At 33.3% G+C, this 72,089-nt stretch overlaps 5 protein-coding genes and 1 pseudogene across 5 annotated transcripts in view; 3 read left to right on the top strand and 3 right to left on the bottom strand.

Moving 5' to 3' along the window:
• LOC132303728 (copper-transporting ATPase RAN1-like) overlaps nt 1-7,840 on the top strand; it is a 10,768-nt gene extending 2,928 nt beyond the window's left edge. Inside the window, exons 2-9 of the mRNA XM_059801122.1 lie at nt 301-915; nt 2,621-3,050; nt 3,320-3,645; nt 4,984-5,042; nt 5,147-5,489; nt 5,908-6,108; nt 6,221-6,478; nt 7,324-7,840. Of these exons, the coding sequence (XP_059657105.1) occupies nt 301-915; nt 2,621-3,050; nt 3,320-3,645; nt 4,984-5,042; nt 5,147-5,489; nt 5,908-6,108; nt 6,221-6,478; nt 7,324-7,800 (2,709 nt within the window). The 3' untranslated portion in view covers nt 7,801-7,840. The remainder of the gene's footprint in view (nt 1-300; nt 916-2,620; nt 3,051-3,319; nt 3,646-4,983; nt 5,043-5,146; nt 5,490-5,907; nt 6,109-6,220; nt 6,479-7,323) is intronic.
• Nucleotides 7,841-11,989: 4,149 nt separating this feature from the next.
• Nucleotides 11,990-12,761, top strand: LOC132304530 (uncharacterized). The gene has a single exon (XM_059802299.1). It carries the CDS (start codon nt 12,018-12,020, stop codon nt 12,633-12,635), a length of 618 nt encoding a protein of 205 aa, XP_059658282.1. The 5' UTR covers nt 11,990-12,017; the 3' UTR covers nt 12,636-12,761.
• A 5,364-nt stretch (nt 12,762-18,125) lies between these two features.
• Nucleotides 18,126-22,324, top strand: LOC132303721 (small RNA-binding protein 11, chloroplastic). Its single transcript, XM_059801110.1, has 4 exons — nt 18,126-18,362; nt 21,520-21,588; nt 21,706-21,812; nt 21,911-22,324. Exons 1-4 carry the CDS (start codon nt 18,218-18,220, stop codon nt 22,034-22,036), a joined length of 447 nt encoding a protein of 148 aa, XP_059657093.1. The 5' UTR covers nt 18,126-18,217; the 3' UTR covers nt 22,037-22,324.
• A 2,515-nt stretch (nt 22,325-24,839) lies between these two features.
• On the bottom strand, nt 24,840-34,437 carry LOC132303711 (polygalacturonase QRT3-like; annotated as a pseudogene).
• Nucleotides 34,438-38,704: 4,267 nt separating this feature from the next.
• Nucleotides 38,705-43,742, bottom strand: LOC132304457 (polygalacturonase QRT3). Its single transcript, XM_059802174.1, has 3 exons — nt 43,526-43,742; nt 43,161-43,391; nt 38,705-40,119 (listed from the first exon to the last, which is right to left on the bottom strand). The coding sequence occupies exons 1-3, from the start codon at nt 43,673-43,675 to the stop codon at nt 39,046-39,048; spliced, it is 1,455 nt and encodes a 484-aa protein (XP_059658157.1). The 5' UTR covers nt 43,676-43,742; the 3' UTR covers nt 38,705-39,045.
• Nucleotides 43,743-45,992: 2,250 nt separating this feature from the next.
• On the bottom strand, nt 45,993-49,064 carry LOC132276511 (receptor-like protein EIX2). The gene has a single exon (XM_059777968.1). It carries the CDS (start codon nt 49,062-49,064, stop codon nt 45,993-45,995), a length of 3,072 nt encoding a protein of 1,023 aa, XP_059633951.1.
• Between the last annotated feature and the right edge of the window lie 23,025 nt (nt 49,065-72,089).

Raw genomic sequence — 72,089 nt, 5'->3', positions numbered from 1 at the left:
ACGGTAGTATGGATTTGTTTTCAATGATGCTTACCAACTACTTAAGTTTTTGAATACTTAGTTCTAGCATTTTCGACCTTTTTGGTTTTAGCATTTCTATTACTGTGGCTGTCACTGTCTTATGATTTGTATGGTCAAGTTTTTGAAGCACTGTGTTAGGTTGATACATTTCAGGGATGTTATTATGCTGTCTTTCTTCTTAGTATGGACTTGATTTTGCTTTTATACCAACTGGTTAATTTGCAAGTGGTATCCACTCCAAATGAAGTATATTTTATTTGGAACTGTTTAATATTTCAGGAAGATGACATCAAGAATGCAATAGAAGATGCAGGGTTCGATGCAGAAATTCTACCTGAATCTGGTATGACTAGAATGAAGCCACATGGAACCCTGTTGGGGCAGTTCTCTATAGGAGGCATGACATGTGCAGCCTGTGTGAATTCTGTTGAAGGCATCTTAAGAAAGCTCCCTGGAGTCAAAAGGGCAGTTGTTGCCTTGGCGACTTCCTTTGGAGAAGTTGAATATGATCCTACTGTAATAACTAAGGATGATATAGTTAATGCAATTGAAGATGCTGGTTTTGAAGCTTCATTCTTACAGAGCAGTGACCAGGATAAAATCATGCTAGTGGTTGCTGGGATATCTAGTGAGATGGATGTACAGGTTTTAGAAGGTATACTTTGCAACTTGAGAGGAGTGAGGCAATTTCGTTTTGACCGAATGTCAAGAGAATTGGAAGTTCTATTTGACCCCGAAGTTATTGGTCCTAGATCCTTAGTTGATGAGATTGAAGGAGGAAGCATTATGAAGTTCAAATTACATGTCAAGAACCCTTATACAAGAATGGCTTCTAAAGATCTGGAAGAAACCTCAAACATGTTTCGGCTCTTCACTACCAGTTTATTTCTCAGTGTGAGTAGTCTTTCTTATCTGCATTTCTTTGGGTATATTATTCATCCTTTTCCCCCTTTCTCTGATAACCCACTCTCCACTTCATATTCTTAACAACTTGTTCTGTCAGATAGATTTTCTTTGGGTTACTCATTTAAAAGCCCATTAAATTGATGTTTCATGTGAAATGCAAAATAAGGTGTCCAACAAATGATTTGCTAATTTGTTTCTTAAGGGACATGTTTTCAAAGGAATTACATTTAGGAATGACCCGCATAGACTTTTCTCTTTTAAAAAGAGAAATACCAAGCATTCTGGCCAGTTTCCAGGTATAAATTACGAAGAAGATTACATTTTTAATTAGGGCTGCAAATGAGCCGAGCCGAGCCGAGCTTTGGCATGCTCGGGCTCGGCTCGGCACAATCAGGGAGGTGCTCGGGCTCGGCTCGGGCTCAGGCGAGCCGAGAATAGCCAAGCTCGAGCTCGGCTTGTCAGAAAATCGACGAGCTCGGGCTCGGCTCGGTTCGAGCTCATCTGTAGATACAGCGCACACAGAGATACACAACACCTATAGATACCCAGCAAACATATTTACAAGTATATATAATACAAAATATAACACATTTATATCATATATATATATCAATGTGTGGAGCTATGTATCTATCAATTTGCGTCAATAAGCACATCAATCTTAAGAATTAGAATGTGAACTTTACTCTAATACAAGTCCATATATGGAACACATGTATGCCAGTAGGGAGAGAAAGCCCTAACGTACCTCAATCTGGAAAGAGAAAGAGAATGCATGAGAGAAACGGTACACGAGGTATCGACCACTTCCTCATCAGGGCCTGGAGGTTGAGATCGAGGCGGTGATGGTGTTTGAAAAGTGAATTTTATGAACCCTAACTCTTATCAAAAATAAAAATAGATCTATATATATATATATATATATATATATGCACATACATACCTTCAGGTTGTCTGAAATCATCTACAGCTAGCAATTATTTTCATTACTCTTCCATTGTTGTCTTCATAATATGAAATATTGAAGGGCGGCCAGTGAAGGAAGAATGGTTGCAGAGAAGAAAAGAAGTGAATGGGGAAGATGAGAGTGGCCGCCGATGCTTATTCTGTGGTAAAGAATGAACTAGAAAATAGGGTTTGTTTGGTAACATAAATGGGTTGGGTTTTAAAAATGAATATGGGCCATTTTTGTTTGGGCTTAGATTATAGTAATGGTTTTCAAATGGGCTTATCATGTATAATTGAATGGACTCACACATATGGGCTGGATTAAAAACTTATAAATGGCTAATAAACGAGCTTTGTTCACGAGCCTAAACGAGCCTTATACGAGCCTTGTTCACGAGCCCATGGGAGCCGAGCCTAACGTTGTTCGGGCTCGGCTCGTTTACTAAGCGAGCCTAAAAATTGGGCTCGAGCTCGGCTCGTTTACTTAATGAACGAGCCCGAGCCGAGCCCTTAGCGAGCTGAGCCCGAGCTGTTCATGAACAGCTCGGCTCATTTGCAGCCCTATTTTTAATAACAGATTTGATTGGAATATCACTTCCGAGAATGCAATATTTTAAAAGTTTTTTTTTTTATTTTTTATTTAATAGAACGTTAAACTCCTTTTCCAAAGCCTCATCAGTCAGTTATGCTTCCTCATTTTAACGTTTACAAGTTTCAATTTTGAATCCTTAAATATTGGTGCCAGGTTCCTGTCTTTCTCATGCGAGTAGTCTGCCCTCATTTACCTCTGGTGTATTCTTTATTGCTCCGGCGATGCGGGCCATTCAGGATGGGGGATTGGTTGAAGTGGGCATTGGTTACTCTTGTTCAATTTGGTGTTGGTAAGCGTTTTTATGTTGCAGCTTACAGAGCACTTCGAAATGGTTCTACAAACATGGATGTCTTGGTTGCATTGGGTACTTCAGCATCGTATTTCTACTCCGTTTGTGCACTTCTATATGGTGCAATCACCGGGTTTTGGTCGCCAACATACTTTGAAACAAGTGCAATGCTAATAACATTTGTTTTGTTGGGAAAGTACTTGGAAACTCTTGCCAAGGGAAAGACATCTGATGCTATAAAGAAGTTAGTGGAACTTGCTCCAGCAACAGCTCTGTTACTTGACAAAGACAAAGGTATGGTTGCCTTAATGTATTTTAGAGAATAGGTTTAGAGGGGCATTAACTTGATTAATATCTTAGGTTTTTATCCATTTTCTAGTTTATTCAAGTTTACAGTTTATCTAATTTCCGGGGGAAAAAAAAAGTTACAGTACATCAATTAATTAGAATTTTTTTTTTTTTTTACAATTCTGGTAATTTTGTTTGGATCACCACTACTGGAGTTATTGCTGAAAATGATTTTTGAAAGTTGACAAATGAGCAAGTTTGATTTGGTTTCCTAGGAGGGAAGAGTATTGGAGAAAAGGAAATAGATGCTTTGCTGATACAGCCTGGAGACGTATTAAAAGTTCTTCCTGGTACAAAGGTTCCTGTTGATGGTAAGGTTGTGTGGGGTTCAAGTTACGTTAATGAGAGTATGGTTACTGGTGAATCCGCACCTGCTCTGAAGGAGTTCAATTCCTTGGTTATCGGGGGTACAATGAATTTACACGGTTCCATTCACATACAAGCCACCAAAGTAGGATCTAAAACAGTTTTGAGCCAGATAATATGTCTGGTTGAGACGGCACAGATGTCTAAAGCTCCTATTCAGAAATTCGCTGATTTTGTAAGTAATAATTGTGTAAATTATGTTGTACTCTGCTTTATTTCATTTTGTTTTCAGCATCAGGGTAAGTATTTTGATGTAATTTTCATGGTTTGCTCTCATAAGCAAGAAATCAACTAACTTCTTCCGAATAATCAAACCACAACTTGAGTAAGCAACATGCCAAATTATCGCCTTGGTATCTTAGACCTATAAATTGCAATTGTTCTGCTTGCTCTGTTGCGGATATGTATTTGTTCCAAGCAAATTTGTGATATATGATGTTCTATCCTTTATTCTAAATTGGTGAACATTTATTTGAATAATATTTTAAATGCACTAGATTAATTCAATTTTATTTTATTATTGTGAATGTTATCTATCCCTCAATTACTTTGCCGCCAAAAAATCTTTTATATATATATATTTTAAAAAAGAAAACTAAAGATGCACACAGGAATAATTTCCTCAAATGGAAAGGCAACATAAGAACAATTGGATGTAGGACAAGAAATGATAAAAAGAGGCAAAATAAGTTTTTTAACATCAATAGGCCAGAGTGTCTCTACTTTTGGTTTTAAGGGTTTTCATCACCCAAATATCGATCATTTTTGAATGATTAGAACTTCTATAAGAGATTGGAGATTTTCCAAGGACCTCCACCTCGTCATGCAATCATTCCTACCAGTGCCTAGTAGGTCCTGACTCCTGATTGCTTATGGAATGTGCATCAAATTCGGATTGGGCAAAACTTTGGAATAAGCAGCTAATTAGTCCTTGTTTGTGATAAACGACTTCAGTTTTTGGACTCCTTTTAATTGACTGCCTCCAATATTGCTTGGCTTTTATCAATATTGCTTTTGGCGTTGATGTTGATATTCTGTATTTGCAGTTCTAGCGTTTGATTGGTGAAAGTGCCTAGGCATTCTATACACATTCTGTGAATTTTATAAAACTCAACTCAGAGCAAACCATATTTAATATTGTTAGTTTATCTGTGCTTAAGTGAAAAAAAAAAAAAAAAATCTGCACTTCTGCCGTTATTACCTTCCATTCTTGCTTCAGCATATAGATCGTTCCACTCGGTCAGAACTCAGAACTATTTATGGTAGAAAATTTCTGAATTCTAGACAAAAAAAAAAAAAAAAAAAAAATCTATTTTGGATTTCAAGAAATTAATCTGGGGTTATAGTTATTGTGTTTGCAAATTATAAACTTGTTGCTTCTTCCCTATTAACTGGCTTCTATTTTTTTGCCTGATCATTATGTTATAGTCTGGAATATATTATTGCTTTTCTAATATATTAGTGTTATGATTTTAAGTGGTTACGTTACCCTAGTTATTTTTCATGACAACAGGTTGCTAGCATATTTGTCCCTACAGTTGTTGGTATGTCATTGTTGACTTTATTGGGATGGTAAGTTTACAATGATAGAACGACTTTATTGGGATGGTAATTGGTATGGTTTCAATGTTAATACCACTCTTATTTGTTTTATTCTTTATGTTGATTGTGTCTAGGTATATTGGTGGAGCTCTCGGAGCTTATCCAGAACAATGGCTACCTGAGCATGGGAATCATTTTGTTTTTGCCCTCATGTTTTCAATATCAGTTGTGGTGATTGCATGTCCATGTGCACTTGGATTGGCCACTCCAACTGCTGTCATGGTTGCCACAGGGGTTGGAGCTAATAATGGTGTCCTTATAAAAGGAGGAGATGCGTTGGAGAGGGCTCAGAAGGTTAAGCATGTGGTATTCGATAAAACAGGCACCCTCACCCAGGGAAAAGCCACAGTTACAACTGCAAGGATTTTCACAGAGATGGATCGTGGAGAGTTCCTTACATTGGTGGCTTCTGCAGAGGTAGCAATTTACACTTGTCCCCTCCCCCCCAATCTTCTCCTTCTTATGTTTTATTTTCCATTTTCCTTTTTCCTTTTTCCTTTTTCATGGCTGTTAAATTCTGGTTTGACTCTTGTAACCAATTTCAAGTATTAATCACAGTCCTTCACAAAAACTATGGAGGAATATATCCATAATTTCACTATAAAAGAGGCATTTATCATATTAGCATTGTTTTTTCTGGGAGATGACAGGATGCCATGCATACATTCTAGTACCAAGCTGTGAATGGAACTACACTGTAACATTGAGAAATGAATCAGATTGGAACCCTTTTATATTCTTTCTTTTTTCTATTTTTATCCCCGGATGGTGGGAGGAGCTGGATTTCTTTAACAATTTAGCTGTAGAAAGCTATAATTGGTGATTCTGGTTTCAGGCTAGCAGTGAGCACCCAATGTCAAAAGCGGTATTGGAATACGCCCGCCACTTTCATTTCTTTGACTTGCCTTCTGCTACCAAGGACGCTCAAAAGCACAGTGAAGAGTCCAAATTATCTGGTTGGCTTCTTGATGTCTCAGAGTTCTCTGCTGTGCCTGGAAGAGGTGTCCAGTGCTTTATAGATGGAAAACAAATTTTTGTGAGTTTTGAAACTTCTTGTCATGCACAATATAGAGTTTGAAGCAAAAGAAATATGCTTATTTATTTATTTAAATTTTTGAAGGGTTTAGTAATTGTAGATTGTATGACAGGTTGGCAATCGGAAGCTGCTGACTGAAAATGGGATATCCATTCCAATCCAAGCAGAAAATTTCGTCATAGAGTTGGAAGAGAGTGCAAACTCGACCATACTTGTTGCATATGATAATGCTCTAATTGGTGTTATGGGGGTTGCAGATCCACTAAAGAGAGAAGCTGGTGTGGTTGTTCAAGGCCTTAAGAAAATGGGTGTACACCCTGTTATGGTTACAGGGGATAACTGGCGGACTGCCCAGGCTGTTGCTAAGGAGGTCTGTATTTAATTTCTTATTCATCAATCCGTTGTCTTAAATATTAGCACCACAAAAAGGTTTTGTTTTTGACATCTCAGTTTGATTTCAAGTTGATTTTGTCATTTTCTCCAACTCTGATAGATAGATGATATTTCCTTGAATTAAAGTTTTTTAAATACATACATAAATACATATGTATAGAACATTTGTCGGTATGAGCTTTTACCAGTGCACCAAGCAATGTCCACTATATAATAACATATTTGTGTGTTTATATTCAAAAACTTGTTTTAAATGGAACTGACTTTTTTGAAGTGCTGGAATTTTATTTTTTGAGTTATCTGAAAATGGCTGTCTCGTGAGTTTTTCAAGAACGAAATGATCCGCCAAATTTGTATCATACGTCATTTTTATTTCTTCAATCACTGATAACATAAATAACTTATCAAAAAAATAAAAAAAAATCACTGATAACATAAAAAGCTTTTTAGGATGGAAATGTAAAACATCTTGTGTATTTGTTTTGAATTCTACCAGGTCTAGAGTTGATTTTGAAATTAAAATGTGTAGTTAGTCCTTACAAGAAACCAAATAATTCCTTGGTGAATGCTGAACTTTGTTTTTGTCACTCTCTGTGTCTTCGTGGACGGTACACTGATTTGGATGGATATATAGTTCTCTCCAAATTTTTTTGTTTATATAAATATTAAAGTAAATTGTTATTAAAATTGTGGTACCTATAAAATAAGAGATCCGGAAAAGTTCTTTGTCAAAATGATATTTTCATAAAAGGATGATTTGATAATTATGGCTCTTTGTATTGATTTGGTACTTGTAAAATTAAAACATATGTTGCTGAGCAGGTTGGCATTGAAGATGTAAGGGCAGAGGTGATGCCAGCCGGAAAAGCCGATGTAATCCGATCATTTCAGAAAGATGGAAGCATTGTTGCTATGGTTGGGGATGGTATCAATGACTCGCCTGCCTTGGCTGCTGCAGATGTCGGTATTGCAATTGGAGCAGGGACAGATATTGCCATAGAGGCTGCCGATTATGTGTTGATGAAAAATAATTTAGAAGATGTGATCACAGCCATTGATCTATCAAGAAAAACCTTCAGCCGTATCCGATTGAATTATGTGTTCGCCATGGCCTACAATGTGATTGCAATCCCTGTTGCTGCTGGGGTTTTCTTTCCCTGGGTGAGGATTGGGCTACCACCATGGGCAGCTGGTGCATGCATGGCTCTCTCATCTGTAAGTGTTGTGTGCTCTTCTTTACTTCTCAGAAGATACAAAAAACCTAGACTTACCACTATACTTGAAATAACAGTAGAATAGAAATTAGAAGGTTCCCAAAAAAAAAAAAATTAAAATAAAATTTCACCAAGTGTTGTATATATCTTTTATACTTTTCTCTCAACTTCATTCATAAACACTGCGAGTTTATTTGTACACCTTTTCAATGTAAATGCGGATTGTTGTATCATTTCCTTTTCGTTTTCTCTCCTTTTGACTAAATAGAGAGAATTTTGAGTGAGCAACAATGTCTCTCTCTCTTGGTTTGGTTTCTGTATCTATCAGATGAGTGTAATATTCTTGAACTGCTAAGCAGCTACTTTTGTTGTGAACTATCTCCCTCATCATAAGGTGGGGAATCATTCCAAGGAGAAAAGAGAAAAATTCTGCACTCTGAAATCCGTTATAATGATCGACACCATATGCCAGAGTAAAGTTCTGGTTGTTTTTTCTGAGTTTGAATGTTGGGTTCTTTTGGAAATTTAAAATTTGAAATTCGGGTACTAATTCGTTCTTCAGGCATGCATGGATGCGAAAAGCACAATGAAATAACTTTATTTCACAATTTTCGCGGATAAGTATATGACCCTTGATCTAATTGTATGGAGTATTCTTTTCATTCTCTATTGCTGCTATCTATGCAACTTTTCATGAGCCTATTTGAGCTCTATGTCCGATGTTGCTAAGAGTTGTTCAAGTAAAAGAGTGTTGAACTCCTTAATAGTTTGAAGTTAGCTTCAATGAGTGAGTGAACTAACTTGAGCTACTTTTACTCGTTAAGATAATGCAATTCAGACCTAATAGTCTAACTAAAAGTTCTAACATATGAAATCTTTTACCCCGTTGGGTGAGATCAAAGTTTTGGAAAAAAATCCCTTGGATCAGAGCTAGACCCCACTACTAGGTCTGATTAAAAATTACTTCATATTCTCACATTGGAATAGGATGGGAGAGTGATTGGGTATAAATGGGTGAGTATGCAATATTATTCAATAACTTAAAGTTTTGGATAAATGAGTAAGCATTCATCCGTTTCAGTTGATATCAGAGTTAGACCCAGTCTTTAATCCGGTGTCACGCCAAGCGTCCGTTTCAAAGGGCGTCCGGGTAAACGAGGGCGTTGCGAGGGTTCAGGTGGGATTACAAGTGGGACTTGTCCTACATTGAATTTGGATATGGGTTGAAGTATATATAAATAGAGGGGTATGAAGTACTGTTCAATATGAGCTTTTGAATAAATAGACAAACGCCCACTCGTTACAACCGGTCATTATTAGTTTTGGATAAAAATCCCTTGGCTAGCCTTCTTTGCTAGACTACTAGGTATGATAAAAAAATTATTGGACCAGCCACTATTAGGGTTTGTGAATATATGGCGAAGCCTCAGCACATGTTGATCGTGTGGCTATAATTGCATCATTCCTTTTCTTTTCTTTTTTCTTTTCCTCATTTTCCCTCCAATAATCATATTTTTCCCATACGTTGACTGATTCAAATGAAATCTGGAAGGTCTTATCATTATTTGATATATATTATATATTTTGATTCTGCAAAGGCCAAATAGTAGTGACCGTGTCATGAAGCTTCAATGTGAACGCTTTGACTTTGATGAACACATGCTTCTTCAGACCACAAAAGTCCAACAATGATGTATTTTACCCTCTGGTTATTGTAGTGAACACTCAAGTGGATGCATAGAAAGTTAGAAACGGTACATTTTTTTTCTTCATTTTCTTACCCCATTAAATAAGCTCCACTTTTTCTTTGAAATGTTTTGCTCTTCTTGACAAAGTGATTGTGATGTGTTTGGGAGAAAATTCTTTGGTCAAAGTTTACATATGGTAAACTTGCTCTACAAGCCAAGTCCTTCTCAGTACGTGGAGAAAGGGTCAGAGACTTGGTGCCTTGTTTGATAATGACTGATAATTAATCATATCTTTTTATCTGTCACTTTTTGTATGCGTGTGTTTCTCTTATTTATGTTTTTATTTTTACTACTTTGAAATTGAAAGAAGATTTACACTATTAATTAAAGAGATTTCAAATAGACAATGGAGAATAATTCACCGGGAGTAGAGAAATGAATCTGGGCGGATCCTGTGCACCTGTCTATGTTCCCTATTAGATATGACGAAATGAAACATCATGAAATAACGATGTAACCACAGATATGAAATGAAAATGGCCACGAGAGGATTCGAGTTCAAAACACCATATGAATCAATATGCACTATATAACAAGTCAATCTCGATCGAGGTTGGAATTGAGTTGATGATCACAAACCAAGCTAAGATTAATGGGAGAGCATGGTGTGATTCAGCTTGTAAGATTAATTGTATACACATGGTGATGTGTTCATGGTGAAATTGAATTGTGTAAAAATATTGTATTATTTCTCTATTTTTTTTTTGTTTTTATGTAAAAAAGAATGAGATAGGCGTTTCTCATATGGTATACACATCCATCAAAAGAGTGTTAAAAATATATAAAAAGAAAAGTTGGTAAACAATAAAGAAAGGAATTAAATCAAGTATCATTCTTTGTTTTAGTCACACCTCACTGCTAACTTGTTCCATTCCATATCTGAAACACAGGATGCTTAAGCTGCAGCTTAAGCCAACATCTTGGTTGATGAAACACGTGCAAATACACTCATATGTGTATATATATATATATATATATATATTATGGACATATGGAGAGAGGAGAGAGAATGTTCACATTAGTTCACCATCCATGTGGCAGGATTAGGGGGGGATTTATATAGATGGTGTTTTTCATTATTTCATTGGGGTAATTTCATAATTTTATGGATATAAATGTAAAAAGGTATAAATCTAAAAGTAAAAAATGCAATAATAAACTCCACTAAACCCTTCGCAGATCCGTGTCTGAAGACAGTGTTCATACATGTGAGTGGATTAGGTACACCTTTCAAATCACGCAATCTTTCACAAATCATGCTTATCATTTAAATTCAACTGTCGCAATTAATGAAATTCGAATAAGAGGTACAGTATTCACTGAAAATATCTAATCAGTTGAGCTGTCCATGCGAACTTCTCTCTCTTTCTCTCTCTCTCTCTCACACACACACACACACACAAACATTTGAGAAACTTACAAAGACAAGGATGGTAGATAAGCATATTTAATCTCATTCACACCGCTGAACTATATACATTGAACATTGACTTGTGGTAGAGATTGACGTAATATCATGGGGCATATTAAATATTTTGTCTTTATGAACCTTAATTAAGTTCGCGGCTTTATATTTTCCAAGCACATGATGATTAATCATTTTTGAAGTCATATGTAAAGCAAAGGAGGCCAAAAGTAATTAGAAAAAAATTAGTGTAGTTTAATATCTGCTTGAACTCCTAAAACTCAGAAACCTTGAATAGATAGGGCCCCTTTTTTTTTTTTTTTTTTTTTTTTTTTTTTTTTTCCAGTTAATAACTAAGAAGTAATGGTGGATAAATACTATTTTTGTTTTATTTATTAATTTTTTCACCAAATATATATATATATATATATATATATATATATATATATGTTTTGTTTTGTTGTTTTTTTGTTTTTCATATGGGTTGGTGGTGTGGAGTTGGTATTCAACTAGTGGAATATTAATGCTAGTCAACATACTTTTGGTCATTGTTAATTATTTGTGTTGTGGCCCTTGTGGGAACCATGTTATTGGAATATTCTAAAATCTCTGTACAAATGCACACATTGAGACAACTGCACCCTAATGCATACACACTCATACACACACTGAATAACATATGAACAATCACACTGCACACAATCGAAAAATTATGGAAGATTAGGAAAAGATGATAATCAATGATGAGAAAGAAAAGTCATTGCATAAGTGATTATGCGTGTTGAATAACGAGATTCGTTCGATACAGTTCAACAAGTATCCGTATTGTATCGCAGAAATTATCGAGCACTTGAATGGGACTAAGTTGGCCTTTTCACATTTCATGATCAAAGAGGCAAATCAAGCCCATAAAAAAGGCTCCAAAATAATGAGTCTTAGGATGACTTCAACACAGATATGTTACATTATCTCATTGAGATAAGCACACACTATAGCTCTATTTCCTGGAAGCTGCAGAGACTTTGGCTTCAAGACTCTCTCTCTCACTCTCTTTCGTGAATAGTCAAAATTCAACACTTTGACTATACTAGCAGTGGACTATAAAATAGCTAATGTTGGTTACTCCTTTCATAACAAAGGGCCTGAAAGATGGGTGAGCACACCATGCCAGGCTCCGGTGAATTTCTGCCATACTATCAACAGACCGCCACTAGACCGGTGGTGGTGGTGTCGCCGCCAGGCGGAGAACTCTCCGACCCCAGCGTTGTCGTTCCCACCGACCACGTGTTGAGCCCTGGCAATCCAAGCCCTACCTCAAGCAGTCAACTGAACCCCAAGGGCTGCATTTCCAAACCAATCCGAAGGCGGACCAGGGCTTCCAGGAGGACACCCACAACCCTCCTCAACGCCGACACCACCAATTTTCGCGCCCTGGTGCAACAGTTCACTGGCTGCTCTAGTGGTAATTCCTCCTCACACGGGGCTCAGAGAGGCCCTATCAACTTGAGTTTTGGAGAGACGAGTGATGAGCGCGTTGTTTCGGTGACTTCTATGGTGGCGTCTTTCGGATTGAATGGTTATAATCAGCAAACATGGCCTGATCAACAGCAGCAGCAGCAACACCTACAAGAACAGCAGCAACAGTTTAGCCAAGAACCACATGAACAAGTGTATGGTGGTCAAGAGCAGCAATATAGTGTTTTCTCATCCGACAATAGTAATATTGTTAGTGATGTCTATTTCCCAAATGATAGTTATTTCTTTTGAGGATGGTGAGGAAATTTAGATATTGTTGAATTGTGACAAAATTTTTATGCATGCCTAGCAATGTAAATTTTTTTTAATTAATGCATGCGCATTCATGTGCTCTTGTTCTTAGTGTTTTATTGCTAATTGGGAAAATTTCTAATTGCCATGTGTGTTTGTGAGAATACAACAGATTCAACTATGAGAATAGTCGCTTTGTAGAATAGAGTTACTCTATATATGTACCCTACTTGATGATGCTATATGTCTTTTTACAATAAACATACATTCCATTATAAATATCAACACCTTTCATTTTTTATGGATGATGTTACAAACTAAAGAATATAATTGATGCATTTCGATCATCACATGTCCTCAAAATTGGTTGTTGGTCTATCCCTTTCTTTTTTAAGGAGTTTAGAGTAGATATGAATGGAGCAAATAAGAAGACCAACCTCTTGAAGCTAGAGGGGAATGGTCAAAGCCCACAAACCAAAAAAAATTTAGTTTTCCCCACAATCCAAGGGGATAAAAAATCAAAACCAAGCTAGGGTGGGACTAGGACACCCTCTTGTTTGGAGGGGTCCTGTGCGTCACGTTGTTTTGGAGTACAACATAGAACACAGAGCCAAAAGCAAGTCGGACTCATGAGACTTGGATTGGCTCCATGTTTGTATGCCAAAACTAGTTCGTTTGGTGCACAAGACTCTCCAAACAAGAGGGGATCCACTTTCATGCGTGAGACTTGCGTTAGGCTATGTGCTTATATGTTGGGAAAAATTAACTCCTTCTAACCTACTCAACGATTGGCTATTGTTGAGAGTTAAATTCCTCTTTTGTCACACACAGCGGAAACATCATCAGATCACATCAACACAAGTATATATGAATATAACAATCACACACATCCACGCACAACACAATATTTTACATGATTCACCTAACTCTAGGGTTACGTTCATGGGAGAGAGATTTCACTGTTAAGAATCAAGGAAGAGAATATACAACTACATGTCAAAACCCCACTCACTCACTCATCATCTCTTTTGAGGTTACATGTATACACTCGGGAATTACATATATTCATTCACCTCCTCACAACATTCACCCTTAAATCTCTTACATATTTTCTCTCTCTCTCTAAACCCCTCACATCCATCTCTATTTATAGAGTCTTTAAATCCAATTCTTCGTTGGACAAGGATTTCCCAACTTGCCTACAAGAAGTTATCATAATAATCACAACTCTAAAATAGAAACATAATGGGATACAATTTCCTCCACGAATTTTAGCCTTTCAAAACGAAAAAGGAAATTAATTTTCTGCACATAAATTTTGAGCCACAAACCCAACAATCTCCACCTTGCCTCAAAATTCTATTTTCGCGTGCTTCTCCATAGCTCCACCTCAAATAAGGATCTCTTCATACCTCTACCTTAAGCTCTTCACAACTCCACCTCCGCCTCAAATAAAGTACTATAATGAACTTGAGAAACACTTTAACAATCTTTATCTTTTCTCAAATTTCATCATTCTTCCTTTTCTCTATTCACTCCAGTGGTGTTCAATTGCTCACGTATGACAATCCATCAATTTTCAACTCATCTTCATCAATTGCTTTTCTGGATCAAAGCAACAAGCTTCTCATCTTCACTCTTCATAATCCCCTTTGTTCTTTATCGGGCTTAGAGTAAAACCCTTCATTCTTCACACCCCTTGTCCCATCTTGAGAACTAGCACTCACTCTTGGCTTGTCCCCAAAACTTGTTCCTCGTGGTCTTCAACTCTATCACCTTTGCCCCATCTTGAAAACGAGCATTATCCGGCTTGTCCCAAGACTTGTTTCTCATCGGTTTCACAACATCACCTTTTTCATACCTTCGTGTCATCATCAACTCTGATTGAATCTCCATAGCACCTCATGATCATCTTCTGCCCTGACAAACTTCGCAGCAGTCTTCTTCTACTGATCTTCAGGACTAATCACAGGCTCTGACCCACCATCGGCTCTAATACTAGTTGTTGGGAAAAATTAACTCCCTCCAACCCACTCAACGGTCGGTTGTTGTTGAGAGTTAAATTCCTCTTTCGTCACACGTAGCGGAAACATCATCACATTACATCAACACAAGTATATATGGAGATAACAATTACACACATCCACGTACAGCACAATATTTTACACGGTTCACCTAACTTTAGGGTTACGTCCATGGGAGAGAGAGATTTCACTATTATGAATCAAGAAAGAGAATATACAACCACATTTCAAAACCCCACTCACTCACTCATCATCTTTTTTGTGACTGCATGTATACACTCGAAAATTACATATACTCACTCATTTCCTCACAACACTCACCCTTAACCCTTTTACATATTTTCTCTATTCTCTCTAAACCCTCACACCCATCTTTATTTATAAAGTCTTCAAATCCAATTCTTTGTTGGACAAGTATTCCCCAACTTGCCTACAAGGAGTTACAATAATGATCACGACTCTAAAATAGAAACATAATGGGATACAATTTTCTCCACAAATTTTAACCTTCCAAAACGAAAAAAGGAAACTAATTTTCTGCATACAAATTTTGAGCCACAAATCTAACACTATACACCAAAACTAGGTCATTTGGTGCACGGGAAGCATGAGACTCACATTGGCCGGGCTCTGTGTCTATACACCAAAACTAGGTCATTTGGTGTATGGGACCCTCCAAACAAGAGGGGATCCACTTCCATGCATGAGATTCGCATTGGGCTCTGTGTCCGTACACCAAAAGTAGGTCGTTTGGTGCACAGAGCCTCCAAACAAGAGGGGATCCACTTTCACACGCGAGACTCGCATTGAGCTCCGTATCTGTGCACCAAAACTAGGTCGACCCTCCAAACAAGAGGGGATCCACTTATGGCAATGTGATCTGTAGGAGCCCTAACATCCTTAGCTTCGCACTGGTGCTACATTTGATGGGTTGAGGCATGAATTCTTAGGCTTGAGTGAAAGATTTGTAATATCAGAATTATTTGTGTAAGTTTTGAGTGTGTTAGATGATCAAGGAGGAGTGGAGTGAGGTCTCTGCAGTCATAATAGAGTGCTGCTCAATCCAAGGTGGTTTCTTGGTCAAATGAATTGACTTGAGTGGAGAAAAGGTTGTGTGTGAAAGTGTGGCTCTTTTTGATACCCATTTGCAAAGACATGTCGTGCTCAAAGTCTACAGTCCACCTCGTTGATTTGAATCTTTGTCACCTTTTGACCGGCTAATCTCGAATTCTTTTTCATCATCAAATTCAAATTTTCATTTGAACTTTAATTGATTGAAAAATAAAAATAAAAACAAAAATTGTGTAAGCATTGTAGTGTGCTTTAGCCACATCTTTCCTTTGAAGCTTCAACTATTTTCTTTAGAAGGAAGATATATGATTAGACTAGCTAATTTCTTAATTTTTTAAATTTTAAATATAGCAAGAGAAAGTTAATGTTTCTTTCATTTACTTTTCAATTATATATTTAAAACTTAAAGAGCACTGATCTATTATTATGTCACACTATTGGTTCCAAGAAGACTTTTCCTTATGGATCTGGAGATAACTATTGTTAGCCTAAGATTATCCTCCCAAAATATTTTATGCATCTAGGTAAAAGGGAGAAGAGAAATAAAAGAATAGTCTGAACCCCTCTTCTTCCTCCTGATTAAATAATTGGAATCATTTGGTTTCCCTCTCCATTTATTACTTTATTCTCGATTTATGAGTTACACAATATAGAGCACTATTATAATTACCAACATTCAATTAGTCTGGTGTCTCACAAAGTCATAAAACTCACACCATAATAGTTGTGATAGACCTCAAACTGCGTGAATTACTTGGCGTCGTCAATGGTGATATTTCCCTATTTGGCATAAGGAAAATGATTGTTTATTGCATCAAAGACTCATTCCTCCAAGTCAGTTGGTTAGTTCAGTGATCCCATCGCTGATCTTTGCAGAATTGGAGGTTTATTAAATTCAATGGAAGAGTATGCATTTTAAGTGAAAGGATCAGAGTGTCGGTCCGTCTACACTGTTTGAGGAGAAAACTAAAAAATAGTATTACTTTGACATTATACCTACAAAGTGGCTAATTTTAGATGTATCCGCAAATTATTATTTATTTATTATTTATAATTTATTTATTTTTTTGTCCTTTGTAAAAGGCAACAAAACTTTCATTGATAAATTTCTAATATTAAGCAAAGTTACACTCACTAATACTCAACTCCTCAATGAAAGAAAAAGAAAAAGAAAAAAAAAAAAAAAAAATTCTTCATTGCATACTGTCATTTGCGGACCTTTTAATCCACTCAAAAAATCAAATAAGTAATGGTCCGGCTAGAATAAGCCCTCCTCCCGAGGTGGGATGTTCATAAGTGTGTGCAATTGCTTTGCCTTAAAAAAAAAGAAAAAAAAGAAAAAAATTACTAACTCTACCTCAGTTAAATGCTTAAGCTTGAGTTTTACAGCACCTCTGATTGGTTCCTCATTCGTCTTTATTGAAAGCTATAAATTTTTAACTTTTAAGATTAAATTAACTATATATATATATATATATTTTTTTTTTTTACGTGTGTATTTATAATCTTTCTTCTTTCTTTATTTACATAAAAAAAGTTATTTATTAATTTTTTATAATCTTTTTTTATAATTAATTTTTTAATCAATTAGAGATGCAACTGCGAATAGACACTCCCATGCGACTATGAATAGCAATCCTCCCTCTATTATTATAGCAGAAGCTAAGTGAATGACAGATGCAACTTCCTTTGTCTGTGCATTGAAAGCTCCCTCAAAATTTAACTTACACAATTATTACTAAGGTGAAGACACCAAGCAAAAAACACCCCAACATGACTTTTCAATTGGCAAAGAAAAAAATAACCATCCTCTATATACTTTATCCTCTATTTACTTTTTATTGACAAAATGGTGAATGAATAATTTCATCAGGTTTAACAATTCCAAAGCTCAATAATTACTTAAATTATTTCACAAGGGCGGTGAAAGGTGATGGGTTCAAATTTTTATATGGACACGAGTGAGTGAGTGAGTGAGTGAGTGCACGTTTGTTCTGTCCGAGCATGTAGCCCGCTCAATATTTTTAAAAAGTATACAAATTTTCCCTAATACCCGGTTAATTTTGATCAAATTTTTTTTTAATTAAAATTCTAAAATACATCAATTTTTTTGATAAAAATTCTAAAATACCCTCTTTGTTTTTCATCATTTTAAGATAAAAAGAGTATTTTATTATTTTATAAAAAAATTGATCAAAATAAAAAGGATTAAAATACTTACATCAACTATTTTTAATTTTTAATTTGTTTTAAGGGCATTTTAAATATTTAAATTGAGTCTGAAAGAAAGAGTTGTTTTTACACTAAACTCATAAAATAAAATAAAATGAAATGAGAATAAATAATTGTAAAAAACAATTAAATCTTAGCTTACTTTAGGGACTGTTTGGAGACAGATTCACACCTTCGTTCAGAACCTCATTTGCAGATACTTTATACCATAAACTATACACATAGACACATATATATATAAACACACATTTGAAGATGATAAGGAGTGTTTCTTTCAGTCCCGTCGCAACTCCACTGCTCAAAATTTCACTTATAAATCTTAACAGACCCAAATCTTTAAAGCTCCACGCCCATGCCTCTCTCATCGATTTCCCTCTCGCAAGCAAGATCATGGTAAGAAGTAAGTATTCCTCACCCTCGCAATAATACATGCACATATATATATATATATATATATATATATATATATATATATATATATTTGCAGTCTCTCATGGTTATGGTATTACTTTATCTGATTGATTTTCCATGTGGATTTCCCTTGAATCAGTGATATAAATCTTGATTGTTGAGGTGATTAGATTTTAAGTGAAATTTGGGATTTGGGAAATTTGGGACTTGATAATTATGAAAATAAAATAAAAATTGGGACTTCGTTATTATATAAGTCTGACTTCTCTACCAGCTGGGGTTTCTTTCCACCTTATAACTGATAATCTTACCCCCATCTTCTCTTTAGGTGAGAAAGAATATAGGAAAGAGAAAGAATATAAAAACCACATACACACAAATATATACATTTGATTTTCTTGAGGAGCTCTGATTAATTGAAAATGTGGCTTTAAAAGAGCTGTAATGCAGAACAGTATTCATGATGTCAACCTCATATTGCTGTGATAAGGTTGAGGATGTCAACCCTAAATTGCATATTGAAAATGGGTTGAAGAGGAAAAATTATATATCAGTAAGAATGCGTTTTCGATGTACATTTCATGTACTACCTTAAATTGATAATAAGCTACTCAGCTTGCAACACCTTTTTTCTTTTTCTATGAAAACTTAGTTGACACCCTAAATTGCATATTAAAAATGGTTGACGAGGAAAAATTATATAATTACAATGGGTAAGAATGAGTTTTCGATATACCATTGCAGATACAACCTTAAAATCATAATAAGCTACTCACCTAGCAACATCTTTTTTCTCTTCTTATGAAAATTTAATTGAAATGAAGTAGAAAAGAAAACCTCCACAAAGCCAAATTTTTCCACACAATTTTATGAACAAAGAGAAGATTGATGAAAAATATACAGGATAAAAGTGAACAAACTTTTATATTCCAACAAATTCAATGTCACATAATCACATTTTCCTTTAATAAACATGGAAGACCGATAACATATTCAAACCTAGAAAAAACCCAATTTTCATGCAAGAGCACAAAACCTTCCCTATCCAAAGGGTAATTGAACCATAATTGAGAAAAATTTGGGAAAGAAATTGAGTAAGTGGAAAAAGTTCATGAGACGAGTAGAGAGGCATTAAATCTTGCGGGATATAGAAGTTACCCATTGAACAAGTGTTAGGTGGGTCAAAATTAGGTGCGGGCGGCCCAAGTAAAGAAAAGAATGGTTCTCTCTGTCAGGTACCGTAAATGAGGAACATAAAACTGGACTTTGGGTGCACTGGAGGCTTGAGACTTTGACTTTTGTGTTTTAATTTACAAAAGCCATTTCATTTAAGTTCATGATAGCTAATCATATAGGTTATCAAGTATTAACTTTTCATTGGGCTTTTGCAAACTTTTGTATAACAACATTTGATGTCATTGTTTCTCAAATTATTGAATTTCTGATAAATTTTGAATATCCATTGTTGGTCAGCACATTGTTTCTAAGTTAATCCTCCACGTTCCACATATATTTCTACGAAGAATTGTTGTTAGAGTCAATACCAATATACTTTTTTGTGTTGCGATGATGATGATTTGATGATTGATGAGAATGGTAATACAAAGTATAGAAATCACTAAGCTCACCCCGTATTTTATATTCCGGTTTTAGGGTAATCTTTGTTGAGTTTGTCTGCCCTAATTGCTGCTATGTTTGTTGGGTAATTTCTGACCACCGTGTAATCCAATGTCAGCATTAAAAGATGAGAACTAAGAAGCACGAACAATGCTACGAAAGCGTTATGTCCATGTAGGACACTGACACTTCATGGACACTCCTGGACCCATGTATGACAATCCATGGCTATGTCCATAGTTTAAAAGCAATTTTTATTAGTTCGGACACTTGTCCGACACATCTCGGACACTTGGTCAATACATTCTGGACACTCAACCAACACATCCCACACTCTTCGTCTTGTATAAAACAAACACATGACAGTACATAAAACGACATTATGAACATACATCAAAGTGTCCAACCACCTTTTCTTTAAAAAAGTGACATTAAACATATGTCACAGTATGTAATAAACAAAAACATAGATATAATGAAAAGATAGGAGAGTAATATCGTATAATATATATATATATATATATATATATATATTTTTTTTTTGATTTTCGAATAGCTTAAGCTTCTAAATTATGAAAGTTCAGTATAAAAATTAAATTATAATTAATTAAAGTTCTATAATTATATTTCATACTCAATAGATGTATAAATGAAAATTTATATTTATATTAATTGAATCCACGCCGTGTCCGTGTCCGTGTCCATGCTTCTTAAGATGAGAAGTTGACTGTGTTGGGTATATTGTACTACTGGTATTTGGATAGCTTGATTCATTATATTATTAGGTGTTTGGACCTCATTTAGGAACTGGACCAGCCTATTATGTTGGCCGCCCAATAACTATTCATCGTTTGCCTTGCTTATAGGGAATAGTCACTTTCTATTGGATATATACATTATTTAGTCATTATCCCTATGCTATCTTAGTGTGATGTAAAGACACAAGCCAAATTAGCAACATAAATAAATCTCCACTTGATGAGTTTAAAATGAAGGGATTTGGGGTTCATATCACTAGTATGTAGGAGGATTGGCTATTGGAGTTGGATTGAGAAACCCGAGGAGGAAGATAGAGTTGAGTTGCTATAAATGTATGTGAGAGAGATTTTATTATAATCCATCTGCAGTTAAAACTTTCTTGGCAAGGATGCTAATTGATTCCCTTTAACCTGTTATATCAAATTCACACAAAAATCTGAAATTTGTGCATGCATCTTAGTCGAATCTATCTTGATTATATTTTTAAGCTATCAGTTTAAAATAGGCTACAGTCCTTAAATAATTAAAATCGAATCCATCCTTTTCAAATTCATCCATCGTAACGGAGCCTAGAATTATAATAATTTGTTAAAATCGCAAAATGCTTTCACTTTTAAATGCTTTAACAAATGTGGTATAGTCTTTCCAAATGCTGTCTGAAAGACAAATTTTTAAATGCTTTAAAAAATGTGGTATGGTCTTAAATGATTTATAAGACCATATGCTGTTTGTATGAGACACAAGTCCTAATTCTGCATAATGAACTGCAGATTTATCATATTCTACCAGTGAAAGCCGTTTGCTGAAGGAATTTTCAAATTTTGGGCAGATAGCTGAAGGTATGTTAACAGATTTCCTCATCGGGTATTGACAATGAATTATATATTTGTCATCTCCACATTTGTTCCAGTCCACGTCTCTCATATCTGTTAACTGTGATCTACTCTCACTGGCAGTTAAGCTTGTTAAGGATGAAGCAACAAAGAGATCGAAAGGGTATGCATTCATTCAGTACGCTAGCCAAGACAACGCCATGCTAGCTCTAGAAAGCATGGATCACAAGGTCTTAGTTCTTCATTACTTTGCCATTTGGTCTATTCTTGCCTTTTTATCTCATTGACATTATTTGACTTGGAACTCACGTCCCTTTTCTTGTGTTAGCATTTCGATGGTAGAGTGATTTTCGTGGAACTTGCAAAGCCTGGGAACAATTCTGGTGGATTCCTGAAAACCTCTGGACCACCTAGTATGCAAAACTTGCCGATGCAAGATGATGCAAAGGAGTAGGGGTGCCATTTATTTTCGACTTCCAGGTGGGTTGCGGTGTCTTTAATAATAAATGTTTGGCGTGGTCTGTCGTCCTGATATTACCCACCAGCTTATGTTTGAGCCTTGCAAACTCTGGCTTAAACGAAGGATAGCACACGGAATGGAAGTGTTTAGTTGTGTTTTGTATATGTAAAATTAACTCAGGGATTTAACTTTTTTAATTTACTATTACATAAGACATAATTGTGTTTTGTATATGTAAAATTCAATAATCTTCTATATGGTATATGGAAAGTTTAACAATAATTTCATGTGTTTATTTAGATAAAATTGTTGTAGCTCAGTGGTAAAAGTGATGGAACTACATTGAAGTAGGGGACTTCAAGGTTCAATCCTTATTGTTGTTAACTAATAATATAATATTATATATTTTCATAAAATTAGGTTTTGAATTTTTTTCCTTCCCATTTTCTATATTATATTTTCATCTCCCATCATCATATATATAATATGTCTTTACTTTTAGGGCTTTCCTTGGCCTTTAACCCAGGGAGGTTCATTTGAGGCTGAGAGTATACCAATATATTTGCTTTTGTCCAAGTCATTTTTTTGTCAAAAGAAGTGTTGTTTGAATTATGTACTTATAATGAGGCTCTCTCTCTCTCTCTCTCTCACACACACACACACACACACACACACACACACACACACACACACACAGGTCTTGAGAAGCTGACCAAGACAATTAATATGGACCTACACGACGGAAGTGGCAAGACTGCAAGCCTAAGTTGACAAACTTTGTTCAAACTTCAAACTCAATTTCTAACTGCAACCAGATAGAACACCTCCACTGAATAAGATCAACTAACCAGGTCAAAGTTTCTTGCTTTGTGCACCAAGAAAAGTACCCGCCATTATTAGGTGCCATATTTTAGAAAAGTAGAGAAAGAAACAAAAGCAGACCATCATCAAATGACGAGTTTTGAGATGGAAATTTGGGTCGAAAATGATTTTCAAACAATGAAGTTTTAGACATGATGAAACAAACAGTAACCAAACTGGCCGACTGCGTGTGCCTCATCTTCTCTGTCTAAAATGAAAATTTGACTGATGTTCCATAGCGCTAGTGTTGGAGTTAGTTTTAGTAAAAAAAACAGTTCTCAAGAGTTTTAAAAATAAAAAAAATTACTATTTTTTTACCTAATTATAAAAGACAATTTTATGAAACGAACATTTTTTATGAGTGCTAAACACAGTCGCGCAAGCTGTGCATTCACAATCGCATGGTGGTTGAAAAACTCAATTATAGAAGTTGTAATTAATGCTCTTTTTTTTTTTTTTTTTTGAAACTATAAAACTTCAACTTTTAAGGCCAATTATTCTTTTATATTTCTTCTTTCTTTTCCATCTTACTTGTATGCTATGTTTGGTTGGAGGGATGGATGGGAGGAGAGATGGATGAATGTTTTCATATTTGATTGGAGGGAAGGGAGGAGAGGGAGGAAGCAAGGAGGGATGAACCCTCCTTGCTATACATTTTCCTATCCGCCCAAATTTGGGGAGAAAAGTGGAGAGAAAAGAGGATAAGTACCAAAATTTGTTATAATTTTCATTTTTATCCATCCTAAAAATTTATTAAAACTCTATTGCGTTAAAACAACTATAGTGATTATTAAATAAATTTAAATTAATTAATTGTTTGGTAGGTAATATATATATATATATATATATATATATATATACAGATTCATTAAAAAAAAAAAAATTGTTTGGTACATAAGTATAAAACATTCATTTTAGACAACTTAGTGGAACTCAATATTATTAAATAATTTTAAACTAATTAATTTCATAATTTTATATAGTAAGGGTATATTAGTAAAAAATATATAAAAACTATCATTTCCTTCCTTCCAACCAAACAAAAAAAAAACTAACACTTCATCAATCCTTTCTCCCGTCCTTTCCATTCAACCAAACAAAAAATAAATGAGACACTTTCCCTTCCTTAGGGATGACTCATCCATCCCTCCCCCTCTCCCATCCATCCATTTTTCCATCCCTCCAGCCAAACGAAGCAGTATGTATGCATATATATATATATATAGTAGTTAACCATACTGTGAATAGATTTGGAAAACATACTTTTCTTATTTCATATATACTAAAATTCAAAATTTATAATATTACTCCAATTAAAACTCAATCTCATGTCGTTATTTTAATTAAATTACATAAAATCTAATAAAAAATCCATAAAGATGGAATATATATATATATAACAAGTGAACAAAAAAGAAAGAAAGTAAAGAATGAAGTATAGCCATATATATCCAATTAGGAAAGAAAGAAAAAATAGAAGACAATTGTTAAAAATAAAAACAAAAATAAAGTTAAATATATGTAACAAAGGAAAGAAGGAAGGTTATTAGGTATAAAGAAAGAGGAAATAATTTAAAAGAATAATTTGGTCTTAAAGTTGAAGTTTTATAATTCCAAAAAAATAGGAAAGAAACATTAATTACAACTTATTTTTTAAGCAATAAGTTGTGTGACTGTGTTTAGCACTCCTCAACATAGTTTTCAAAAAGTATTTTTAAGATATTGTCATAATTTCCTATTCTCATAAAACAAAATCTTGTTTTCAAAAATCTATAAAACTGGACTCTTTAGTCTTTGACATTATTTGAATAAAATAACAATGAACTTTGTAGAATTAGTCGATAAAATAAATAAGTAGATGAATAAATATAACTAAAATTATACAACCAATATGAAGAAAATAATCAAAACAACATGATGAAAAAAAGAACCATGCTTCACCAATAACAGAAAATATTCTCTTATTAACATTTTAAATAGAAACAAAATTGACAAATCAAATGAAACCAAAATTGACAAAAAGCAATGAAGTCTGTTTTTCACATGAGAAATATTCCCTCTCCCACCATGTTATGCCGATAAGCAGCCATAGAAACCACCCCCATTAATGGCTTTCTCACTCTCAACAACCACCACATTGTTAGTCACATTGGTCACTGCATGCCCCGGAAGCCCCACAACCCCTTGTGTTGTATACAATGAATACTGAACATGATTTATCTGGTTAGGGAACACCAAAACTGATGAAAATCAGCCACCCACAGTGTCCCACTTCCAGGCACGGTTAGCTTCCCCACCGTTGATTTCAAGCTCATGCCATTCACATTGTTGTGATCAATCACCACTTGATCAATGTTTGTGAATTGCCCATCTAATTTGACCATTGGTATCATATTTTTTGGATCCCCACAAAACATGTTATTCACTACATTCAATCCAGAAATTGTGCCTTTAATGGACTTTTAACACGACATTACCGTCTCCTAGAAAAAACCCATTAGTGAAATGAACTTGAGAAGGGTCTTCAATCACTATAGCATTGTAATCCAAGTAGCAATTGTCTATTCTAGTCTGTGCTGCTTTTACTAAAACGCCCACACAACCAAAATATGTGGCCTTGTTGTAACAATGTACCCCAGTGACCATATTGGCCTGACCTCTTAGGACAATCCCAGTTGCTGCTGAGAAGATGGCAACGTCAGTGACTGCATTGTCGTTGCTGGCAAGATCAATGGCAGTGCCGGAAAGCCTCTCTCACCAGAGTCACCACCGACTGTTGAATGTTGTCCGAGGAAGGAGCTTGATATGTAGGTCTCATGGCCTAGGATTCCTTCTGTGGTGAAGTGGATGAAGAAGCAGTTGTTTATGCGGATTCTAGCTGAATTGATGACAAAGAGACCTCCTCCGCGATAGCTTGAATGGAATAGGATGTTACGGAAGGTGATGTCCTCATAGTAGATTCCAACATTTTGGGATTTCCTACCAGTGAAAGTGGCATTACGGGGAGAAGCTGTTTTGTCAAGTTTCTGAGAACCTGATGCCCACCCACAATTCAATCAAATGTCTGTCAGCAGGAAATGTGCCTGATGCTTGCAATGTGCCTCTTTGCACCTAAAAATGGCAGGACAATATTTTTCATTAAGAATTGTAGCTTAATGTGTAAACATCATGTGTACCCAGTGTAAATACTTCAAGTGTTAGAATGATTCCATTGAAAATGGATAGATCATATGAGTTTTTGAAAAACACATAACCATGCCAACATCCATAATGATACATAACGTGTGTCATTTGATAAATATGCTTTATTAAAACATATCACTGTCTGACAGTACACTGTTTGTGTCATTCGATAAAAATTCATATGGAATACTTGTCGAATAACATCCAACAGTTGCACTGTCCCTTTATTTGAGTATCTATAAAGCCTATTTTAATAGGACACAGATTTTCTTATGTGACAAAACCTGTGATGTACAAATTTTTTTGTGCAAGTGAGAATAGTGAATACTCAAATCATGGTAGTGACACAGTAAAATAACAATTAGATCCAATGTTAAATCATCTTATGGGATGCAAGTAGGCTTCTTCTTAGGATTTGAAAATATACAATAGATAAAGTTTAGATCATGAAATGCAAGGTACATAAGGTGGAGGTATAAAGAAAAGTTTTTGAAATGTTTACTGCCTCACATGAAGTTGGGTACCGCAAGCAGTTGGGTGTCATGATTATTGACTTTACCGTACGTCTTTCTTCACCTTTTATAATCTTTCCAGCAAAGTATGGAATCTATTATACTTCCAACCACTCTCAATGTTAGTTGGCAACTTTCTGTATTTGTTAATATTATGCCATTATGGGTAGACATAATTGTGGCTAAGCAAAATCATATTAAATTCTTACAAAGGGGAAAGAAAAGTGCAATCACAAAACAAATAGAGCAATGTTAGATTTAAATTTCACACTAAGCTTGAGCGGTATGAAATGCTGGTTGAACCTAAAACAACGACTTTCTTCAGATTATTATAAAACTAGTTATGTACCTAACCCCCACATAGCACCCTTGACTAACGGGGACTACTCTAAGTAATGGATTTATGTGGAAATTTTCTGATTTATAGGACTCCAAATTTCGAATAGAAATTATAAATGAAAATAAAATTTTTTTTTTTGAAATTAAATATGTCCTACTAGAAATTTGAAGACACATTTCAAATCCATATTTCAACATATATTTAAAATTATTCACTGAATTTAAAAATAAATTATATTCGTGTGACAATTGGACCGGCTAGAGCTATTCGTATTTTTACTAAAATGATTAGATTAATCATTCAAACATAACAGTAAAAAAATTAAAGGTTCATTATCTAGCATGTTGTCTTAACTTACATTTGCAAATTATTCCCCTAATTCACAAATAAAATATATTCGTGCGACAATTGGAGTGGCTAGAGCTATTCATGTTTACTAAAATGATTATATTAATCATTCAAACATAGAGTAAAAGCATTAAAGAGTTATTATCTAGTTTGGTGTCTGTTAATTTGGGATGTTGGAAGGTATGAAATAAATATGGTTCTAATAGTGGATAGTATGTGAAGAATGTCAATGCCCCAAACTCAGTCATTTTTTAAAATTTCATTTTAATGTTGCTTCCATACAAGAAGACTTGCAGGATCTAGCTAGGGTTTGGCACTCCCACACATGGGATCAATATAGAATTATTGGAATTAGGATCTTTAGGTTGGAATTTCTGCATTTATGAGTAGGATTTGAGAATAGGGTTTGAACTTTGAACTACAAAATCCTAATAAGACCTAAAAGTGTCTACGTTGCTAATCACATTACTTCAACATTTTGATTTCCACAAATTTATAACCAAATAAAAATAAAACAAAAAAGTGTAGACTCATGGTGAGCGCGGCTCATGATATATAAACTTAATTGAATAAAAAATATATTGATGTCTTAGCATACAAAGAGAACTCTGCTTGATGAGTAGATATTGGCTGCACCAAGCATACCATGTCATTGGTAGTACCGACCCAATAAAAGATACAGCATCCAATGAAATTGGTCTCACGGACTTGTATAAAATACTGACAATAAGCTAGTATGCTGCATCTTCACTGGATGAGCATACCAATGACATGATATGCCTGGTATCCAATATTTTGTCCAGTTTGAGAATTCATTGGGAGGGGAGGTCACTTCCAATCGTGTAGAGTCTAGACTATCCCCTTGAATTAAAAATATAAGAATTAAATAATGTAATTATAAAAATATTTAATGTGTCGGTTCGAATTTATTTGCCTCTTTATTAAACTTTTGGAAGGAAGAAAGAAACAGTTGGTTTTCTAGTTGGAAAAGTTTAAGGTATTGAAGAATGTGATTAGCTCATGGTTAGTGCATTCCCATGCATGAAAGGAAGGGCTACACGTTGGAATATGGACGTGCACAGCATAAAATAGACTTAAGACAAAAGAATCTCCGAAATTTTCAAAATCCCACCAAACACCTCAAGTAGTGTAACTGCAACTAAAGTATCATAGAAAAACAAGGCAAATATTTCAAAACATCAACATGCTAACGTGCGCCATGTAACTCCATGAGAGAGAGAGAGGGGAGAGAGAGAAACTCACCAGAATATTGCCTGCACCACGAGGGAACCTGATGGGCACGTTGATCCTGTAAGTCCCACCTTGGAAATCAATAACACCACCCCCCACCAAACAACCCCCCACCCCCCCCAAAAATCAATTCCAGGCAAGAATCCAAGCCCATGTTGCACTTTGATAGCATCATTCACAGCATCCAATATTGGGTAAGTGCTATCTTGCTCCCCAGTTGGGTCTGCACCATACCCAATTGGATAGAAAACTCTCCCAGCAGTTCTCTAAACCATACATACACATTGAAAAGAAAAGAAAGCCATTTAATATATATATTTTTTATATATATAGTCCCTCGGTCCTACAAAAAGGAACCTGACTTTTTAAGAGTGTAATTTTTAATGTTTTTTATTATCGTTGTAGGTAATGAATTTTCAAATATACCCTTCTATGGTGGGTCCACATAACTATAATTGCTTTTATAACTTCAAGGCAATGAGGGTAAATTAGGAATATTAAAAAATAGTACATTGGATTTTGAATTGAGACAGTCAAAAATGGAAAGGTAGACGCTTTTTGTGGGACGGAGGGAGTATACAAACACCAAAAAGAACACATAAATCAAAAACAAAATACATTAAACACATAAAACAAAAACTGTCTCACCTCTTGTGGATTTGAAGCCAAAATAGTGGAGGCTTTTTTCTCCTGAAGTTTTGTTTGGAATTCGTACAGTTTCTGTTGTTTAAAAGAACATGTTGTTTCTAGTTCCAATAAAAACAATAGAAAGAACAAAAATGATGAAGAGAGGCCCATTGATTCGTACCCTATTGGAAGAAATGAAGTCAGAGAGAGAAAGCTTTGTTGAACTGTTTCTATGGCGGGTTTTGAGGGTATAAATAGAATGACTTTTGGTTAGTTGGTTTTGGGTGGTGTTTTTGGTAATATAGCAAATGTTCATTAAGGCTATTGGCCATTTGGGCCTAATTATGCTGGCTAGGAAACTAAATTTAAGTAGAAATATGCACTTTACCCAAATGACATTTGGTTAGAGACAATACTTGGGTCCTCACCAGCTGATATGGACTAATAACAAATGGACACATCCTCCTTAATTACCAAATCAGAGATGGTGGGTTACATACTTACCGGTGATTTTATAATTAAGAAAGACGTGTCCATTTGTTATTGGTCCATATAAGCAGTCAAGATGGACTAGATCCTCATTGGTGAGGACCTAAGTATTGTCCTTTGGTTAGTTGGTTTTAAGGGGTTGTTTTTGGTATTATAGCAATTGCTCATTAAGTTTATTGGGCCTCATGATACAACATAGGAAACTATATTTAAATGGAAATATGCACTTTACTCAAATGACATTTGGCTAGTTGGTTTTTAGGTGGTGTTTTTGGTAATATAGCAATTGCTCATTAAGTCTATTGAGCCTTGTGATACTACAACATAGGAAACTAAATTTAAATAGGAAAATTCACTTTACCCAATTTGTACCCTATTTAACATTAAAAATAATTGAATGGATGAGTCATCCTTCCTCCTTTACAAACTTTCATCCCTCCAAATAGGAATAGAGGAGGGAATCAAGTGGGGCTATTAAAAAAATTTAAAATTACAATACTATCCTTCATAAATATTAGATAAACTCCACAATATGAGTATAATGGTAAAAACAAGTTAAAAATCTCTTCCCTTCTCTCCTAAGGAATAAAGTAAGTTGTCAGCTTCTTCTCTTCTCTTCCATCCAATCAAACAAACGGAGAGAAGGATACAATCTCTTCCTTAGGGATGTCAAATGGTAAAAACAATATATGCATAAAATGTTATATATATAGTTAATGTGTTACAAAATCACCATTCTTTTTATTTTTTTATTTATTTTTTATTTTTATCAAAATCATTTGCAATATGAACTCAAACTCATGATAGGCTTGCACTTTACAAGAAGAAAATGGTATATTAATGTTTAAATGTCTTAGATGGATTATTATAGTATTTTAATTCACTTGTATAATTTTATTATTCACCAACTTTTCCAATAAGAAAGGGAATAATGATATTTGTCTTAACTTTTGTATATTTGCACATAATTGTTTTTCAAAAAAAAAGGGACAGAATTGTCCTTCAAAAGTACTTCCACATTACACAATTATTCCAAAAAATCTTTTTACAATCCACTTCCTTTTATGAAAAATAAAAAAGGTATAATTGTATATTATCCCAAAAAGTATTCTCTCATGCCTCAATTATATTAACTTTCTCTACAATATATATATGGAAGTTAAAACAATAAGTATAAATGAGTAGTTTGTACAATATTCGGGCTTTAGCTCACAAAAGAAAGAGAAAAAAGGAGGCCCAAATATGTTTTTCTAAGGACAATACTTACCTACTCACCTCCCTTTTGTGTTTGATGGAGCATTTGGAAGGAGCGAAATAGAAGATCTTTCGATGGGGAGGAATCTTCCATTGGGGCTTTGAAGTTTCATATTATTAATTCTCTTTTTAGTTGGGTAATGAGGAGAAATTTTAAATCTTGAGATTGTTGATTTTTTGGGTTTCTTGGGTCCTTAAGATATTTTCCTCGGCTTCTGCCCTGTATAGTTTCCGGGATGCTTTCCTCTCTTTAACGCTTTGTAATGTACTCTTACTTATTAGGAAAAAAATAATAATAATAAAAAATTTTACTTACCTACTCACCGGTGAGTAAGTAACCCCTTCTGACCGTTGATGTGGTCTAATCACAAATGCACACATCATCTTTCATTACAAAATCAGAAAAATAATAAATAAGGAAAACAAAGAAGGTAGATGAATACGGAATGTGATTTACCATCAAGACAAAAGAGATAACCGTTGTTAACAGTCAAATTTCTAATGAGACGCTTGGGCCTGAAATGGTTTATCTAACATGGGTGGGTTCTCTTTTTGGAAATATGGCCCTTGGCCTTCACTTGTTCGAGCTCTGGCTTAATTAAGAGAAGGACAATACTTACCTACTCACTGGTTCCCTTCTATCCGCTGATGTGTCCAATCACAATTGCACACATTGTCTTTAACTACAAAATCAGGAAAGTAATAAATAAGAAAAAATAACTTCTTTATGGTAAATCACATTCTGCATTGACCCACCTTCTCAGTTTTCCTTATTTATTATTATTCTAATTTCGTAATTCAAGACGATGTGTACATTTATGATTGGATCACATCAGCAGTCAGAAAGAATCACCTACTCTCCCATGAGTAGGTAAGTATTGTCCTTCAGTTAATTGCCTGCTATGGAATCTAGAGGGTGAGTTTGTGGCCGAATCTCATCACTAGGGAGGTCCCATTACCCATCACTTTATTATTGTACTCATATGGAGGAAGTCCTCCTCATCGGTGAGGAGATAAGTATTATCCTTCTGATTTTATTAATGGATAATAACACTTACCTCCCTTGTAGATTGCCTAAATAATATGGACCTCTCATGTGGTTTTAAAATTAATGCTGACCTCTCCTACAGTGTTGACTTTGACCTGAATGTGTTAAATGACTATTATATCATTGTGCTTTTATTAGTGCAACAACATATAGACGAAATAGTATTTTCAAGCTTTCTAAGGGCATTTTTCGGGTTTTAAGTAAATTTTGGACATGACATCAATAGACAAGCGTGTCAAATTTTATGACAAGGGACGTCAGTGTTACTTAAATTTGAACCAAAGGGGACATCGGTGTTATATTTGAAACTATAGGGAGATTCAGTTATTTAGGCAATCTACAATGGAGGCAAGTGTAATTATCCCTTTTATTAGTTATGTTTTTAATCACGTCTTGGAAAAATGGTCTAAGCATAAAATTCAGTCAAAGTTGGTTTAACTTTTCTTTGATATAAAGGTTTGTTTTTCCTTGTAGTTCAATTTTGAGGTTTTTCCTCGCTAAGATTTTTCATGTAAAAGATATGGCGTTCATTCTTTTATTTTATTTATTTTCTTGTTCTATTAAAGTGTGTGTGATTGATTTGCGTTTTAAGGGTCAAATTAATTATAAAACTTGCTTAGTCACGAAATTAAGCAAGGATTGCTATTGAGTACCCTCTAGGTCTTCTAACCATCACTTGATATCTCAACTAACAACGTCTGCAAAGCGCAACTTGACTAATTCAATCATCTTTGCTTGAACTAAAAAGAATGATCACAAGAGGCAAAACTGAGCAACATGATCAAGTAGAAACCACATTCACAACTCAGTGAGGATCTAAATTATATATGATATTCTAATATTGAAATCGGAATTATATACGAGTAAAACAGATAAAAAGGTGCGAGAGGAAAGTGTAATGATAACACATGGAAGAAGAAAAGTCTCAACTAATGGGAAAAGAAAAGGAAAAAAAAAAAAATAAATAAAAAAGAGAGAAAAATCTTTGTAGAAGAAGAGTCTAAGACTCATGCAATTGGAACCAAAACCACCATGATTGGAAGAAGTTCATTTGCTTCTTCCTAGCTTAGGTACATAAATCAAGTGGTAAAACATTGTAAAATCATATGAAATTGGTGGGACACTAGTCACATAAACATGTTTTTATTCTACATTATTTGTATGGTAAGATAGGTTAGGTAAACCGCAAACCCTTTTTAATAAATCCGCGATCTATTCGGTTATTAATCATAATTTTAAAAATAATAACAAAGTTTAATCATATATATGAGTTGCCATAATAACAAAGTTCATTCTACATTATTTGTGAATGTTGCTAAACACTAAAAGCAAAACTACCAGGCAGATAGAAAAAGACCGCCATAAAATTTACCTCACACACTAAGCTTGTTAGTCTAATCAAAATCTCTAACTAATTAGTAGGATGATCCATCATATATCATCATGAGTACTAACTACATGTTTTGAAAATTTTCAAAATCCCCAATTCAATTACATGTGTTGAAACCTATTTTCAAAACCCCAAATCAAACTCTACAGGTCAGTAAATTAAAGTACAACAATCCTTTTTTTTTGGTAATTAAATCATGGAACAATTACACTTGCAAAATAAAAAAATAAAAATAATAATAATAATCATGGAACAATTACAAAACTGCTATCTAAATTAATTTTACCTGATTAAGTACATTTGAGATCACAAGAATTGACTACTATATCTGCTCGGATTGGCCGGAACACCTCAGCTTGAAAAGTTTTAGACTGACCATCATCACCATCCTTATCATCCTTGGCCTCAAATGTAATGTACCAGCAACAGGCACAGCTTTTGCCTTCACAACCTTCACAAAGACATAATTTGTCCCCTACCAAACAAAATTTCCAATATGAAAATAAGTGTAATGTGAATTTAATATACCATTCAACAAAATAATAAATAAATAAAATTACATACATGATTGTCATTGTAATGCTGAATTGCTGAATGTGAGTAGCCCAGTGACCATTTCTAAAATCTCGAGGTCATCGTGGACTGCTGCAACTGGCATAATTCGACCAAAATCTTTGCTTGGGGTAAGTCAGGAACATCAAATCCCTATAAAATGCACCAAATTAATTAGCCCCAAACACATACATATACGCGCGCGCGCGCGCACACACACACATATATATAAAGTGAGAGAGTATTTTAATAGATAACGATGGCGTTAGAGAAGAAACACTTACTCTTTCGTAAAACGTTTGAAGGTACAAGGCTCTCTGTTTATCGGTCAACAGGCCACTGGATTGTCTATAAGCCATACTCAAAGATTTACAGAAATGCAACACAGAAAAAAACCCTAACCCTAATTGGCACGGCACGATAAAAAGATGAGAATGAGAATGGTCCCCCTTCAACACGATACCCGGCCATAGATTAAATTCTCAAATACTCCCTCTGTTCCGAGTGGGCACTTTGGGAAGGTTGTCTATCCGAATTAATGTCGGACAAATGACCCCGCTTTTGTTGGGACTCGAGTTCAAATTGTTAGGTAACAGTGCAATGCTTATTCATTCATACCTCATTGTTTTCTTATTCGAATTCAACACGAGACAAATAACTTTTGTTACAATTTGTACGGTTTTAACTCTATGTATTTATTAATTTAAAAATAATAATTTTTTTATATACAATTTTTTAATTTTTATGTATATATAATTTTTATATCCATCTCTCTTTTGTTAAAGGGGAATTGAAAACCTTTTGAGTTGTCCATTTTAATTTTGTCCTTACTATTATTGAAAGCGTGGACTTTATTTTTTTTGGATGAATTTTATACAATTATATTTTTTTAATATTTTTGTTATTTTTTATATTAATTTTATTATTTGAATAAGCACAAGGCTTACTTACTCACCGGTGATAAAAATAACACATCGGCTTTAATAACAAAATCAGTAAAATACTAAAAAAAAAAAGAAAAAAGAAAAAAGAAAGGTCGGATCGACCCGTGTGTAATCACTATTTCTCTCTTCTCTCTCTTTCGTAGATTCCCAAACCCACGCCCTCCCCTCTCCGGAATGCATACGTTCCCACAATATTCTTCACAATCGGATCAAATTGTCTGAGATGCTTCTGTTGCTGGTGCTGCTGTTGCTAACCACCATAGCAACACCATATGCAGGTGCTTCCTTTGCAAAGCCACGAGGCATTTTTCTCTCTGTGTGGATCAAGTAATTAAGAATGATGAGATCTAGTTGTCTTTGCTCAGTTTAGAGGAATGTTGTACCATATTTTTCATCTCTCTTTTTAGCACACATATATAAGAACAAAGGTAACTTAATTATCTATTTGATAGAAATATATTTTATTTGTTTATTTTTAAATAATTATTTTTAGAGGGTATGAAATCACCAAAAATGTTGACTCGAGAAAAAAGAGAAAGGGTGATTACCCAATTAAAATGGGTCGATCCGACTTTCTTCTTTGTTTTTCAGTATTTTGCTGATTTTGTTATTAAAGTTGATGTGTTATTTTTTTATTTATTGAAATACATAGGGATGAGTAGGGTGTGACTACTCACCGGTGAGTAGCTAAGCATTATCTTTTAAATAATTACAATTATTGGATTATCCATCTCTATTTTTTATAAGTTAGTCCATTTAACTCCCTTTTATTCTTAGATTGCCTTGGGTTCTCTATGAGTTTGTTTGTTTTTGATCTCTTCCTTCAAATCTTAGACATCATGTTTGTTTTGAACAAGAAACAATGTGAAATCATATATATCTATATCTATATTCTACTAATGATTATGTTTTTATTACTATAAATTATTTTATAATTAAAAGAGAGTTAATTCATTTAAAACTTTTATTCTTAAGACCATCTTCAATACAAAATGCTATTTGTGCATGCCAAATTTATATTTTGAGAGGTGTTACAGTGTCAAAATGATATATTCTAGCAATTCTACTCTAATAGTGCATTGCTATTTTTTGACACAACCACCATTTTTTTTTTTATTTTTTTTATTTTTTTATTTATTTTTTTACAACTACCATCCCCAACTTCCATTTTTAACCACCATTCTTTTTCCATTGCAAATATAGATAGAGATAGACAAAGGAAACAAACTCTATTCTCCAAGAAACAAATAGATTAATGAAAGAGAGATGAGAGAGAAAGAAAGAAGATTAACAATTTAATCGAAGAGATGATAACCATATTGTAAAAACAAGATTTCATCAAATTCATCCGATCTCCGGTCGATTTTTGATCATTATCGCTGCCACCCTTTTCACCAGAGCTCATGCCACGACCTAAAACCACGGCGACGGCGGAAGGAGCCACGATCGGACCACGGGGGAGGGAGTCATGATCGGACCACCTAGAACCACGATCGGACCACCCAGAACCACGGCGGTGGGAGCCACGATCTAACCACGGCGACGTGTGAAAGCGGCCGTGGGGCCGATTCGCCATCGAGATCAAAGACCCCTGGAAAGAAGACCTGAGTTTGGCTCGGCACCTTCGACTCCGCCACTAGCTCTTTTCACGGCCCCAAGGTCAAGACCAATTTTCCACTACTACCCTTTTCAATCCCTAATACACCCAACCCAAACCCTTAATAATGGCAATCATCTTCATGATGATGATGGATTTCAACAATTTCATTCGAGACCCACCACGAGCAGCCTGAGCAACACCTTAGAGTCCTCTAGTGGGCCCAGATCGTCGAATCCACCGCCGAAGTTTAGAATTCGACAACGGCAAAAGTCACAATCGATCGTTGCAGATGAGAGGGAGAGAGGACAACAGAGATAGCAATGTTGAGGGACAGAGACAGCAACGAAGGGGATTGAGGGAGATAGGAAGAAACGGCGTCGTAGGGCAATTAAAGAGACTTGCCAAAAAAAATTGATAACTCCTATATTTGAAAACAAATTTAAGATTTTTAAATTTTGAAAGGTTAAATGAAAAGCCATCGAAAAGTTTATTTTTATCCATCTCTCGGAATTCGAGAGTTCAAAATAAGAGAGCATTCGAGTTGCTCTAAATGATTTTGGTTTCTCAAAGGACAAAAACTTTTATTCCTAATGATGAGTCTCTCTGTCTCATTTATTAATGTCTTGAGAAGCTCACCTAGTCAATTAATATGGACTTACACAACCAATGTGGCAGGACTGAATGCTATCACGAGCTCACCAACTTGGTTCAATCTTCAAACTCAATTTTTGACTGCTGCAACCAGAAAAGTACCACATTGGTTGGCTAATGTTTAAACATAGTAGCATAAAGTGGGAGTGGGAACGAAAATGAGAATGGAAGTTTGATAGCGGTAAAAATTTAAGTCGAGTGGGAGAAAACGATAGCGAGAGTGTGCAGAGTGCAAAAATGAGAGGATTGCAAAGCACGAGTACAACACTTGTTTAAAAAAACTTATGTGACTTAGTGTTTAACACTAAAAAGTGCTAACTTGTACAATTTTATTCTTATGATTTCTCCAAATCCAACCACAGTCTTAACTTGTCAATACGATGGATGTCAATTTTTTGCCAGTTGGGAAAGTTTAACAATAATGCATGTGACTAGTATGTATGTATGTTTTTGTATGTATTTTTAGGTGTTATCGGAATTTTTTAGAGCATTTCATGATCCACCTTTAGACAAAGGCGGTCATCCCTTTTAAAATGCCCAACTTAATTATTTAAAAAAATAAAAAAAATGGGGATGATTAGGAGATTTGAATCCCAAACTTCAAGATGTAAGGTACCAGCCTTAACATTTTTGGGATTATTTGATAGAAGTTTATTTGAGTTCAAATTATTAGAAATCATGTACAACACCCTTAATAGGTCAGCTTTGATTTGAGTTGCCAATGATTCATTGTGTCCAAAATCACCAAATCATATGTAGAAAATGAAATAATTGTTAGGATTATTGATACTAAGTATGTAACAATATCGGACTCTTGAAAAACAATTACAAATTGATCCATACGACGAACCATAATATAAATAAGTATCACCATTCATTAAACATTAAACACCATTTATTTCAATAAAACAAGGATTTAAAATTCAATAGTATATATAAGAAAGGTCTTAAAATATTATTTTCCAAGCATATCATTTCTCTGGTTTTTGGCGGGGTTATTATGAGAAAGAATTCAAAACTCTGATTTGAATTGAAGTTTTTCAAGTTAAAAAGGTGCAGCACATGCACTAAAACAAAACTTCAGATCCCTAGCTTTTAGAAGCTTTCTTGATTCTTGTTCAATATTTAAATCTTGTCTTAAGAATATTTAATGAGTTTTCAAAAAATATTTTTAAGGAGCTGTCATATTTTTTGGTTCTTAGAAAAAAAAAATTGTTTTAAAAAAACTAAAAAAAAAAAAAAGAAGCTCCTACTCCTTGACATTATTTATTTACCAACACCTCAAACAATAAATTTTGTAATGTTACTCAATAAAATAAATCATTAAAATCATAAAATATCCACTACTTTCAAATTTTGATCATAAAACTCCAATATGTTTAAGAAGACTCTTACACTTTTTTAAAGTCATCACATTTCCTTAATATCCGTATTTGTTAACTGGGCTATGAAATGACAAATTTAACCTTACGATTTAATGTTAAATTAAAAACTATACACTATTTTTTTAAATTATTAAAATACCCTTTAAAATTACAAAATTTATGAGAGAGAGAGGGGTGATAATTTAAGAAAGAGGGTGAATAAGAAGATTAGAGGTATTTTTGTAATTTTAAAAAGTAATTTTAGTTTTTAATTTAACATTAAATAATAAGGTTAAATTTATCATTTCATTCTCTTGTTAGCGGATGGGATCACTATTTAAAAGTATAAGGATTTTTCTGAAACAAGTTGAGATTTTATGATTTTAATCTTAAATAAAATTAAAAATATTCAACTAATATGAAGAAAATAGTCGAAACAACATAGTGAAAAAAAAAAAAAAAAAAAAAAAAAAAAACCAACCTTCACCAATAACTAAAAAAATCAATCTTATAAACCTTTTAAATAGAAACAAAAATTTCAATTCTATATGAAACCAAAATTGACAAAAATCAATGAATTCCCTGTATTTCACATGAGAAAGTTTCTCTCTCCAACCATGTTATGCTGATCAACAGCCACAGAAACCACCCCATTAATGGCTTTCTCACTCTCAACAACCACCACATTGTTAGTCACATTGGTCACTGCATGTCCAGGAAGCCCCACAACCTCTTGTGTATACAATGAATACTGAACATGATTTATCTGGTTGGGGAACACCAAAACTGATGAAAAATCAGCCACCCACCGTGTCCCATTTCCGGCCACGGTCAGCGTCCCCACCGTCGATTTCAAGCTCATGCCATTCACATTGTTGTGATCGATCACCACTTGATCAATGGTTGTGAAGTGCCCATCTAAGTTCACAATTGGTACCATATTTTTTGGATCCCCACAAAACATGTTATTGACCACATTCAATCCTGAAATCGAACCTTTAATGGACTTCAACACAACGTTACCATCTCCTAGAAAAAACCCATTAGTGACATGAACCTGAGAAGGGTCTTCAATCACTATAGCATTGTAATCCAAGTAACAATTGTCTATTCTGGTCTGTGCTGCTTTTACTAAAATGCCCACACCACCAAAATATGTGGCCTTGTTGTAACAATGTACCCCAGTGACCATATTGGCCTGACCTCTCAGGACTATCCCAGTTGCTGCTGAGAAGATGGCAATGTCAGTGACTGCATTGTCGTTGCTGGCAAGATCAATGGCAGTGCCGGAGAAGCCTCTCTCTCCGGGGTCACCACCGACAGTTGAATGCTGTCCGAGGAAGGAGCTTGATATGAAGGTCTCGTGGCCGCTCTGGACAAGGATTCCTTCTGTGGTGAAGTGGATGAAGAAGCAGTTGCTTACGCGGATTCTGGCTGAATCGATAACATAGAGACCTCCTCCGAGATAGCTTGAATCGAATAGGATGTCCCAGAAGGTTATGTCCTCATAGTAGATTCCAACATTTTGGGCTTTTGTATCAGTGAGAGTGTTATTATGGGGAGAGGCATTTTTTTCAAGTTTCTGAGAATTTGATGCCCATAGTTCAATCAGATGTCTATCGTCAGGAAATGTGCCTGATGCTCGCAATGTGCCTCTTTGTACCTAAAAATGGAAGGACAATATTGTTTCATTAAGGAATTGTAACTTCATGTATGAACATCATGTGTACTGTGAATACTTCTAGTGGTAGAATGATTTCCATTAAGAATGCATAGATATATCATACGAGTTTGTGAAAACCCTTAACCATGCCAATATCCATAATGACAAAACAATTCATCTTTTACCGAGAATTATGTCATTCGATCATTTATCAGACAGCATTTAGTTTCGTGTTACTAACGGATAGAGCACCTATAAAGTCTATTTTAATGGGACCTGGATCTTCTCATGTGTTCATTTCATTCCGTGTCTGTTATATGCATTTACATCGTTAACGCAATAATTATATATCGTTTATATGTGTTTGCACTATTGATATAGAATGATTGCACATAAGAGAAGATCTGAGTTCATTATAGCGAGCTTAAAAACATAACCTTCTCAAAAAAGTGATGGAGAGTGACAAAAGCCTATTTTAATAGGACTTGAATCTTCTCATGCCTTCATTTCATCTCATATTTGTCATACACATTTACATTATTAACACAATAATTATATATCTTTTATATGTGTTGCACTATAATTATGATTGCACATACTCCCCTACACAGGAGAGGATTAAAAAAAGTGATGAAGAGTGACAAAAGCTGCAATGTACAATTTTTTTGTGCAAGTGAAAATAGTGAATAGTCAAATCATAGTTGTGACACACAGTACAACAATTGGGCCAAATGGCTCCTTCTTCGGATTTGAAAAAATGCAACTGATAAAGTTCAGAGCATGAAGTGCAAGAATAAAGATTAAGTGTAGGTGGAAAGATGAGTTCTTGAAATATCTACTCCCCACACCTGAAGTTGGGTACTGCAAGCAGTTGGGTGTCATGATTTATTGACTTTATCGTACGTCTTTCTTCACCTTTTTATATCTTTTCTACGAAGTATGGAATCTAATTTACTTCCAACGACTCTCAATGTTAGGGTGGACAACTTTTTGTAATTGTTAATATTTTGCCATCATGATGGGAGATCATCATAAGTGAGCAACATTCATATTATTTTTTAAAAATGAAAAAAAAAATAAAAAATCAAACGCAAAACAAATAGAACAAATTTCACACTTTCTATGACATAAAATTTTAGGGACTATTATTGGTGTAGTGACAAAAGTTCGAACGATCAAGTATTTAATGCTGATTAAAACTAAAAATAATTACTTTATTACGATTACATGTGTCAGTGATCGTGGTTGTCTGTCGACTATCAGAGACTACACTAAATAGTAAATCTATGTGAATTTTTATTTATTTATTTATAGACTTCAAAATTCCGAAAAGGGATTAATTTGGATGAAAATAAAAATTCAATATATTCCAAAATTTATGATTAAATTATTTTATTTGGAAAAAAAATATGTCAACTCTTAAAATTTGACTAAACATTTCAAATCCATATTTCAACATATATTTGCAAATTATTCACCAAATTCACAAATAAACTACAATCGTGCGACAATTGGAGTGGTTATACCTCATCATATTTTAACTAAAATGATAAGTTTAATCATTCAAACAACGAGTAAAAAAAAATAAAGGGTCATTATCCAGTGTGATGTCTCAACAAACATTTGCACATTATTAACCGAATTTACACATAAACTACTATATCCGTGTGACAATTGGAGAGGCTAGAGCTATTCTCATTTTCACTAAAATATTAGATTAAGCCTTCAAACATAGAGAGAAAAAGCATTAAAGAGTTATTTATATGATTAGTTTAATCATTCAAACATAGAGTAAAAGGCATTAAAGAGTTATTATCAGGTTTGGTGTCTGCTAATTGGGGATGTTGGAAGGTATGAAATAAATATGGTTCTAACATTGGATGGTATGTGAAGAATGTCGATGTCCCAAGGCGTTGACTTGCGGTGAGAGCGTCTTTTGATGTATAAGCTTAATCGAATATATATATGTATATATATATATTTTGTTGTCCTACTATAGGGAATTCCAATTGATGAATGGATATTGGGTGCAGGTATTACCTCTTCAATGAAAATACCAAGTCCAATAAAATTTGCCCCACCTACTGGTAGTTATACATTATTAGCGTGTATGTATATGTAAGCGCATTCAATATATTCTTTCATGGGATTCATTGGGAGGGGAGGTTATTTATCGTGGACTATTATAATGGATGGACACTTGCTCATTTATTTAAAAGTTTAAATTGTTAGGTAATGTTATATACTCAATTATTTATACTCAATTATTTTTCAATTCAGATTTGATGTGGGACAAATGACACTTGTTATATTCTCTTCCACACAAACTCGCAAAGTCCTTGTTGCGTCTCGGGCTATCCTGCTTACCTAGGTCGGCTCACCTAGACACTTGGCGTGTCACCGGATCAACGACTGGGTTTGACTTTAATACCAACTGTAATGGATGGACGCTTGCTTATTTATTTAAAAGTTCAAACTGTTGGGTAGTGCTGCTTGCCCAATCACTTTTCCATCCGGATCCGATGTGGAACAAATGACCATTTGTTACAATTATCTCCTTGAATTAAAAATCTAAGAATTATATCTTAAAAACTTAAAATAATGTAATTATAAGATCATTTAATATGTTGGTTTGAATTTAATTGCCTCTATTTTGAACTTTTGGAGGGAAGGAAGAAACAGTTGGTTTCTAGTTGGAAAAGGTTTAAGGTATTGAAGAATGTGATTAAAGAGGGCCATTGATGAAAAGACTGAAGAAAGCTCATGGTTGATGCAATCCCATGCATGAAAGAAAGGGCTACATGTTGGAACATGGACACGTGTCACAAACCCACATGCACAGCGTAAAATACACTTAATTTAAGATTAAATAAACTCCAAATTTTCAAAACCCCACCAAACACCTCAAGATTATTAGTAGTACTAGTAACTGCAACTAAAAAGGACCACAGAAAAGCAAGACAAACCATTTCAAAACATCAACATGCTAACGTGCGCCAATGTAACTCCATGAGAGAGAAAAAGAAGAGAGAGAAACTCACCAGAATATTGCCTACACCAGGAGGGAACCTTATGGGCTTGCTGATGTTGTAATTCCCACCTTGCAAATCAATAACAACACCACCCAAATCATTAATTCCAGGTAACAATTCAAGCCCATGTTGCACTTGGACGGCATCATTCACAGCATTCAAAATTGCATCACTGCTATCTTGCGCCCCAGTTGGGTCTGCACCATACCCAAGTGGATAGAAAACTCTCCCAGCAGTTTTCTAAACCATATAACACAATGAAAAGAAAGCCATTTAATATATATTTTTATTCTCTCTCTATATAAACACCAAAACGAACACATAAAACAAAAAACAAAAAAACATTAAACACATAAAGCAAAAAACTGTCTTACCTCTTCTGGATTTGAAGCCAAAATAGTGGAGGTTTTTTTTTCCTGAAGTTTTGTTTGGAATTCGTACAGCTTCTGTTGTCTAAAAGAAGATGTTTTTTCTAATTCCACTAAAAACAATAGAAAGAACAACAATGATGAAAAGAGGCTCATTGTTTCGGAGTTTCGAACTGTATTAGTGTGTGTGTGTGTGTGAGAGAGAGAGAGAGAGAGAGAGAGAGAGGAGGGGGGGCTTTGTTGAACTGTTTCTTTTGCGGGTTTCGAGTCTATAAAATGGAATGACTTTCGGTTAGTTGGCTTCGAGGTGGTGTTTTTTGTAATTTAGCAAATTGCTCATTAAGCCTATTGGGCCTAATGATACAACAAACGAAACTAATTTTAAATAGAAATATGCACTTTACCCAGAGTTGGTTGGTTGGTTGGCTTTATTCAATGAAAATGCATTACTTTAAAGGGATTATTACATATATTTGCACATAATTTTTTTTGAAAAAACATAAATAAAATGACAGCATTGTCCTTCAAAAGTACTTCCACATTACACAATTATTGCAAAAAAAAATAAAATTAAAAGACTTTTCTTTTATGAAAAAATAACCTAATTGTCCTTTAAAGTTTAAAAGAATTCTCACACGCTATATTTTCCTCCCATATAAGGATAATATAGCATGAGAGAGTCGCAATGAGTAATCTGTATAATATTTAGGCTTTAGCCCACAAAAGAAAGAGTTAAAAGAGGCCCAAATATGTTTTGGTAGTTAACCCAGAGCTTGAACAAGTAGGGCCACATATTTCTAACAAGAGATTCCACTCACGTTAGGTAAAAACCATATCATCAAGCCCAATGGGTGATCCATTTGAAATTTGACCGTTAGCAAACTGTTGTCACGATGATTCAGCTGTCGCATCACTAGGAGGTCCCATTCCATGAAAATTCTTCTAAAGTTTGTTGTTGCTAATCAAACGCATCTTCTTATTAGAAAAAGTTTATAATCAACAACATTGTGATAACCGAGTGTGAGGTAATAGACCCCACACAATTTTTCTCTCTTTGTCATTCTGATTAATGGATCCCACACACTTTTCTCTGTCATTAAGAAGCTATTAGGAATTAATCCAGTTGATCATTGATATATATATGCATGCGTGAACATCAGATTCTTAGGGGCAAAAAAATCACTGTTAAAGAATTAAAATCTGCCGAAAATATCATTAGTGAAGATTTCTCGACGGACAAGTTATCAGCCGGATAATATCAAAATTGCTTAATATTTTTCTTTTTTCCACAATATTTTTAGAAAGATTTCAAATCATCTACTTTAAATGCCACCAAATCACAGCCTTTTGGTTGTTACACTTGATATTTAGCTGATTTCTATTCAAGACTATAATTCAGATATCACTTTCTACCATCTCATTCAAAGTAGGCAAACGATAGAAGGACTTGGGTTTCAGGTTAATTATGGACGTAGGTAGCTTGGACTTGTCTGAGCATAGATTTGTATTTAATTGAACTATTGAAAAAAGGTTGTTTGCGAAAAATAAACTAAAGTCTGGAAACAGTGAGACATTATACCAATAGAATCATTTCTTGTGCTGGCAGAGGACCATTAATTTTAATTTCCGGTGAGGGAAATCTCCTCCGAAACACTGACGTGGTATAACGATAGAATGAGATGTATTTATTTTGAACAATACTCACCAGTGATGAAGTAATTATTGTTCTTCTAATTTTGTTAAGGACGATACTTAAGTCTTCATAGATGAGAATGCATTTCATCCTCACCACTGATATGGACCGGATACATTCTCTTTGATTATCGTGTAGTTAAATTCAGATAATAATTAACTATCGCAATACTTTTGTGGTGATTTTTGCTTTTTGCCTCTGTTATATCAGTTGCAACTTCTTCTTTCTATGAAATAAAAAAGGCTATAGTCCAGCTGTGCAAGCCTTCCTTTTCACGGAGGAGGTCAGGTGTTGGAAGCTTCCATGAAGATACGTGTGTGTTCCTCAACTGAATCATCGAAAAGGAATTTTTGGCGCATGTGTGTTACAAAGCTCAACTTTTCTTTTGAAAAATTAAACCAACTTTGAAGAAAGGAAAAGCATGTTTCAAGGAAAAAATTGATATCTATTTCTATTTAGTTTCTTTTAAGTAGTGCGACAAAGATTTGTAAATTAGAACATACCATGGCTATTGAGGGTGGGTTGGCAATAATGGAAATTGTAATGTATTGGAATTATACATCATAATATATCATTGCACACATGCTTACACACCATCTCCATAATAGAAAAAGAGAGAGAAGAAAAAAACAAGAACATAACAAATATATCACATAGCTTGGAACTTGCCTGTGCCTAAACACACATGCTTTTTCATTGATACACCCTGAGTTACCATAATTGTCTTGAAACAAATACTCCAGATTACAGACCACCTCGATCATCAACAAGATTAATTTTTCACTGATCCCATCTTCTTTGCAAACGAGCCACACTCAATTCAATCATAAGAGCTATCCTTTCGATCATGTTCTCCAAGAATTGAATATAAGCATGCCTCCACGACTTCTTTATCAATAAGGTACCAAAAAAAACCCAAAATCCCACCACAAATCCAAGTCCCATGCTTCCATAGAACCATACCATTTCAACTTCATTTTCGTCATCATCATCATTGCCGGCGGGAAGAGCATTAGATGCATCATCACCTTGGCACTTGGTTCGAAGAGGGAGTCCACAAAGTAAAGGGTTACCTTCATAAATGGATGGATCGTCGAGTGTTTGCAGCTGATATCCAGAAGGTATTTTTCCTACCAAATTGTTGTGAGAGAAGTTCAAATGAGCCAAAGATGTTAATGACGACAAACTTTGGGGAATCGGTCCCGAGAAATTGTTGCTTGAAACATCTAAAGTTTCCAACCATCGCAAATTTCCAATGTTATCTGGAATGTGTCCAAAAAGACGATTCATTGAAAAATTTAAGGTATTTAGTGCAATGAGGCTTGTGATCTCTTCAGGAATTTCACCAACTAGCTTATTCGCTGAAAGATCAATACTATTTACGAATTGAATAGTCCAACTGTATTTGAGTTCACGTCCTTTGGCCACCACAATTATTTGCTCCTCATTGGTGAAGTTTGCCGGACTGTTGCTACCATAAACTAGAGCTGTTAAATTTTTCAAGCAACTGGGAATGACCCCCGAAAGATTGTTGTGTGCAAGATCTAGGACGTGAAGTTCTTTTAGATTGCACCATTGGTGAGGAATGTTCCCAATGAATGAATTAGATCGCAGCCGTAGAATTTTTAATGCAATGCCATTTCCTCCTATCCATGATGGTAATTTTCCTGACAAATTATTTCCTCCAAGATCAACGGTCGTCATCATTGTGCAGTTCCACAAGGATGGAGGAATTTCCCCATCTAGATTGTTGCTACTCAACAATAATATAACAAGAGAACTTAGGGAACCAATTGAGTTCGGAATTTTACCTGAAAGACTATTGTTGGACACATCTAAGGAAATTAACTTTTGCAATTTGTTCCAACACTGAGGGAGCTCTCCAAATAGTTGATTGGTCCGTAGGTAAAGATATTGCAAATTTCCTAATGTACATATTGATGATGGAATTGTACCATTGAGATGATTCTCATGTATAGACAAAAAACCTAGTTGCGGCATCAAGTCACCAATATTTGATGGAATTGGCCCTGAAAATAAGTTGTTGTGAAGAAAACAGTACTCCAATTCATTGGTGGACCATAATGGGAGATAACCATGAAAACTGTTATTGCTCAAGTCAATCCACCACAATTTTGGAGATTCTAAATGGTATGGGAGCTTCCCTTTGATCTGGTTGTTAGACAGATCCAAATAGGTGAGTCCATAAGATATCTTCGAAAACCATTCCTCGGGTATGGTGTCTGCAATTCCAACATTTCCAAGGGACACATAAGTGAGTTCACTTTGAACTTGAAGCCACATTGAAAACCTTGGGCCCACTAGGCAATAATTATCTAGTTTGAGATACTTGAGCTTGAAAGGGGGTAGCCATGCGTATGTCACATTGAAAACCAACGGCCTGACTCTCCCTGTTCTAAAAATTGTTAAATGTCTTAAACTCTTGAGATTCATCAAATGGGTTTCTGTTATAACACCTTCCCATGAATTTTCATCGAGATTTAGGTGTATGAGTTTTGAGAGTTGTCCAAAACTCTCCGGAATGGTTCCATTCATCCTGTTGAATGAGAGGTCCAATTCTTGCAAAGACGACAAATTTCCAATCGATTTCGGCATTGAACCCGAGAAAGAGTTATTGAAGAGGCGGAGATGTTGAAGGTTGTGAAGTACTCCTATTGAATTGGGTACTTCACCTTCGAAAGAGTTGTACTCCAAATTTAGTGACACAAGACTATTGGTTGGACAGCCCAAGAATCCACCAAAAAACTCAACCACCTCACCGCTGAAATTGTTTCGAGAAAGGTCTAGAATTTTAAGCTTGCAAAGATTTCCCAAAAATATCGGTGGCAGTTGACCTTGAAATTCATTAGAAGACAAATCAAGGGATTCCAAAGACTTCAACTTCACGAATTGACTCGGAATGGATCCACCGAATCGATTACCTTGGAGATAAATTTCAGTGAGGCTTGTGAGATTGAACAACCAATTTGGTATTAAGGAGTTAAACCCAAGATCAGATCTAAACCGAAGACCAGAGATATCAAGGACCGAAAGCAGAGTAGAGTTAACGAACGAGAATGAGAGTGGAAGGTTCGGTAGACGACAATAAGGCAAGTGTAACTCCACAAGGTTAGGAAGCATATTAATTGATCGCACCCAATTAGTGTCATTGATAGCCACGCTTTCAATGTTGAGGTATTTCAAAGACGTGAGACGGGAGAGCCATTCCAAATTGGCTGTTTGAAGCTCAACTATGTTCGTTGTGGGGTCAGTTAAGACGAACGATATTGAATCAGTACCGAGATGAAGTGAATTCAGGTTGGATAGATTTCCGAGATGAGGTGGAATCTCTCCGCCAAAGAATGAAGAAGAGAGATCGAGATATCTCAAGTTTTCAAGCATACCCAAGAATTTAGGAATTTGAATTCCTTCAAAATTATTTGAGCTCAGGTCCAAAGAATTCAAATATTTCAAGTGAAGCAATGAAGAACTTACCTTACCTCCCAAACACGACCTTCGGTAATCTGATACATAGGCGTTTTGTTCATCATAGTTCATTGAATCATAAGCCTTGAAGGATGGATTTGGAAATGGGTGTCTGAGGTGGAGCTTGACTACATGTCCCGTTATGTTGTTGCATCGGACGCCACTCCATCGGCAGCAATCGTCACCCTTCCAAGAAGAAAGTCTTCCGGAAGAATCATTGAGACCATATTTGAAGGTGAGAAGTGCATTCCTCTCCCTCTCAATGCAAGAATTGGCAGAGGTGAGTTTTATCATACGATTATCACTCCCCCACAACCACACTACCATTAAAACAACAATACTAAGAAAAGTAGTAGGGTTAGCCATGGTGTTCATGAAGAAGATAAGCAATGATAAAGAGAACAGAGAGATTGTCTTTTATAAGTTTATTCACGAAATCATTGGAGAGAAGCTACAAGCAGATTGTAAGGTAATGGAGATGGGCCACATAATTAATAATACTACTACTTGCATGCCCACCAAAGACTTCCATATTGAGTCCGCCAACTCTTTTTACTCTCTAATAAATTAGTTATTAATTAGGAAACACTTTTTTGGTTCTGTTTTTCAAATCATGTGCATCTTTAGTCAATAGGCAACCTCCATTTTGGACTTAACGATTATCTTATATTTGAATTTTGTAGAATAAATTTTGGGAGAGACGACTTTGAAATTCTCTCAAGTGACCTACGGGTTTCGTAAATTATCGGAAAGGAATACGGAGTACTTAACAATTGTATCAATTCCTTCCCGATCCTATGGTCCACGTAATACGCGCGTTTAAGAAATGTAAATATAAATCATATATTAACAATAATACTCAAAACTATTTCTAACTTTTTAGATAAAAAAACTAAAAAGGTTATGAAAAAAGGTTATTAAAAATAATGAAAATACCATAATATTATATATATATATATTTAACAATTTTATCAATTCCTTCCCGATCCTATGGTCCACGTAATACGCGCGTTTAAGAAATGTAAATATAAATCATATATTAACAATAATACTCAAAACTATTTCTAACTTTTTAGATAAAAAAACTAAAAAGGTTATGAAAAAAGGTTATTAAAAATAATGAAAATACCATAATATTATATATATATATATATATACGCGCGTTTAAGAAATGTAAATATAAATCATATATTAACAATAATACTCAAAACTATTTCTAACTTTTTAGATAAAAAAACTAAAAAGGTTATGAAAAAAGGTTATTAAAAATAATGAAAATACCATAATATTATATATATATATATATATATATATATATATATATATAATATTATGGTATTTTCATTATTTTTAATAACCTTTTTTCATAACCTTTTTAGTTTTTTTTATCTAAAAAGTTATATATATATATATATATATATATATATATATATATTTTCATTATTTTTAATAACCTTTTTTCATAACCTTTTTAGTTTTTTTATCTAAAAAGTTATATATATATATATATATATATATATATATATATATGTATATATATATATATGATGATGATGAGAGGCTAGCTCTTGGTGAATACTATGCGACATTATATATATATATATAATATTATGGTATTTTCATTATTTTTCATAACCTTTTTAGTTTTTTTATCTAAAAAGTTAGAAATAGTTTTGAGTAGTATTGTTAACATATTATATATATATATATATATATATATATATATATGATGAGAGGCTAGCTCTAGGTGAATACTATGCGACATTATAATCAAATTAATAAGAGACGAGCGACCTTAGCACCTTGATTATATATGTCTATTTTTTTTTAAAAATAGACATATTTTTTTCATTAATCATTTAGTATCAACCCTTTTTTCAAGTTACGTCTGGTATATATGCATGAATAAAATGGAATGAAAGTGAAAATAAAATAAGAATGAAAATGGAATCGAACGTTCATTGTCATTCTATTGTTTGGTAGCAAATTTTAAATGCGTAAGAATAGAAAAACTATTATATTGTTTGGTTGGATTAATTTAAAATTTAGAAAAAAATAATTTTCAAATTGAATTCTCCAAAACACCTCTGTTACTCATAAATAAATTACATTAAAAGAATAATATTCTTCTATTCCGTATAATTTTTTTAAAAGAAATGATGGCTATGGTAGATGGCGGTGAAGATGGAAGGCGGCGGTGGTAGCAATGGTGAAAGGCGGCGGCGGCGGCAATGGTGGAAGGCGGCGGTGGTAGGGGTATGTGGTGGAAGACGATAGTGGTGCTGATGAAAGCCAATGTTAGTGGAGGAAGACATCCATGGTGTAGATGATGGTGGTGGAAGGCAATGGAGATGGCAATAGTATGATGGTGTATAGTGGAAGGCAGCCCTCGTAGGGGTGGTAAATTACAACACGATTCGTCAATACAACACGAAATAAATGAGTTTAGGTTAACCTTAAATGGGTTCGGATCATGTAATACTCCGTAATTTTAAATAAATTATTAAATGAATTTGTTTATTTAATTTAAATGAGATTAAATTAATTTTTATTTTTAATTTTTTATTTATGTGCACTATTTAATGTTATTTGCTTGCATTTAATTATTTAATGTTATTTAATTACCTAAGTGCATTTAAATTAATTAATGTTATTTGATTTTTATTTTGAACCTTTATTTTGTGGATTGTGATTGTGCATGGTCAGTATCTTATTAGTTATTTATGTCTTATTGGTCTGAATGAGTGAAGTTATTATAAGGAGAGAGAAAGTGTGTTAGAATATTAGTTTTATGGATATTGATAGGGAGATAGATGAATTAACCCCAAATAAGTATCGAATTTGATACGTTTTTGTTCATCTCATTTACTTAAATAATTCTTAAAAATAATTATTTAACACGTGATAAGAATTACGTAATAAGAATTGTCAACCACGTCAAATTCGATATTAATTCGGTGATTTTTTTTCGATTCCTTTATCATTACTTTAGTTTTATATGTATTAGGAGTGAAAGGATTCGAGAGAGGGAGAGTTTATATTAGAGAGAGAGAGAGAGAGAGAGAGAGATTATATATTATATTTATATATACGTTTTTGGTCAATTGGATCCGAAGAAGAAAAATGATACAAGTAGAAAGAATGAGGTGAATGGGCAGGTGGGCCGAAAGAAAGAAAGAAAAAGGAAATTTGGTGATTGTAATTGTAATGATTTGGCTTGGAGCTCAATAGTTAAATTTTTTTGACCATTTCTTTGGACTTTGATTTTATTCACGTGGGTATGTTTGAATTAAATTTGTATTATTTGTTTGTTAATGAAATGATAAGGGAGAATGAAAGTGACGGGATCCACTATTGGTTTTGTTATTTGTAGGTTCATAACTTGATGTAAGTGAGATGTTAGAAGTCTTCGTGAGGTTATTAATTAAGAAGCAGAGAATTGGTTTGGCAAGAGAGAGAGAGAGAGAGAGGAAGGAGCTTTGGTACACGGAGGAACGATTTTACCGATTATGTGGTATTTTGGATTTATTTCAAATTCGTTAGGCAAGTTTATACTCAACTTTACCTTTTTGAATTTATAAATCTATCACATTGATTATCAAAATTATATTTTGTTGATTAAAATAATTTGTTAATCGAATTCTTTGAATAGGTTTATTCTTTGTAAAATTATCAATTTAATCATGTGCATATATATATGTGTTGTTATCATAATATAATATTGTATGTATTGTTATGGTAAAATTATAATAATATTTTATCTTGTGGAATAAGATAATGTATTAATCGGATTATATGTGTATGTGTAATCCGTACAAATTATGTAATTTATTATGGGGTGTGTGTGTGTGTGTGTGTGTATATATGTTATGTTGTGATAAACTAAATTTTATTTATCTGAAATTTTAAAAATAGATTTAATGTTGTTATACATGATTATTTTTATTGAATGATTGGTTAGATCATTATATATATTAATTATGGGCCAATTTAGTAATTATGGCCCAAAATATTAATTATAAGTTTTTGGAATTTTTCTGGATACTTTTAGAATTTCTTTTATAATTTACGGAATTTAAATTAAGTACTGTAATCCGGTGTGGTACGGTGTATGAAGAATTGTTACATACGCAGATCTAGGACGTTGACTTAATATGATGAAGGTAAGATGATTTAGTATGATGCGGTTCATAGAAATAGGGTGCACACACGAATCTGGTTGTTAGATTTAATTGATGAAAGGGCATCCGATCCAGTGCTTCTTGGCACATGGAGATCTGGTCCGTGGGTGCATCTAAACCGTTGACTTAGTCTGTTCAACAGGAGAATAATGGTGCACAGAGCTTAAGTGAGATAATCTGGCGTGGACACGCTCACAGTAGCATTTGAGCTCAACCTATTATTTTGCCTGTTTTGTGACAAGAAATTGAAACGGTCATAACTTAGTCATTTTAACACCAAATTGGGTCATTCTTGAGTTGAAATTTAAGAATTTTTCGTTAGGTTTTTAATGGTATAAATTTTATTTTCAGATTCCTATTCTACTAGGAGATATTTTTGTTTTAGTGTGATAGGGCCGTGAAATTATTTAAACCGAGATAGATTATTTATGGAAAAACATTTCCATAGAACTTAACACCTCTTGTATTATTAATAGATGTGTTGGTATGACTTTAATGGACCTAGTAATCGGTATTACTATGATAGAATTAGTAAGTAAAAATTAAATGTATGGTGTTTCCACTATCGACGGCTCTTAAGCGGACTTAATTTAATTAATGATTATTATTAAATAATAAATGTAGTATTATTTTATTTACCGTTTTTAATTATTAATGTTGGTTTATTAGATTACATGATTTTAATCGTAATGATTGTCCAGTATACACTGTAGATTATTATATTCAATTGTTTAAGTTGATAATGATAGTAATCATTAATGCTAGTGGAATATATATTACATGATTTTAATCATAATGAGTATCCGGATTATATGGTGAACTGTGTTGGTAAATTTATAAATTTTTTGATGATATTAATCATGTCTTAGTTATTATCAAAATATAACGGACTTTATTTGGAATTTAAATAGCTTAGAAGTTGTTAATGATATTAATCATTATTATATTTATGCTGTGTGCATTTCGTGGACAATGATGTGTTGACTGTTAATTACGGCCATTATTATATTATGCCGTATGAATGTGTTGCCATAGTTGTTAATGATAGTAATCAATATTTTATATGCATGTGTGAAATCACGTGAGCTGGTTAATAGGTTTAGATTCACTTTATCGGGACAGATTTTATGACTGTTGGGTATGTGGTTGATTATTTATATGTATGTGTGGAACCACGTGAGCTGGCTAATAAGTTTAAACATACTTTAAGTCTTCTTTCTATACTAGCTGAGTTTAAATTACTGAGAATGGTCTAGATTTTTCTTTCCAAATCTGAATATGAAAATTTCATATCTTCAAAATAAATTCGCAGAATGAACTTTGCTTGGTGAACAATCTTATACAAATCTTTCAGAATTCTCCATGTGTGATGACACCCCTTGGATACACTGGAACTCTTCTCCTCAATTGGTCTTTGAAATTTTATTTGCTTAAAATGATCTACATAACCTCTTATGTTGTGAAAATTACCAAAAATCTTAAAAGATATTAGAAACCCATTCATTAATTAAAACAAAATTTAATATAATAAAGTACTAACAAATATAATTTTGGAATAAAATATGCTCTCATCATTCATTGTCGAGTTGTTTTCAACTCGCAAAGAGCATCATTCAATCCTCAACAATATTCAGTTTTTCGTTAGATGCAATAACGAAAAAACCATTAGGTAAAAAGAGATTCCACTCACATTAGGTAAAACCATATATCAGCCCAATAGCTGATCCACGTGTCTCATTTGAAATTTGACCGTTAGCAAACGGTTGTCATGCTGATTCAGCTACCGCATCACTAGGGAGGTCCCATTTCCTTGAAAATTCTTCTACATTTATTTGAGCTTCTAAAGTTTGTTGTTGTTAAATCAAGCGCATCTTCTAATTAGAAAAAGATTGTAATCAATGATATTTGTTGTTGGGATTCATTTGCCCGGCATAACAAATTTTTATTTGGGTTATAATGACATATGTTCCTGACATATCTGAAATATTTATGATTTATACAATTGGTGAATTTAATATATTATGTTTCGATTCATTATAGAATTGATAGTATCCACTTAATTACAAGAGATATTTATATATGTATGTGATGGCAATCAATATATGAATATAAATAGTAATCATAAATTGTTTATAGTCGGTAATTATGGATGGACTCATAATTAATTAAGATTTGAACTGGATCCGCATTAGGTTGAGATATATTGCGAGAGCCGTCGTATGCAATTGTTCCCTATCACCGTCATGGCATTTGACTCTTAAGTATGAGAAAAATATAAACTCTTTTATTAATTAATAATTACTTTGATTTGTTCGGCAGATTCTTTGAAATCCTTATACCGACACTTTGGATAGTTATGTAATTAATAGTTAGAGGGTATATTTTCGATATTTGTATCATTACTACTTGTATTTATTTTGTATTGATTATGGTTGATCATAAAGTAAATTCGAAGGCCTTTGTGTATTTTTTAGACAAAATGATTTATTATATATTTATTTATTTAAATTATTATTTTTTGTCAAACAAATATTTTATTGTGATCGAACCAGAAATAATCAATGGTACTAAAATAAATATATTAATTAAGTAATCGGATTGATGGCTTTATTTATCCGATAACTAATTATGCATAAAGGGGTCAAAGTGCAATATTAACGAGGTTCTTTATTATTTAATTGGAGTTCAATTAATTTCTTTTAGTGGAGTAGAAATTAATTTATGAATTAATTGAATTGGGTCCATGGATCGGGCCAATTATTGATTCATTGTAACCAATAAAAATAATAAGCCCAAAGGATTCTCACTCATAGCCCAACTTGATATTGGAATCCTATTAGATTTGAGACATGTGAATTAGAGATCGAGAATGATTTATTATTTCCTTTTTTTTTTTTTTTTTTATCTTTATATTTTAGGGGTGATTGATTTTTGGAAGAAAAAAAAAGGAATATATTTTCTTTCTTTAGAAAATTAGGATTAGTGTTCTCATCTAATGGAGGCTCCTACAAGCCTAGTTTTCCAAGGTCATTCATGGAGGCTTATGAGTGATTCCTAAAGACAAAACAATTACTAAAAAGATGAAGATAGAAGGAGAAGGCATCTTGCTAAGGAATCTAAAATAAGTGAGAACATTCACTTTAGAGGAAAGATTTAAAGGTTTACTTAAACCTTTGATGTAAGTATTCAATCGGTTAATTGAATGATAAATCATATTTTATTTTTGCATAAAACTTGTCTCCATGTGATTAATCAAGATCTGTGAATGAAAATCTCTCGAAAAGTTTTTAAAACTAGCACGTTTCCCAATAATTGTGACAACTGATTGTAAGGTAATGGAACCCCCCACACTTTTTCTCTTGTCATTCTAATTAATGGACCGCACGTACTTTTCTCTTTTTGTAATTTAGACCATTTTCAGTGGGCTCTTTAGAATTAGATTTTCCAAATTTATCATATTAGCATTTTTTAATAGTCACATCAGAATTTTTCCATAGCCACGTCAGTATTTTAGAGTTTTCAAATTTTAGTTATCGCATGTACTCCAATGGTGCATTTTCGCTCTAAAAAAATATTAATATTTTTTAAATTTTTGATAAATTTTATTTTTTAACTTTTTTCACTGCTATATTTTTAATAGCTATATCATACAAAAATTTTAAACAATATAATATTTATTATGAATTATAAAAATCAAAACAATACAATACCATATGATGTCAGTAGGAATATGTTAAAAAGTAAGGTTTTTTTCAAAAAACACTTTTCTGCAAAAAAAAAATCCACTTTTTTGGCCCAAAAAAGCCTTTAAGGCATTGTTTATGTCAGTCAAACAGTGCCTTAACAGCTCTTTGGTTCAATTATTTTGAAGAAATAAAAAGAGACCAAAAGAACCCAAAAACTTGATTTTTGGGTATTATTTCAGCCAAACATGTCTTTAAAAATCAAAATTTAGGCTAAACAATAACTTGGGCCAAAATTAAAAAATGAAAAAAAATATAGGCAGGCCCGCGCTCGCTAACAGGATCGTGACCAATCCACAATAAAGCAGTTGGGTCGTCAAAATGAGCCCAAATCTCCAGGGCCGGCCTGCGTGGGAGCTCCTCTAAAAAGCTTTTAGGAATTAATCCAGTTGATCATTGACATATATATGCATGTGTGAACATCAGATTCTTAGCGGCTAAAAAATCACTGTTAAAGAACTAAAATCTGCTAAAAGTATGATTAGTGAAGATATCTCCGCGTACAACTTATCAGCTGGAGAATATCAAAGTTGCTTAATATTTTTCTTTTTTCCACAACATTTTTAGAAAGATTTCAAATCATATACTTTAAATGCCATCAAATCACATCCTTTTGGTTGTTACACTCGATATTTAGCTGATTTCTATTAAAGACTATAATTCAGATATCACTTTCTACCATCTCACTTGAGTGTTCATGAATTAAATTATATATAGGTATCTCTTACCAAATCTCTGGTACATCCTACAATTGAACAATAAGAATTGATTATCACTTATATTTGACATCAAATTCTTGACAAAAATTCAACATCATATCATTGGGCCCGGAGATATGAAGGTCGAGAATTCAAATCGAGTTAAGACATGTTGTGTTTTTTTTTTTTTTTTTTATAATAAAAAAAGTGGTATAATATCTTCTCCTTTAAACGAAAGATGAGTGATTGGAAACCTAAAAGAGTGATCACAATATTTCGTATGATTTGCAACTTTCGCTCAAAACTTTGATTGTTAGGGAACAAACAAAATGTCTAATGGTCCATGTTGGATATTACGTCAAGATTCATCTATTAAGATTAAATCATGGAGATAAAACTACTTCAGAACAACTTTACAAGTTACCACATCTCATTTAAAGTAGGTAAACTGTACACACAAATTTTGTAATTCTGTAAATAAAAACAAAATTGGTAGTAAATAAAATATTTTATTAATTTATAAAGATAGAGTATAATCCTCTGTAATAATATTCTTTACAAAAAGAATGATTCTCTGATTCAATCTCCTTTTTTGGTTGGTTGGATCCAAGGGTTGCACGAGCTTGTTCTTGAATCACCGTGGAATTTGATGATGAACAACACGTCGTTGGACGTGCTTGTTGTTGATCACCGTGGAATTTGATGAAGAACGGCACGTCGTTGAATATGCTTGATGTTGTTCGCTTTTGGGTTTAGATTCTGAATTTGTGTCTCTGACTTCTGAGTCTCTGAATTTCTGGACTTTTGAATTCTGAATTTGTGTCCTTTGTTTCTGAACTTCTAAATTCTGAATTTGTGTCTGAATTTCTGAACTTTTGAATTCTGAATTTGTGTCCTTTGTTGTTGAACTTCTGAATTCTGAATTTGTGTCCTTTGTTGAATTTGAGGAAGAACGGCACGTCTTTGGATGTACTTGTTGTTCTTCGTCTTCAGAGAGGATTTGTTGAATTTGGTGAAGAACGGCACGACTTTGGATGTGTTTGGTGTTCTTCGCCTTCAGGTTTGCCCTCTAGATTTCTGGTCCTCTGGATTTCTGATTCTCTCAATTTCTGGACCTTCTGGATTTTTAAGTCTCTGGATTTATGGACTCTCTGGAGTTCTGGACTCTGAATTTTTTGTCCCCCTCCTTCTTCCTCCAGGCCTCTATTTATAAACTTCTTGGATTCATAGTATGATGACACGTGTCATCTCCCAATAAGGATAAAATAATAACTGGGTGGGTCGGTTATATTATAATAATTATCCTTAAAAATAATTATTCCAAATATATTTTATTAGGAATAATTACCTTTATATTTAACCATCTGGGTTGGACTATTTAAATAATTTAAGTGGACCAAACTTGGGCCAATTATAAAACTTAATTAAACATTAGGCCCATATTTAACGGTCCATTTGTCAAAATCGAAGCCTACTAAAATTTTAGTGTCTACAAATTTTCCCCACTTCGAGTCCCAAGTTTGACAGGACTTGTCTCCTTTTTCAAATGCGACTTGAAGTATCCAACTTTCCTTCTTCTTTTTCTTTTTCTTTTCTTTCTTTCTTTCTCTGTTTTTTTTTTTTTTTTTTTTTAAATCCAACTTTGGATTGGTATTTTACTTTCTTATTTGAACTGAATTATACAAATCTCAGTACAAATAGGAGATATTTTGTTGTCTGTATATACTACCAATGTTATAGGTTTCGCCATCAATTCTAAAGTCTCTGAAGATTTGTTAGATTGCGGTCTCCGCTTGAATAATCGGTATGATTTTTTCTTCACTCTTCTTCTTCTTTTTTTTTTTTTTTTTTTTTTTTTTTTTTTTTTTTTTCACAAACTTTTTTTACTAGTCCGTAAGGACCCATTGTTCCTTTGGAACGCATCTAGTCCGTAAGTGTAATACCTCTAATTTTAAAAGGATAGTCTCGGTATTTATTTATTTGTTTTAATTGTATTTTTAATTATTTAATTGATTATTTGACTAATTGATTATGTGTTTAATTGAATTAGGTATTACTTGATTATTTGATTATGTGTCTATGTATTATTTGTATTTGTCTATGTGCTAATTGTTTAATTAGATTATGTGCTTAAATGGTGTTTTGATCAATTATAAATTAAATGTTTTGTTTTGTTTTATTTTTTTATTTTATTTTATTTTTCTTTTATGGTTATGGTTAGTAGTAATGGGCCAACCAATTGGATCCCATGGACTACTTGGATAGGAGGTTGGATGTGTATGGATTATTACCCATGGATAGTTGTGTATGTATATATATAGATATATATTATATACATATATAAAAAGGAAAGTAATTTATTAATTACTTTTATGGTAACTTGGGTAGTAATATTTAATCTGATGTATATGTTTTATATTTAAATAACAAAGATATACGTAGATTTGATACGTGTTATGTTTTAAGTTACTTTATAATATTATGGTAACTTAAGTATTATTGGATAATCCATTAATAAATAATGGGATGGGTATAATTTATTTATTTAATAAAGATATACATAAATTATATACGTAACCTATTTTACTTACCTTTTTAATATTTTAATATATATTTTTTTATGTTGATTTGGATTGGAAAAAGGGTTAGGGTTATTTTATTTAGCCTATAAATATATAGCTATAGGTTGTAAAAGGGGGTTAGAAATATTCACGTGATATATTCTAGAAAGAGAGAGTTAGAGAGGGAAAGAGGAAAAAAAAAACCCTGTAGAGAGAAGATCAAGGAAGAAGAAGTTTAACTTTCGATCCGAAAGTTTAAGGCAAGTTCTTCTTCTATCTCTTTCCCTTTGATTCGTGTTTCTGTACATGCCTAGGAAATTTCAGGATTTATTAAACACATAAAATTAAATAATTATGCATGTTTAATTGGATTAAAGTATAGGTTTTTATGAAATTGGTTCATATCTGTTCTTGTGTTATGATTTGATAAATGCATGATTTTGATTTGATTTCTGGTGTGAATTTTTACATGTTTGAATTATGTATTTTTCATATCTGTGGAATGATGGAACGTAAAAACATGCCTAAGATTCCTGAACATTAAATAGGGACTAGGTTTGAGTTTAAATAAATTTAAATACACTCAATCATAACGATACTTGCTATTTGAATGTTTTAAACAAACGAATGGATTTAATCTTTTAAAATACTTTAGCAATTGAGATTAAATGTGTAGGATGAATTGGATATGAAGAATGCTTATTTGACGATATAATAAAATATCATCATGTATAAGATTCAGTTTGTATAGGACATATGATATAGGAAGATTAAATAAATAATAAGTCATTCATATTATGTGATAACTTGATATCATATTATCATAGTTATTTCTGGAATGTTTGATGTATTTCTTTAATTGTTACATCAATTATTGGATTGTGTGGTTTAATGCACCGGTATGGGACGGTGGCATTCTAGGGACGGATTAACTTATTAGTTAAGTCCTACCTATTTTATATAAGAGAATGGATTAACTAAAATGTTAAGTCCTACTTATATTCAAGTCAAGTCAGCTGAACAAGTTGAATGACTTATGGAGGATTAATTTATTATATAAGGGAATGGATTAACTAAAATGTTAAGTCCTACTTATATTAGGATTCGTTGTACTTTATTTACGATTTGTTTGGAGGAGCTGATGTCAATTATATTTTATAGTCATAGAATGGTTGGCACTAGGAAAAGAATGGGTTCAAGGCGAAAGCGATAAAGGCCCAAAGGAGTAAAGGAATACGTTATCTATTTCGTTACCAAAAGGCAGAGTTAGGGATCGAATGTTTAGGTTCGTTTGGAGCTACTTTAAAGTATAAGCCAAGGAAGGATTTAGATGTGCATGATAGGTCACCGCATATCGGGGCCAACACGACTTCAGTTGATCTCAAAAAGGAGACAAACGAAGAGTAGGAGCCGAAGAGGATCCTAATGGAGGAGATTTATGTGCATCCAGTAGAGAGGGTACTAAATCTTGAAGATGGATGATCGCGCGAGGTAATCTGAATTGCTAATAGTATAGCGAATGTTATTAGTAGAATTGGGGTTGATCAATTTACAAATAATTAAACTTTCTTATCATCTCTAAAAGAGGTATACAAGAAGTATTGTTCAGGAGTTTGGGGATCGGATGTGTTCTTATCAGAACGAAATACATAATTTTTAAATCACATACAAAAAGGCATTGGTATTATGTTGTGACGTTCTAATTCGATTTATAAAGTCAAGTTAGACAGTTTACATTCCGCATATAAGGAGGATGAGGGTTAAGCCCTTGGTATTTGCTTAGGCAAACATTTGTACTTTTAAGCGATGTTTTAAAGGATATGTTTTGAGGTTGAATGATTATTTACGAAATTATAAAAGGAAATTTTGAAACAATCTAGTAAGGTTGATTTCAAAGGAGACTTTCTTTTCTAGAAAGAACGATGTCCTAAGTAGGAGTATATTTTGTTCTATTGTGTTTATCATACGTGTTTTTTTTTTTTTGTTAATTACTCGGGATTTGGTATGTGGTTTAGTTGGGGACACAAGTATGTGATCAGCTAGCTATTGTTTTAATAACATGGACTAATAGCACTATTTACGCTAGATTTGTGAGCATAAGGTCGTAGGATTTGGTAGATACACATAAATCTAGCCAATCTATTGGACCTGGACATGTGTCATTATGGTGTGTTTTGGGATGAGATAATTAAACCATCACTACGAGTCAAACAATCTAGAACGATTAGTTTGATATACTTTACGTTAGGTATGGATTCGTATTATATTACAACGCCATGATATTGATGGTTGTTAATGTTTCGATATGTGTGAGGTAGTGGTAAATAAAGATCACTGTAACGCCATGATGATATATCAGAGGTGCTGGATTTGCTGAACATCTTCTTGAAATTTTCAGAAGTTGTTACCAAGTCGGAAGGAGGATTTAGTACTGGATTAAGTACTTATTGGAATGACATCGAGTGAGGATAGGAGACTGAATAAATATTCATCAGAAAATTCTTAATCAAGAATTTATTTAAGAGGGTGTGTCATTAGGAGGAATTTGCCGGTGTTGCACATGGAGGAGGAAACTAAGTCTCTTCATTTCCATAATAATATGGAATTATTTTTTTTAGTCACAATTTGCAATAACTAGCTTTTGCAAGGAAATTGATGACTTATGTAGAGGATGGAAAGATTTCATATTCTTTTGAAGTTAGACAAAGAAGTTGGATTGTTATTAAAGAAGTAGGGTGTGTCAAAGATAAGATGGTGAGACCAAACACTTATATAAAGATGAGGTGCATGATATGTATGGAAATGTTGTAGTTTGTTGACTTTTGTTGAGTTAAAGTCATAGTTGACTATTGATAAATGAAATTACCAATTGACTTTCAATATCGGTAAGTTTATCACAGATCAGTGGTGGATAGATTTAGTTGCAGAATTCGCTTTTGAAGATGCTTCAATTTAAACAATGGGTACAGACGAAAGCTGGTGGTACCGGATTAACGGTACTTTCTGCAGACAAATTGAATAGAGGATGCAAGGACTGAGTTTCACAACTCTTAGTTCTTTATTTATCCTAGTGGAAATATGATGCTTCACGGTATGAAGCAGACGTTTGGAGGACAGGCAGGAGGGGGGACATAGTGATTTTGTCTCCCATTGTAATTTTTATTAGATAGTCGAGATGGACCATCAGAGATTACTAGATCATTTATAGCTATTCCCTATATTGAAATGGAAATGAGAGAGCATTTTCCACGGATTTAGTTGAGGAATTGCTGACTGGATGGGATATTGGTTGACTGATAAGTTAGGTTAGCTTAGTTCTTATCTATTTCGAACTGGTAGGATTTTAGTTCATACGAATAGAATGGATCATGAGACGGTTTAGATAGATAGAAGTGGTAATTCACACTTTATATCAAGTTCCGTCTGGTGGAAGCAATTATGGAAATGGATGCTCTTAACAACCGATAAGATATTTAAATCTTTCGGTTCGTTGATGAGTTATCAGTTGAATGTATAACAGGTGTAATAATAACACTTGTTATTACCAAGGTAGTTCAGGAGGTCAATTTTAAATATTGGAGCTGACCCTAGAGAAGAAGTTTAAGGTATTGGAGGAGAGTTAGTAGTTTCTGTAAATAGTGATATGATGGTCGGGCGACTGAGATGAAAATTTATAATTTTTCTTGGTACACCCAAATGGTTAGAAGGTACATCACGACATTAAATGTCAGTTTTGGTGAACAGGTACGGATATGGACGTGTATATGATTGCCCTAAGTGTAAAACCTGCTACAAAGGTGGAAAGTTGATCATCGGATATCATAGGAATCTTTAACCACTTCCTATAACAAATATAGAAGTTGAACTAAACAGGAGTGACGGTCAGTGGGAAAGATCGACATTGATTTGGAATTTCAAATTTTCATATTTTATCCGACTGGTGGATTGAGAAAGATCGCTTGAGGACATCAATTTGAGTGATGCTTATTTTAGAACTTCATAGTAGTTCTATAGTTCAGTGATACTGGTGTTATAGCATGTGGATGTCCATATTAGTGGATGCAAAGTGCTATTTCGAGTGAGCTTTATGAAGATTTTGGAGCAGCAACTCTACTTCATATCTATAGACGGAGGAATTAATCAAGAGATTAAATTAGACCACACAGGATATGTTTGAGGCGTATATCCTAGATTTTCATGGACAGTTGGAAGTGTTTACTTCACTTGTCAGAATTTTGTCTGTGATATTGTTGGCATAAGGAGGTTAGTGTGACAACTTTGGAGGTTTTGTATCTTTCACAATGCATACCTCTCATTTATTGGTTGGAAATAGAAGTAAGGGTTGTACAAGACCTTGACTTCATTTAAAAATATGTCGATAAGAGATACTTCCCTTTGTACTGAACTGTACGTGGTTAGGAGGCGACAGTGGGATGTTGTAAATAATTAAACTCGTATACTAGAGTTTTCTATCAGGGAGTAGTTTGCTCGTTCTGTTTTCCATGTAGGAAGAAAGACGATTTTTGGAGAAAGGTCAATTTTACGTATTACATTGACTTTTAGAAGATTGTGTTTTGCAATTGAGGCAGTCGTCTCTGAATTAGCGTTACCAAATTATTAGCGCTGGGTGCATAGGAGTTTGTGCGTATATTCTATGGCACTTGGAGGTATGTAGATCATTCCCTTGTCAACATGGGAGGATTACGTTGTTATTTGATACAATCTACGCATTGTATGATTATTGTGTTTTTTAAAATATAGGAACCCTGTATACTGATGAGCACTGAAAAGTGCGCATTTAAACCCGTTAAGCTTAAGCATTCTAGTACCTTTATCTATCTTACTTTGCTGTTTTAGACTTATTACGTGTTATTTATATTTTCAGGCACTAATCCCAAAATTGAGCTAACTCAGCCAAATAAGAGCTTAATTGAAGCAATCCTGAGATAAACCAAAGGAGGGAGCAAAGTGGAGAAAGCAAGGAGCAAAAAGGAATCAAAGTTGTGCAGCTGAAAAGTTTGTGATACCCCCTAATTTTGGAACACGGATTGATCAAGTCCGCGCACAAAATCAAGGGATATCAAAACAATTTAAGTATTTAACAAGCACAGAATACAAAGATGAATAATAAAGAATAAATAAACCGCTGAAGAAAACTAATAAATAAATATTACTTAATGATTCTCCAACAATTACAATTCGGAAATCCCATAACTCAAGGACCCCTTAAAACATTATCCAATAATCCAATACTATTTAAAAGTACACAAGATGAATAGACGAATGACAGTCTCCCAGCTGCGGATCCTCAACCTCGAGACTGGAACCTCTAATAACCTGAAAAATAAATCGTGGGTTAAACCCTACGAGCAAGTTCACTCTACCAGGCCTCTGAAAACCAATAAGCAGATCATCTCTGATAAAAACCAAACCTAATAAAGTTTTAACTTTAATAAAGCACGATATACATGTCTATATATAATTATATATACTATACTAATCACATCCATTAATAGGTTTATTAAATTTCCATACCTATTAAATAATTATTAAAATAATATTCATACCTAGACCAATCTACCATTTCATTTTATAAAAACTCCTTTGACCTTAATCCCATCCTAGTCAGTTGTCTAATCATTTAAACAACAAATTATAATAAAAGAAATACTCTATTTAATCCCAACCCGATAATGATTTAAATTGTTTAAATCACATATCCAAAATCCAAGTTTTGACAAATCATCCACGTCTTCCCCAATATTATTTTATTAATGTAAAATAATACACTAACCAGTAAGTACTAAACTATTCTCATTTAAGAATATCTAACCCCAATCCAATCCATACATACAACAACCATAGATGATATTTTAATCATCTAACACATAACAACGTAATTATGCTTTGGCAAATCAACCATGCCATTGTAAATATTTTTATTTATATATTGGCAATTCAACCATGCCTCCATAAGTATATTTATTTATACATTGGCAATTCAACCATGCATCCGTGTATGTATATTTATACATTGGCAATTCAACCATGCCTCCACAGGTATATTTATTCATACATTTAATTAGCAATTCATCCATACTTTCCATATATGTATTCTATTCATACAAATATTTAGGTAATATATTTAATCATTTGACAATTCATCCATGCCCACACTTTAACCATGAATTAACTTTAAAATTAACAATACGCTAAATCATACATAGCCATCACATGCATATTATACGCATATCATTAATTTAACAACCAGCCTATTAAGATATGCCAAATAAGAATGATAATATTAATCATCTTAAATGATTTATATATATATATACCTACACATATGTTATTTAATGTATATGTGTGTTTAACACCTTCTTTAATAATCCTTAATTATTTAAAATCAATATACATATATATATATATATATATAATTATTTATATATGGGTGTTATATATATATATATATATATATATATATATATATATATATACACACTTCCTTCCATAACAAATTATTAATTTATTATATTTACACAAATTAGTGCAACTAAATATGTCAGAAATAGTTTCCTTTAAATACTCCATACCGGTTTAAATAGTTTTCCGACACCGTCTCACTAAAACGTAAATATCTCTTATTAGGATAAGAATCTGATAATGAAATTGGTACCATTGGAAAGAGGACGAAAAATCCTTGAATTTGAGCTCAAGAATGACCCAATTTCGATTTAAGATGACTAAGTTATGACCGTTTTAATTTTATGTCACAAACAGACAAAATAATTGGCTAAGCTCAAACACTACTGTGAGCGCGCCCACACTTAATTAGCTCACTTGAGCTCACACAAACGCACCCACACCAGATTAGCTCACTTGAGCTCACATGTATGCACCCACTCCAGATCAATCTTCTGTTGACCAAACTTAATCCATGATCCAGATTCACATGCGCACTCTTTTATGTACACCGTAATGCACCGAATCATTCCACTTATATTTAAACTATTCCAATGGCCTAGATCAGTGATGTAACCTTTTACTATGCATTCTACCACACTAGATCATACCTCGAATCACCCATCTCCTGATTTATGCGCCGATTCACACAGAGTGCATAGAATTAATTTAAAATTTAATAAAAATAATTCTAAAATAAACTCCAGAATATAAAAAAAATTACAAAACAAATTCTAAAAATATTCTGAAAAGTACAGAAAAATTCCAGAAAATATAAAAATCAAAATTAATCCCCTTAGGTCACAGTTTCACCTATACATTGATTTTAATATATATATATCCAACATCTACATATACAAATAAAATCCAATAATCCAAAATTAAAAATATATAATAATTCATACTTTTAAATAATCATATCTAAACACGATTTAATAAAATAAATTAACTTGATGCTTTTAATTAATCCAAATTAATAATTTAATTAGAGCCTTAATACTTAAGATGAAATCCTTATAGGTTCTAAGAGGAAAAATAGAGAAAACTCGCCTGAAGGTTTCGAAACGAAACCGACGCTTTAAGCTTTAATTATCTCTTCCAATTCCGACGTCCTCCTTTTCAGATCCGACCTCCTCCTTGTCAGCCCTTCTTCTTCCTCTCTCTCTGTCTGTTTTATTTTTCTAACGTGTAAAACCTTTAACCCTAAAGCCTTATATGTATTTTTATACACCTTAAATTCCAAATCCTATTCCAACTAGTATTATGAATTAAAATAATAATCTTTAAATAATTTATATCTATAAACATATATATATATATAAATATATATTCCTTCCATAATTAACTCATTAGTTAATTAAATCATATATACTTATAAATATCAATAAATATATATCTATATATATATCTTTCCATAACAATTATTAATTAATTATATTTATATATAATTATATATATATATATATATATATAATTGATACAAAAGTGATCATTTAAATAATTAAATAACCACAGACCTTCATTAATTAACCCAATAAGGTTTCATACAAGCCCAAGACCACATCTTTTGGTCCAACTTTCCTTAAGCCCAATCCAATTAATTTAAATAAATAAGATAATTAATTAAATACAGAAATTAAAATAACTAATTACATGAAGCACATAAACAAACAAGAATTTACAACTAAGTCATATAATACCAATAAAATCAACACACCAATAATTCAATCAATAATCAACCACACAAACAATCAATCATCATACATAATCACGAAATATAACTTAATTAAAATAAGATAATTAATCTAGCACTCAATAAAATAAAATAAATCATTGAAAAATAAAATAAAATAATTAATCTTAATTAATAAATCTTTTAAAATTATCGGGGTATTACATTCTTCCCCCCTAACAAACGGAATTCCATCCTCGGAATTCACAAATCCATGAAATAAAAACTTTGATTATTTAATTTCAAATTTCATTATTCCTTTTATCCGTGTGGAAATTAACCCATCCACACATATTCATTATTAGCAGACACATCACGTAATTAGCTAATTCCATATTTATATAATTGATAAATATAAGTACACACTAGAGACTCTCACTGGACTAAAGCAGTTTCAACCGGATAGTGGGTATCTCATGTAAAACGCACACAAAGGTGGTTACGAGTCCTCCTTCTACCAGAGCCCACACATCCTTAAACCCAGCTACCCATCTCAATCGGCAATATACGCCTCCATCCTAACCACTGATCCTGAGACTCAAGCTTATATCATGGCCCATATATGTGTGTGTGTATGTATATATATATATATATATATATATATATATATATATATATATATATATAATCCATTATATCCATAAAAGTAAACTATCCAACCATATTATTTCAATGGCATATCATCCAACTATTCCGTTGACCTGACACGAATAAGTAGGACTTAACGCTATGGTTAATCCGTTCCCTTATAAATATATAGGTAGGACTTAACTTCTTTGGTTAATCCGTCCCTGAAATGCCACCGTCCCATACCGGTGTATTAAACCATACAATCCATAAATAAATAGGTAGGACTTAACTATTCCGTTAATCCGTCCCTAAAATACCTCCATATTATTTTATTGGTGCACAAATCCATAAAACCCATACTGCAAAATTAGGGGAAGACTCAACGATTTACCAATACCTTCTAAATCGGTGTCTTACCATTTTCCTGATAAGACTCAATGATTTACCATTAGGACACACTAACGGACCGAATATAGAATACAATGAATCCTAAACTTAAGCTCTAAGTAAAAGAGTACACAACGCGGAAGTCACACAACGAAAGACACCCTAGGGACACTTGAACCTGGAGTGCTCTGATACCAACTGTGATACCCCCTAATTTTGGAACACGGATTGATCAAGTCCGCGCACAAAATCAAGGGATATCAAAACAATTTAAGTATTTAACAAGCACAGAATACAAAGATGAATAATAAAGAATAAATAAACCGCTGAAGAAAACTAATAAATAAATATTACTTAATGATTCTCCAACTATTACAATTCGGAAATCCCATAACTCAAGGACCCCTTAAAACATTATCCAATAATCCAATACTATTTAAAAGTACACAAGATGAATAGACGAATGACAGTCTCCCAGCTGCGGATCCTCAACCTCGAGACTGGAACCTCTAATAACCTGAAAAATAAATCGTGGGTTAAACCCTACGAGCAAGTTCACTCTACCAGGCCTCTGAAAACCAATAAGCAGATCATCTCTGATAAAAACCAAACCTAATAAAGTTTTAACTTTAATAAAGCACGATATACATGTCTATATATAATTATATATACTATACTAATCACATCCATTAATAGATTTATTAAATTTTCATACCTATTAAATAATTATTAAAATAATATTCATACCTAGACCAATCTACCATTTCATTTTATAAAAACTCCTTTGACCTTAATCCCATCCTAGTCAGTTGTCTAATCATTTAAACAACAAATTATAATAAAAGAAATACTCTATTTAATCCCAACCCGATAATGATTTAAATTGTTTAAATCACATATCCAAAATCCAAGTTTTGACAAATCATCCACGTCTTCCCCAATATTATTTTATTAATGTAAAATAATACACTAACCAGTAAGTACTAAACTATTCTCATTTAAGAATATCTAACCCCAATCCAATCCATACATACAACAACCATAGATGATATTTTAATTATCTAACACATAACAACGTAATTATGCTTTGGCAAATCAACCATGCCATTGTAAATATTTTTATTTATATATTGGCAATTCAACCATGCCTCCATAAGTATATTTATTTATACATTGGCAATTCAACCATGCCTCCGTGTATGTATATTTATACATTGGCAATTCAACCATGCCTCCACAGGTATATTTATTCATACATTTAATTAGCAATTCATCCATGCTTTCCATATATGTATTCTATTCGTACAAATATTTAGGTAATATATTTAATCATTTGACAATTCATCCATGCCCACACTTTAACCATGAATTAACTTTAAAATTAACAATACGCTAAATCATACATAGCCATCACATGCATATTATACGCATATCATTAATTTAACAACCAACCTATTAAGATATGCCAAATAAGAATGATAATATTAATCATCTTAAATGATTTATATATATATATACCTACACATATGTTATTTAATGTATATGTGTGTTTAACACCTTCTTTAATAATTCTTAATTATTTAAAATCAATATACATATATATATAATTATTCATCCTTCCATACAACTCATAGACAAATTAAACTATATATACCCATATATAAATAATTATATATATATATATATATATACACTTCCTTCCATAACAAATTATTAATTTATTATATTTACACAAATTAGTGCAACTAAATATGTCAGAAATAGTTTCCTTTAAATACTCCATACCGGTTTAAATAGTTTTCCGACACCGTCTCACTAAAACGTAAATATCTCTTATTAGGATAAGAATCTGATAATGAAATTGGTACCATTGGAAAGAGGACGAAAAATCCTTGAATTTGAGCTCAAGAATGACCCAATTTCGATTTAAGATGACTAAGTTATGACCGTTTTAATTTTATGTCACAAACAGACAAAATAATTGGCTAAGCTCAAACACTACTGTGAGCGCGCCCACACTTAATTAGCTCACTTGAGCTCACACAAACGCACCCACACCAGATTAGCTCACTTGAGCTCACATGTATGCACCCACACCAGATCAATCTTCTGTTGACCAAACTTAATCCATGATCCAGATTCACATGCGCACTCTTTTATGTACACCGTAATGCACCGAATCATTCCACTTATATTTAAACTATTCCAATGGCCTAGATCAGTGATGTAACCTTTTACTATGCATTCTACCACACTAGATCATACCTCGAATCACCCATCTCCTGATTTATGCGCCGATTCACACAGAGTGCATAGAATTAATTTAAAATTTAATAAAAATAATTCTAAAATAAACTCCAGAATATAAAAAAAATTACAAAACAAATTCTAAAAATATTCTGAAAAGTACAGAAAAATTCCAGAAAATATAAAAACCAAAATTAATCCCCTTAGGTCACAGTTCCACCTATACATTGATTTTAATATATATATATCCAACATCTACATATACAAATAAAATCCAATAATCCAAAATTAAAAATATATAATAATTCATACTTTTAAATAATCATATCTAAACACGATTTAATAAAATAAATTAACTTGATGCTTTTAATTAATCCAAATTAATAATTTAATTAGAGCCTTAATACTTAAGATGAAATCCTTATAGGTTCTAAGAGGAAAAATAGAGAAAACTCGCCTGAAGGTTTCGAAACGAAACCGACGCTTTAAGCTTTAATTATCTCTTCCAATTCCGACGTCTTCCTTTTCAGATCCGACCTCCTCCTTGTCAGCCCTTCTTCTTCCTCTCTCTCTGTCTGTTTTATTTTTCTAACGTGTAAAACCTTTAACCCTAAAGCCTTATATGTATTTTTATACACCTTAAATTCCAAATCCTATTCCAACTAGTATTATGAATTAAAATAATAATCTTTAAATAATTTATATCTATAAACATATATATATATATAAATATATATTCCTTCCATAATTAACTCATTAGTTAATTAAATCATATATACTTATAAATATCAATAAATATATATCTATATA

This window comes from Cornus florida, unplaced genomic scaffold (assembly GCF_030987335.1).
Source record: "Cornus florida cultivar Cherokee Brave unplaced genomic scaffold, ASM3098733v1 CherokeeBrave_3.0.0_Hap2_Chr01, whole genome shotgun sequence".
Lineage (NCBI taxonomy): Eukaryota > Viridiplantae > Streptophyta > Magnoliopsida > Cornales > Cornaceae > Cornus > Cornus florida.
Note: the sequence above shows the minus strand (reverse complement) of the source record. Positions and strands in the feature narration are given on the sequence as shown.

What these genes read in the sequence shown, in the direction of transcription:
- LOC132304530 (XM_059802299.1), top strand. Translation starts at nt 12,018, where the DNA reads ATGGGTGAGCACACCATGCCAGGCTCCGGTGAATTTCTGCCATACTAT.
- LOC132303721 (XM_059801110.1), top strand. Translation starts at nt 18,218, where the DNA reads ATGATAAGGAGTGTTTCTTTCAGTCCCGTCGCAACTCCACTGCTCAAA. An exon ending in TTTTGGGCAGATAGCTGAAG is followed by an intron (nt 21,589 to 21,705) that starts GTATGTTAACAG and finishes TCTCACTGGCAG; the next exon opens with TTAAGCTTGTTAAGGATGAA. An exon ending in TAGAAAGCATGGATCACAAG is followed by an intron (nt 21,813 to 21,910) that starts GTCTTAGTTCTT and finishes TTCTTGTGTTAG; the next exon opens with CATTTCGATGGTAGAGTGAT.
- LOC132304457 (XM_059802174.1), bottom strand. Translation starts at nt 43,675, where the DNA reads ATGAGCCTCTTTTCATCATTGTTGTTCTTTCTATTGTTTTTAGTGGAA. An exon ending in TGGCTTCAAATCCAGAAGAG is followed by an intron (nt 43,392 to 43,525) that starts GTAAGACAGTTT and finishes TATATGGTTTAG; the next exon opens with AAAACTGCTGGGAGAGTTTT. An exon ending in CTGGTGTAGGCAATATTCTG is followed by an intron (nt 40,120 to 43,160) that starts GTGAGTTTCTCT and finishes TTCCATTTTTAG; the next exon opens with GTACAAAGAGGCACATTGCG.
- LOC132276511 (XM_059777968.1), bottom strand. Translation starts at nt 49,064, where the DNA reads ATGGCTAACCCTACTACTTTTCTTAGTATTGTTGTTTTAATGGTAGTG.